At 52.9% G+C, this 69684-nt stretch overlaps 15 non-coding genes across 15 annotated transcripts; 7 read left to right on the top strand and 8 right to left on the bottom strand.

The window, feature by feature from the left end:
• Positions 1-12867: 12867 nt before the first annotated feature.
• TRNAS-AGA lies at positions 12868-12949 on the top strand. The gene has a single exon. It is a non-coding gene; the product is annotated as a tRNA-Ser (tRNA).
• A 4423-nt stretch (positions 12950-17372) lies between these two features.
• Positions 17373-17444, bottom strand: TRNAF-GAA. The gene has a single exon. It is a non-coding gene; the product is annotated as a tRNA-Phe (tRNA).
• A 1521-nt stretch (positions 17445-18965) lies between these two features.
• Positions 18966-19047, bottom strand: TRNAP-UGG. Its single transcript has one exon. It is a non-coding gene; the product is annotated as a tRNA-Pro (tRNA).
• A 4252-nt stretch (positions 19048-23299) lies between these two features.
• TRNAS-GCU lies at positions 23300-23381 on the top strand. The gene has a single exon. It is a non-coding gene; the product is annotated as a tRNA-Ser (tRNA).
• Positions 23382-25175: 1794 nt separating this feature from the next.
• TRNAT-UGU lies at positions 25176-25249 on the top strand. Its single transcript has one exon. It is a non-coding gene; the product is annotated as a tRNA-Thr (tRNA).
• Positions 25250-29672: 4423 nt separating this feature from the next.
• TRNAG-UCC lies at positions 29673-29744 on the top strand. The gene has a single exon. It is a non-coding gene; the product is annotated as a tRNA-Gly (tRNA).
• Positions 29745-31575: 1831 nt separating this feature from the next.
• On the bottom strand, positions 31576-31648 carry TRNAV-AAC. Its single transcript has one exon. It is a non-coding gene; the product is annotated as a tRNA-Val (tRNA).
• A 5486-nt stretch (positions 31649-37134) lies between these two features.
• TRNAK-CUU lies at positions 37135-37207 on the bottom strand. The gene has a single exon. It is a non-coding gene; the product is annotated as a tRNA-Lys (tRNA).
• Positions 37208-37961: 754 nt separating this feature from the next.
• On the bottom strand, positions 37962-38033 carry TRNAQ-CUG. Its single transcript has one exon. It is a non-coding gene; the product is annotated as a tRNA-Gln (tRNA).
• An 11773-nt stretch (positions 38034-49806) lies between these two features.
• On the bottom strand, positions 49807-49898 carry TRNAI-UAU. Its single transcript is given in 2 exon segments — positions 49807-49842; positions 49861-49898. It is a non-coding gene; the product is annotated as a tRNA-Ile (tRNA).
• Positions 49899-50700: 802 nt separating this feature from the next.
• TRNAQ-CUG lies at positions 50701-50772 on the bottom strand. Its single transcript has one exon. It is a non-coding gene; the product is annotated as a tRNA-Gln (tRNA).
• A 1644-nt stretch (positions 50773-52416) lies between these two features.
• TRNAF-GAA lies at positions 52417-52489 on the bottom strand. Its single transcript has one exon. It is a non-coding gene; the product is annotated as a tRNA-Phe (tRNA).
• Positions 52490-57059: 4570 nt separating this feature from the next.
• Positions 57060-57132, top strand: TRNAK-CUU. Its single transcript has one exon. It is a non-coding gene; the product is annotated as a tRNA-Lys (tRNA).
• Positions 57133-59792: 2660 nt separating this feature from the next.
• On the top strand, positions 59793-59865 carry TRNAK-UUU. Its single transcript has one exon. It is a non-coding gene; the product is annotated as a tRNA-Lys (tRNA).
• A 5052-nt stretch (positions 59866-64917) lies between these two features.
• Positions 64918-64998, top strand: TRNAS-AGA. The gene has a single exon. It is a non-coding gene; the product is annotated as a tRNA-Ser (tRNA).
• The last annotated feature ends 4686 nt before the right edge of the window (positions 64999-69684 follow it).

Here is a 69684-nt window from a genome sequence, read left to right on the forward strand (position 1 = left end):
TTATGTTTTCATCAATTAAACAAAGGTATCATAGGAATGTACATTTGAAGATCCCTCTTCTCCAGGAGCTATGTTGTGCAGAAGAACAAGAGCCACATCCAGCTACAGTTCAGGAGTCTGATGACCAAAGAGCCAATAAATGTTCTGAGGATGGAAAAATGCCTTCTAGTGAGCTCAACCTGTTTCGCTTATCAAAAGAAGATTGAAAGGTGACTTCATTGAAGTGTTGAAGGGCCTTCATGGAGAGAATAGATTGGGTATTAAAGGGCTCTTGAATCTAGGAGAGAAAGGCATAACAAGACCCAGTGGCTGGAAGGTGAAAAGAGACAAATTCATATTACAACTAAGGCACAAATATTCAACAGCGAGGATGATTCACCACAGGAACAATCTACCAAGGAAAGTGGTGGATTCACCATCTCCTGATGTCATTTCATGAAGACTAGATGCCTTTCTGGAATGTGTTTGCTCCAAAAGTAGCTCTTGTGTCATACAGGAGGCCTGTGATATGCAGGGGGGTCAGATTAGATGCTCTAATGGTCTCTTCAGGTCATAAAGTCGACTAATTTCTGAAAAACTGACTGTAGCACTGGGAGCAGCGTCTGATGTTTTCCTGTCTAGCCGGCTTGCTTCCTAGAACGAACGCTCCTTGAGTGGGGTGATCCCCAGGGAGTAGCTCAAACCTCCCAAGTGCCTGGCCAGGAGCAGGACGTTAGCACAGCAAGGGAGGGGTGTGGCAGTGACATCACAAAGGCCTTTGGCAGGACCTCAGACTATTGGCCAAAGGTGGTGGGGAGGTGGTGACCTCACAGAGAGATGCTGACATCAGCCAGGCAGGACAGGGGCGAGGGGCCAGGGAAACCTCAGAGACCCCTGTGGCTTTGCTTCAGCAAGTCTCCTTCTCCAGGTCTCTCTTTGAGGACTGAGAGAGTATTCGGGTTCAGGTACCTGAGCGCCAGGAGGAACCTCTTTCGAGTTTTCTCCTTCCCTTTTCCTGATTTTACTAGAAAACAGCCGTCCCTGTTTAGAAGGTAAGAGCCTCCTCGAGGTTTGAAACCTGTTCAGTCTGATCCATCTGGTGACAGTTGAATTCTAGGCATGGAAAACACGAGCTTAAGGAGGCAGAATTTTATTCCGTACCTGGGATTTTGTCCCTTAAAATCACTGGGGACATTAGGGTTTGTTCTTTTTGTTTCACCTTTTCCTCCATCCCTCCCTCCCTCCTTTCTCTTCGTCTCTTGCTTCTTTTGTCCTTTCTCCTGTTCCCCTCCCAAAACCAGGAACAGTGTCGGGGTGTGTTTGGGGCGGGGCAGAGAGGGATGGGCGGCAGTGGGGTGGGGGCGCTCGGGGTGTTGGGGGCGGGGAGGAGGGGATGGGCGGCAGTGGGGAGGGAGCACGGGGTTGGGGCGGGGCAGAAGAGGGGATGGGCGGCATCGGGGAGGAGCTCAGGGGTTGGGCACGGGGCAGAGAGGGGATGGGCGGCACTGGGGATTGGGAGCTCGGGGGTGTTTGGGGAGGGTAGAGAGGGGATGGGCGGCACTGGGGAGGGGAGCTCAGGGGTGTTGGGGCAGGGGCAGAAGAGGGGATGGGCAGCATCGGGGAGCTCGGGGGTGTTTGGGGGCGGGGCAGAGGGGATGGGCGGCACTGGGGAGGAGCTCAGGGGTTGGGGCGGGGCAGAGAGGGGATGGGCGGCACTGGGGAGGGGAGCTCAGGGGATGATGGGGCGGGGGCAGAAGAGGGGATGGGCGGCACTGGGGAGGGGAGCTCGGGGGTGTTTGGGGCGGGGGCAGAGAGGGGAAAGGGAGGTCGGGGGTGTTGGGGCGGGGCAGAGAGGGGATGGGCGGCACTGGGGAGGGGAGATCAGGGGGTGTTGGGGACGGGGCAGAAGAGGGGAGGCGGCATTGGGGAGGAGCTCAGGGGGTGTTTGGGGCGGTGGCAGAGGGGGCCGCACTGGGGAGGAGCTCAGGGGTGTTGGGGCGGGGTCAGAGGGGAGGGGCGGCACTGGGGAGGGGAGCTCGGGGGTGTTTGGGGCAGGGGCAGAGAGGGGATGGGCGGCGCTGGGGAGGGGACCACGGGGTGGGGTTGGGGTGGGGACAGAGAGGGGATGGGCGTCACTGGGGAGGAGCTCGGGGGTGTTTGGGGCGGGGCAGAGAGGGGATGGGTGGCACCGGGAGGGCGCTCGGCGGGGTGTTGGGGCGGGGCAGAGAGGGGAGGGGCGGCACTGGGGTGGGGAGCTCTGGGGTTGGGGCGGGGCAGAGAGGGGATGGGCTGCACTGGGGAGGGGAGCTCAGGGGTGTTGGGGCGGGGCAGAGAGGGGATGGGCGGCACTGGGGAGGGGAGCTGGGGGTTGGGGCGGGGCAGAGAGGGGATGGGCGGCACTGGGGAGGGGAGCTGGGGTTGGGGCGGGGCAGAGAGGGGATGGGCGGCACTGGGGAGGGGAGCTCAGGGGATGGGCGTCACTGGGGAGGGGAGCTCAGGGGTGTTTGGGGCAGGGGCAGAGAGGGGATGGGCGGCGCTGGGGAGGACCACGGGGTGGGGTTGGGGTGGGGACAGAGAGGGGATGGGTGGCACTGGGGAGGGGCGCTCAGGGGTGTTGGGGCAGGGCAGAGAGGGGAGGGGCGGCACTGGGGTGGGGTAGCTCAGGGGGTGTTGGGGCAGGGGCAGAGAGGGGATGGGCGGCATTGGGGATGGGGAGCTCGGGGATGTTGGGGCGGGGCAGAGAGGGGAGGCGGCACTGGGGTGGGGAGCTCAGGGGGTTGGGGGCGGGGCAGAGAGGGGATGGGCGGCAGTGGGGTGGGGGCGCTCAGGGGGTGTTGGGGGCAGGGAGGAGGGGATGGGCGGCAGTGGGGAGGAGCACGGGGTTGGGGGTGGGGCAGAGAGGGGATGGGCGGCAGTGGGGTGGGGGCGCTCAGGGGTGTTGGGGCGGGGCAGAGAGGGGATGGGCGGCACTGGGGAGGAGCTCGGGGTTGGGGGCGGGGAGGAGGGGATGGGCGGCACTGGGGAGGAGCTCAGGGGTTGGGGGCAGGGCAGGGAGGGGATGGGCGGCACTGGGGTGGGGAGCTCAGGGGTTGGGGGCGGGGCAGGGAGGAGGGGCGGCAGTGGGAGGGGAGCTCGGGGGTTGGGCTGCTCAGGAGCCGCCTCGAACGCTTCAAGGCCACGTGACGCCCTCTCGGAAACTCCGCCTCTCCCGAGACAGCCAATAGGAAGAGGAGGCAGAGCCTGACCAATGGGAGCGCGAGAAGAAACCTTCCCCCCCCGCCCAGTTCCAGTGTTATGTTGGGGGCTGCAGTGACCAGAGCCCCCAGCAGGGTGCACCGGGGGGGGGGGGCTGCAGTGACCAGAGCCCCCAGCAGGGTGCAGCAGGGGCTGCTGACCAGACCCCAGCAGGGGCTGCCGGCCGGGGTTCCCTGCAGTCTGGTGCCAGTCACAGGAGACCCGCAATAGCCTGACCCCCACCCCTGTCCGAGCTCCGCCCTGCCCCCAGCCCACTGCCTCTTGAGCAGCCCCCTGCAGTGTCACCACTACCCCCGGCTGTGTCCCCGCAGCTTCCCAGCCCCAGCTCCTCCGGTGGCCCCACACACTTCCTCCTGCAGCCTGCCCCATTCCCCTGAGTCCCAGCTTCACCCCGACATCTCTCCAACCCCACCTCCCCACATCGCAGCCTCTGCCCCCCAGTGCCCCGGCCCTGCTCCCGGGGCTTGAGAGGCCCCACCCCTGGCCGCTCCACTCCCACAATGGGCAGCTGCTGGCGCTGAGGAAGGGGTCTGGGCCAGGCCAGGTGCTGGGCCGATCCTGGTGAAGAGAGACGAGCCGGCAAGACTGAGAGGCCCCTCCCTTGTCTGGGGACAGGGCTCCCACAATTTGGCCAGTGTCACCCTCCCCATCCAGAGGAGACGTCCGCTCCCAGCAGGCCGTGCTCCATCTCCACCCGCAGGAGGTGCCCCAGTCCAGCAGTGCCCCCCCCCCCCCCCCCAACAGCAGCCAAGCCCGGCACCTGCCCCTTCTCCCCTGCGAGGGCTGCAGGACTCCCTGCCCCCGCAGCACCAGCCTCCCCCCATGTCCCCGGGGTGGGGTGGGGTGGGGGAAGGGGGGATTCCTTCTTCCCATTGCCCCGATCCCACCCCCACCCCGGGCTGCCCAGACGGGAGCCAGGGGCTGCAGCAGTTGGCTGCTTCCCCAGGGCTACCAAGGAGCCGCCAGGAGAAGGGACGAGATTCTCCACGGCGCTGCAGCCGTTCACACTGGGACCCGTCTCATACGGGGGAAACTGAGGCACCAGGGAGGGCGAGATGGGCTGCACCAGCTCAGATTGGGAGTCTGTGGGAGAGCCAGGAATAGAACCCAGGAGTCCTGGCTCCATGGGCAGCAGGACTCCTCCACTTGGGAGGCTTTGCGGGCCCGGACTGTGGCCCTGCCCAAGGCCTGCTGCCACTCAGCCTCCTCCTGCCAAAGCCCCGCCCACACGCCCTCCACCCCGCCCACACTCCCCTTCAGCCCCGCCCACACGCCCTTCAGCCCCGCCCACACGCCCCTCAGGACCCCTTTGTTCCACTCCCCTGACCCCCGCCCACCTCTCACGTCTCTTCCCCCGAGGCCCTGCCACTTGTGCCTCTTCGCCCCCACCCCAAGGCCCCCCCCACCAGCCTCTCAGCCGTTTGCACCCCCGGCCTCGCCCCCCACGGCCCCATGTGGCCGGGTGGGGCTGGGAAAGGGCGAAGTGAGGATGGGGCCTTGCGAGAGGAGGGCCGCGGGAGCAGGGCCTCTGGGTGGAGCACGGCCAGGTGCCTCCCGGGCCCCTTATACCCACCGCCCCTGCCTGGCTCCCGGCCTCCCCGGCTCTAACCACTAGACCCAGCGGCACTGGGACAATTTGTATAGTGGGAGGTGCTGAGAGCCAGTGAACAAACCTGTAAACCCTGCACAGGATGGAAACCACTTCAAGCCAGGGGGTGCACAAGACTGGCCCCACTCCTTCCCAGAGCCAGCGGTGGGACCCGGATACCCTGGCTCCCAACCCCCACTCTAACCACTAGCCTGCACTGCCCTCCCACAGCAGGGGAGAAGAACCAGGAGTCCTGGCTCCCAGCCCGGCTGTGGGTGGAGCAGGACGTACTGGCCATGGGCTCAGCTGGGCATCGCTTACCATCAGGCTGGATGGTATCCCAGTGCTGACCTCCAGCCCCACAGCTCTGCTGGTGCCCCTCACTCCCGACCCGCAGCCCCTGGGATCCCCAGCACTGGCGGTGCCCCTCACTCCCGACCCGCAGCCCCTGCTATCCTAGTCCTGACCTCCAGACTCACAGCTCTGCCGGTGCCCCTCACTCCCGACCCGCAGCCCCTGCTATCCTAGTCCTGACCTCCAGACTCACAGCTCTGCCGGTGCCCCTCACTCCTGACCTGCAGCCCCTGCTATCCCAGTCCTGACCTCCAGACCCACAGCTCTGCCGGTGCCCCTCACTCCCGACCCGCAGCCCCTGCTATCCCAGTCCTGACCTCCAGACTCACAGCTCTGCCGGTGCCCCTCACTCCTGACCTGCAGCCCCTGCTATCCCCGTCCTGACCTCCAGAGCCACAGCTCTGACGGTGCCCCACACTCCCAACATGCAGCCCCTGCTTTCCCAGTCCTGACCTCCAGACTCACAGTTCTGCTGCTGCCCCTCACTCCCGACCCGCAGCCCCTCCTATCCCAATCCTGATCTCCACACCAAGAGCTCTGCTGGTGCCCCTCACTCCCGACCCGCAGCCCCCTGGATTTCCCGCTGAGCTCTCCAGTTACTGCGCTGCCAGTGCCCCTCACTCCCGACCCGCAGCCCCTACTATCCCAGTCCTGACCTCCAGCCTCACAGCTCTGCTGGTGCCCCTCACTCCCGACCCGCAGCCCCTTAGGCGTCAACCAGCTCTGACGGTGACCCTCACTCCCGACCCGCAGCCCCTGCTATCCCAGTCCTGACCTCCAGACTCTCAGCTCTGCTGGTGCCCCTCACTCCCGACCCGCAGCCCCCTGGTCTCCCTCCTGCTCTGCTGCTGCCCCTCACTCCCGACCCGCAGCCCCTCCTGTCCCAATCCTGATCTCCAGATCCACAGCTCTGCTGGTGCCCCTCACTCCCGACTTGCAGTGACTGGGCTTCCCGCAGAGCTCCCCAGTCACTGTGCTGCCGGTGCCCCTCATTCCTGACCCACAGACCCCTGGGCTTCCTTCAGCTCTGCTGGTGCCCCTCACTCCCGACCTGCAGCCCCCTGGGTTCCCCCCAGCTCTAGTGGTGCCCCTCACTCCTGACCCGCAGCCCCTGCTATCCCAGTCCTGACCTCCAGACTCACAGTTCTGCTGCTGCCCCTCACTCCCGACCCGCAGCCCCTCCTATCCCAATCCTGATCGCCACACCAAGAGCTCTGCTGGTGCCCCTCACTCCCGACCCGCAGCCCCCTGGATTTCCCGCTGAGCTCCCCAGTTACTGCGCTGCCAGTCCCCCTCACTCCCGACGCGCAGCCCCTACTATCCCAGTCCTGACCTCCAGCCTCACAGCTCTGCTGGTGCCCCTCACTCCCGACCCGCAGCCCCCTCGATTCCTCGCTGAGCTCCCCAGTTACTGCGCTGCTGGTGCCCCTCACTCCCGACCCGCAGCCCCTTAGGCGTCAACCAGCTCTGGCGGTGCCCCTCACTCCCGACCCGCAGCACCTGCTATCCCAGTCCTGACCTCCAGACTCTCAGCTCTGCTGGTGCCCCTCACTCCTGACCCGCAGCCCCCTGCGCTCCCTCCAGCTCTGACGGTGCCCCTCACTCCCGACCCGCAGCCCCCTCGATTCCTCGCTGAGCTCCCCAGTTACTGCGCTGCTGGTGCCCCTCACTCCCAACCCGCAGCCCCTTAGGCGTCAACCAGCTCTGACGGTGCCCCTCACTCCCGACCCGCAGCCCCTGCTATCCCAGTCCTGACCTCCAGACTCTCAGCTCTGCTGGTGCCCCTCACTCCTGACCCGCAGCCCCCTGCGCTCCCTCCAGCTCTGACGGCGCCCCTCACTCCCGACCCGCAGCCCCTGCTATCCCAGTCCTGACCTCCAGACTCTCAGCTCTGCTGGTGCCCCTCACTCCCGACCCGCATGGGTCACCCCTGGAGCAGGTTAAAGCTGCAGGGTGACAGTGGGGTTGCTGCCCCTGTGAACAGCTGCTGTAGCACCGCCTGGGCAGGACAGGGAGAGCCAGTTATACCCCTCCCCCAGCCTGTATCGGGGGATGGGAGCGCTCACACCCTGGGGCCCCTGAGTTGGGACGGAGGGAGGCCCCCGTGCACCAGGGAAGCTGTAAGGGCGAACAGGGGCACCCACGCACCCGAGATCTTATAGGGGGGGAGAGTGGCACCCACACACTCAGGATCTTGTAGGGGGGGACAAGGGCATCCACACTCGAGGATCCTCTGCAGAGGGACGGACACCCACACATCCAAGATTCTGTATGGGGGGCAGAGGTACCCGGACACCTGGACAGGGGATGGGGGGCAGCGAAACATCCGGGATCTTACCTGGGAGGACAGCGGCGCCTGCAGCTCGACATGAGACGGGGGCGGGGGAAGCAGGAGCATTTCCCAGTTCCAGGCTGTCCCTGTCTGGCCCAGGCACAGAGCTCACAAGCAGAGTTTAAAGCTCAAACTGCCAGGTTGTGAAACAAGATGGGCTCTGTGGCTGGTGCCTGTGATCCCAGCACCTGGAGAGGCTGAGGCTGGCGAATCGCTTGAGCTCAGGAGTACTAGGCTGCAGGGGGCTGTGCCGATCAGGTGTCCACACTAAGTTCAGCATCAATATGGTGATCCTGGGGGAGTTTGGGGTCCCCAAGTTGCCTAAGGAGGGGTGAATCGGCCCAGGTCAGGAAACGGAGCAGGTCAAAACTCCTGTGCTGATCAGTAGTGGGATCACACCTGTGACTAGCCCCTGCAGCGTAGCCTGGGCAAGACAGTGAGATACAGTCTCTTTTTATACAGACACCCCCTGCAGAGCCTGGAGGGGGGATGGGAGCACCCACACGCTGGGGATTCTGACTTGGGGTGAGGGACGCACCCAAGCAACACGGATCTTGAAAAGGGGAACAGAGACACCCACAGATCCCGGATGGGGGCAGACAGGGGAAACCACACATGGGAGCTAGTTCATGGGGTGGGGGGACAGAGACACCCACCAGAGATCCTGGATGGGAGCACCCACATGATGGGGATCTTGAACTGGGAGGAGGAAAGCACCATGTACCAGAGGTTCTGAAGGGGGAACAGGGACACCCACACACCAGGTGTCTTGCAGCAAGAGCTGCGGTCTTGATTTACACAGGGCAGTGATGGGGATTTAACCAATTCCTGCGCAGAACTTGTTCCACTAGATAATTAGCCTCACAGTTAAAAAATGGTAATTTCCAGTTGGCGTTTTGTGACATTGACTGCAAACCAAGGGGGTCGTGTTCAACCTTTGTCTGGTGAATTAAAGAACCCTTTCAAATCAGATATTCCCCCCTCTGGGAATTTTTAAAACTGTGTATTTAAAATCAGTGACTAAATCGCCTCTTAACCTCCAGTCAATGAAATCAATTGAGTTTCTTCAATCTCTCGCTGTAGACAGAAGAGAACAATGCACATTTTCCTTGTTTTTAAAGGCAAAATTCCTGATCTTTCCAAGGGGATCTTCTGCTTCAGCTGTCAGTTTGGGGAAGGATTTGGCTTCCTGGGCTATAATCTGCCCGCTCGGTTATAATCTGCGGTCTGAAGGGTCAAATTTAGATGAGGCCGTTAGTGCTGCCCCCGTGTAGCCGGAGATGGGCGCTCACAAGCAGAGTTGAAAGCTGGAGCTGGAACAGACCTGGCTGGACACGTGGGGCACAAAGGCTCTCACGTGGGATCCTCGCTGTGCAGCAGGAGGCGGAGGGAAGCTGGTTGTCAGGGGTCAGGGGGCTGCACCCTGCCATGCTGAGCCGGTGTCTGTGCTAAGCTCGGCATCAATCAGGTGATTCTGGGCAGTTCGGGGTCCCCGGGCTCCCACAGGAGGGTGAAGCAGGTCACCCCTGGAGCAGGTTAAAGCTGCAGGGTGACAGTGGGGTTGCTGCCCCTGTGAACAGCTGCTGTAGCACCGCCTGGGCAGGACAGGGAGAGCCAGTTATACCCCTCCCCCGCCCCAGCCTGTATCGGGGAATGGGAGCGCTCACACCCTGGGGACCCACCCACCAGAGATCTATTGGGGGGAGAGTGGCACCCACACACCCAGGATCTTGTAGGGGGGGACAAGGGCATCCACACTCCGGGATCCTCTGCAGAGGGACGGACACCCACACATCCAGGATTCTGTATGGGGGGCAGAGGTACCCGGACACCTGGGCGGGGGATGGGGGCACCAAAACATCCGGGATCTTACCTGGGAGGACAGCGGCGCCTGCAGCTCGACATGATACGGGGGCGGGGGAAGCAGGAGCATTTCCCAGTTCCAGGCTGTCCCCATCTGGCCAAGGCACAGAGCTCACAAGCAGAGTTTAAAGCTTCAGCTGCCAGGCTATAACACAAGCCGGACCCTGTGGCTGGTGCCTGTGATCCCAGCGCCTGGGGAGGCTGAGGCCAGCAGATCGCTTGAGCTGAGGAGTTCTGTGCTGCAGGGGGCTGTGCCGATCAGGTGTCCGCACTAAGTTCGGCATCAATATGGTGATCCCAGGGAAGCTTGGGGTCCCCAGGTTGCCTAAGGAGGGGTGAACCAGCCCAGGTTGGAAACGGAGCAGGTCAAAACTCCCCTGCTGATCAGTAGTGGGGTCGCACCTGTGAATAGCCCCTGCAGTGTAGCCTCAGCGAGACACGGTCTCTTTTTATACAGACACCCCCCGCAGAGCCTGTAGGGGGTGACGGGAGCACCCACACACTGGGGATTCTGACTTGAGGGAAGGGACGCACCCAAGCAACACGGATCTTGAAAACGGGAACAGAGACACCCACAGATCCCAGATGGGGGCAGACAGGGGAAACCACACACGGGAGCTAGTTCATGGGGTGGGGGACAGAGACACCCACCAGAGATCCTGGATGGGAGCACCCACATGATGGGGATCTTGAACTGGAAGGAGGGAAGCACCATGTACCAGAGGTTCTGAAGGGGGAACAGGGACACCCACACAGCAGGTGTCTTGCAGCAAGAGCTGCAGTCTTGATTTACACACAGCAGTGATGGGGAATTAACCACATCCCTTGCGGAGCTTGTTCCACTAGATAATTAGGCAGACTGGGATAACAGGGGCTGCGGGTCAGGAGTGAGGTGCACCAGCAGAGCTGTGAGTCTGGAGGTCAGGACTGGGATAGCAGGGGCTGCGGGTCGGAAGTGAGGGGCACCAGCAGAGCTGTGAGTCTGGAGGTCAGGACTGGGATAGGACGATGAGCAGAGGGTGATTGGTGGATGGGCCCATCTCTCTGGTTCTCTGGGCCAGGGAAGAATGATGGGGTTGGAGTCTTGTTCTTGTTCAGTCTCTCCAGCATTGCTCCAATCCCGTAAAGCAGGGTCTCAACCACAATTTACCTTAGGGCCAGGGCCAGTCCTCCAGTCCTCCCAGTGGGCCAATAATGTCACTCATACTGCCCAGAACCCGCCCCCCAAAACTCTGCCCCTCACCTGCCTAAGGCTCTGGGAGGGAGTTTGGGTGGGGGGGAGGAGGTCTAGGGTGCAGGCCCTGGGCTGGGGATTGGGATGCAGGAGGGGTGCAGGCTCTGGGGGGAGTTTGGGTGCAGAAGGGGTGAGAGGCTGGTCTCTGGGAGGGAGTTTGGGTGGGGGGAGGAGGTCTAGGGTGCAGGCCCTGGGCTGGGGATTGGTGGGCAGGAGGGGTGCAGGCTCTGGGGGGAGTTTGGGTGCCGCCGGGGCGAGCGGCTGGTCGCTGGGCGGGCGTTGTGGTGGGGGGAGGAGGTCTAGGGTGCTGGCTCTGGGCTGGGGATTGGGGTGCAGGAGGGGTGCAGGCTCTGGGGGGAGTTTGGGTGCAGAAGGGGTGAGAGGCTGGTCTCTGGGAGGGAGTTTGGGTGGGGGAGGGGTTCTGGGGTGCAGGCTCTGGGATGGAGTTTGCAGCGCCGTAACAAGGGGGAGGCGAGTGAGGCACTTGCCTCGGGTGCGCAAAGTGGAGGGGCGCAGCTCTACCCCGATCAGCGGCGCTTCGGCGGCAGCTCTACTGCTGCCCCTTCTTCGGCAGCAATTCGGCAGTGGGTCCTTCTCTCCGAGAGGGACTCAGGGACCTGCTGCCGAATTGCCACCGAAGGATGAATGAAGCAGGGGAGGCAATTGGGCGGCAGGTCCTTCCCTCCAACAGGGACTCAGGCACCTGCCACCAAAAAGCCTGGAGCCGGCCCTTGCCTCGGGCACAAAAATTCCTTGTTATGGCTCTGGGAGTTTGGGGGCTGGGGCAGGGGGAACAGGAGGAAGGGTGGGGGTGCAGGCTATGGGAGGAGATTGGGGCGGGCGGGAGGGTGTGTGCAGGGAGGGGGTGCGGGTTGTGGGAGGGAGTTTGCGGGCTGGGGGGTGGGGAAGGAGGGCGTGCAGACTCTGGGAGGGGCCGGCAGCCACTGGAGCGAGCAGGCAGACGCTGCTCAGCACCGCTGCACTGATGGGGCCCCTGGGGGGGAGCGCCTGGGGGTGGCAGGTGGGGCCAATGGAGTGACCCGCTCCCAAAACTGCTGGAGCCCCACGGGCGAGACCTGGGGACCAGGACTGCCAGTCAGACAAACACCTTTAAGAGGAGGCGTCCCTCTCCCTGTCAAAAACTGATCTTCCTTGTTCAGTTCAGTGACAGCCTGAATTGTTCCTTATCCCGGCAGAGCCAGAGGATTGAAAGCAGCAACATCCAACCCCTGTGTAGCTCGCAGGAATGGACACAAACACTCCCTGGTATCTGAGGAGATGTTCAGCTTTGCCCTTGGTCAACTTCAAGGCTAAAGGGAAAGGAGGTGGCACCAGGTATAAAGAGTGAAACACGACACATCATAGTTATGCCCATGGTGGCTGCAAAATCTTTTGATGTACTTCTTCTTATCAGCAGTGTATTGTTTTCTCCGGAGCCTAGGCCTTGACCAAGAAATTTGTACTTTGCTAAAATAATCGACTGCCCCTGGTGAAGACAATGGACTTGACACCCACTGGGGTGTCCCTACACAGGTACAAGTACTAACAACAGTGGCTGCCTTTTAGCCATAGATTTTAATCAGGGCAATAAATTGAAACAAACCCCTGTTAAATCATTTCTCAGCCCGAGTCCTTCACCCACATTCCCTAGAGCATTGGGCCACCATGTGGATGTTTCATTTCTGACCTCAATTTCACACAGAGACAAAATTTCCTTTGCACAGATCCATGAACAGCAAAACCTCCCTGTGTCTCTGGTCTGAGCCACGGCATTCGATGCCAGTGAACCTTTTTCTCCTGCAATGGCGACGGTCAGACAGAGGGGTCATGGCACCTGCATCCCTGCCAGGGAGATATTGGCTCCGCTCTTTCTTTCTGCTGCTGTTGTTAGTCCATCAAACATCAAGGGTGGAATGCAAGGCTCAGTTCATGCACCAGCCCTCTGAAAAATTTCAGTGTCCCAGAGAAATCCTGCCCCCTGCTATTGGAACGATGTGCTGGAGATTTGACTAGGAAAGGGACTGTCTGAATTGTCAGAGTGGGGAATGAACAACAATCTACAGCAATGTCGTTCACACAAACACACTCTCATGCTGCTCCAGCCGGAAGGGAAATGGGCAGGAATTCTCGCTGTTCAGCCCAGGACACACTTACACTGATGCGCAGCCGTGAGTGTGCTGGGGAAGCTGGTCTGAGCAAACAATTTGAAGTGACAATTCAGTGAGAACAAAATCATCATGCAGTAAAATGCAAGCATGTCAAGTAGTTGTGGCCGAGTGGTTAAGGCGATGGACTAGAAATCCATTGGGGTCTCCCTGCGCAGGTTCGAATCCTGCCAACTACGCAAGCGTTGTTGTTATTATTGTAGTTTTAGTGCCTGAGCATCCGTAGTGCGAACTGGAGATAAATCTAGTTTCACTCTGTCTACACTTAAAACACTGCTGTGGCACTGCTATAGCACTTTGGAGTAGACAGTGACTGGAGGAATTTTCCCATCCCTGTAATAGCTGCATGCACAGAACAATTCTTCCTTTTCTTTAGCACTATCTAAGCCGGGCTTAGGTCACCTTAACTATATGGGTTTGTGGGGGGGTCACACCCTGAGAGACGTTGCTCTGCCAGTTCAGTGCTCAGCGTACAGCAGCCCTTAGATCCCTCTTGGTCAGCAAACAAGCTACTGGAAGACTCAGATTGTGGCCCTCCAGGAAAGGGAGGTGAAAAAACAAGTCAAGCCTGAAAATAAGGGGGACAGGTTAACCCTAAGGAGTGTGTGTGTGTATGTACAGTGCTAAAGCTAAATCTAAAGCTGTCTCTCAGCTATTACCTGAGGATAAACTTAAAGCCTGGTGCAGCAGAGAAACTATTGCAAACTGTGTCTGTTGTACAAGAGGGGACACTGAGGCACACCACCTCATGAATTTCATAAATGACCCGTGCGTGGGGTAATTCACTAAGTGACTATAGAACAAAATCAGGACAGCCTGGAGGTAATTCTTCTGTTTTTCCTGCAATTAGCAAGGAAATTTGTAAAAGGAAGAGGTATTATTATTATTAAGCACTAATCTGTCCCCACCGGGGGTGTGTGTGGAAATTGTTTCTTTTGTTTTTCAGACACTCTACAAGCAAGCTGGTGCCAGCAAAAGACTAACCCAGAATACCATGGATCTATGTTTTGTGTTGTTTGTCTGTGGTGTTTGTCTTGTTGTTAGCATTGTTGTGTTTCAATGAACAGAAAACCTCATGACATGGGTGGGGATGGCTTCAAAAGGCTGACCTGGGGGAAGATGTGTATGGAAGTTCAAAATGCTCGACTAGGAGGCCAGCACCTGTGTAATAGCTACCGTGGTATCTGGAAGTGAATCGGCAGCTGAGGTGGGACCCACAATCCCTATGGGAATAATGAGAAGGGGATTTGCTCGCTGGGAATCAATGGAGGGATGTGTAAAATGGTGTAAATCCAGAGAAGATGTTTGAATGTGCCCCTCCCTGATGGCCATGGAGGAGCACACCCAATGGCCCGTGGCAAGGGGTGGACAATTGGGTGTACTGTGTATGAGGTGTTTTGCTGAAATGTACATATTACTGGGGGCACAATTACACCAGCCCCTAACCAAATTCCACACTACACGCTGCTCTCTGGGCTTTGGTGCACAGATAGACCTGTGAATCTTACTGCTGTGAATAATCAAACCAGCGCATACAGCCTGATTCCACACCACGTGGTTAAGTTGGTTTGAACAATAACCCATTTCTCTGTGGACATTCAATGGACTTATGATATGGACAAAAGCACGAAAAACTGCAGCAGCAGCGTATTACAACTGCCAGCAACTGGACATGTTAAGAGCTTGACCCCGTCGAAGGAGGAGAGGAGGTGTTTCGGTGGTGGCCAGGATGTTGGACCATGCTGCAGTGCTCAGGTCTCTCGGTGTTGCTGTGGATTATTACAGTGGCTGGTGTATTGCTAAGTATACTTGTGTTACGTTGCCTATGAAAATAACCTAGAAGTAATGGAGTAAGCCCCTCCCCCCTGCACTAGCCAACCTGGACCCAACCTTCCCAGGCCCACTATAGTGGGAAGTCTGGATGCTAATTGGAACAGGTGTGGCACGTCCGTCTGAGAGAAGGTGCAGGGCACTGTACTATGCACGGGGCAGTGGGACAAATGGAATATCAACACCTTCCACCTTGAGGCCTGGCCTATCAGGAAATGTGTCACCACATGTCCTATGCTTTGCTAAGGGGGAGAATGGGAACAGGGACACAGGCAAGGCTCTGTGGTGTCAGGGCTGGGATGGGGACACTGAGGAAGGAAACTGGAATCATTGCTTGCTGGAAGTTCAATCCAATAAACATCTCATTGTTTGCACCTTCGGACTTTGGGTATTGCTGCTCTGTGTGTACGCAAGAAGGACCCAGTAATGGGAAGGTGAAGGGATAAACCCTCTAACACTAACTAACATCTAACACCCATTTGAACCTCTTCTTTTCACACCGTTGCTCATTCTCAGGGGCTGCTTTGTCTCCAGACAGATCCATTCACTTTCAGGACGGCCTTGCTCTTTCCGTCTGTTTCACTCACTGAGGTGTCAGAGTAAACACTCCTTCCTCTAGTCTCAGACAAACACTAGTATTAACTGTTTGCGACTGATGGGTTTAGAAAGCATTTATCAAGATGCCATTTCTGGGGGATTTTTCCCAAGATCCAATATTTTGTGTTCAAACATCTCCTAGCTCCCTTGGTGAAAATAAGGCCAAGGTTTCCTTGTAATATACAGTAAGAATGCAGTTTTTCACCCCACATGGGACTTGAACCCACAATCTCTGACTTAAAAAGCCATTGCCTTGTCCATTAGGCCACTGATGAAAGAATGGAAGTGCTATCTCCTAAATGCATATTTCTCATATTAACTTGGAAGCCAAATACCCTCTTTCTGCACCTTACAGAAATGTCTGCATCCCCTGGCAGCGAGGCTACTGGGGAGGTTGCTTACAGAGCTGAGCACCACCTTTCTGCCAGCCATCTTTAGAGAAGAAGGCTCTTTTCCCTGACAGCCACACAGCGCTGCCTGGCATCCCGAGAGCCTCCCTCGTGTTCTCCCACAGCAGCCGCCTGCTGGTGTGGGTGGGAAAAGGGGACCAGGAAGCACTGCAGCCTCATTCCGGGACAGGAGGCCCTCACCACGCCTAGGCCTGTCTCTTGCCTTCAGCCCAGGCAGCCAGAGGTGCCAGGGAGCTCTCTGGCAGGCCGCCGCCTCAGCCAGGAAATAAGGAAAAGACGATGAATGAAGAAGTCAGGAAATAACAAGGAAATGAAGAGGTTTGTCGAACGGGTTTCTGCCCAATTTACCATCTTCTCAGCTACCGCTCAAAGTTAAAGACCTAAAGTCGACCTATTGGCATAAGTACAGATGGTTGGATGGGAATTAAAAGGAGCTGCTGTCACAAGTGTTAGGTGCCTGCAAGCAGCATGCAGAGCGTTTAAAACCACCGCAATTAGAGGCTCAGATGAAACGTTTGCCCTAAATCAGAAACGACAATAGGACGACCAGCAGAACGCCACTCTAGGTAAACGGCTGAGTACTGGAGGCTGTTAGACGCAAAAAGTCATTCCTCAAAATTTGGAAATCAGATCCTAGTGAGGATAATAGGAAGGTGCACAAACTCTGGCCTGTTAAGTGTCAAAGTGTAACAAGTCAGGCCAAGAAAGAATCTGAGAAGCAACATGCTAAAGACACAAAAGCTAAGTATAAATCCGGTCAATGCGAGTCCTGGTCTGTCCCCGCAGAAAGGTGAACCCCCTCTGTGGCTGGAGTGAGCTCCTCTAAGCCGACCTCACTACAGACCTGCGCCAGGTAGTGCTCATTGTAAAAACATTTCTTCTGACAGTTGGGAAAACGGGACCAGCGGGCCTCAAGCCGGCTGACACAATTAAAATCCCCCCCCAACAACAAACACCATGCAGTCCAGAGGAAGGGAGCCTTTGATCTTCCCTCTCATGCCTTAACTGGGGACCATACACACTAATATAGCAGTAACCAGTGCCACAGAGCACAAAGCCCACCAGTAATGCCCTCCCTGGTCAGAGCTCCAGCCCCTTCTGTACTTGCACCGCGAATGTGAAGAACAAGACTCCAGCCCCATCATTCTTCCTTGGCCAGGAGGCCCTTCCTCCAATCACCCTCTGCCCATTGATCTACCCTAAAGTCATGAATGTGCATTTCCTGAACACCCACCATGTTGAAGTCCAGCTGCTCCAAGACACTGAACATCAAGCGCCTCCTCTGGGGCCCCCAAATCCCTGCCACCTTCCACACGGCCACTTTGACAGACGCCCCTTCCCTGGTACTGCCCTCGCTCAGCTGCACAGAGGAGTTTTCATCCCGTCTACCTGCCTGTCACTGCCCAGCAGCCCTCTGGCACCATTCCTGAGGGTCACCCTGCCTTGCTCTCTTCCTGCCATGTTGGGAAAGACAGCTCCCATCTCTCCTTGTTAAAGGTCAGGTGGGCTAACTAGGGGCAGAAGCCCATTCTATGTTTTCCTACTGCAGAGCCCAAGATGAGAGACTCACCTTCAGTGCCACCCAGAGGGAGGCAAGTGGGGCAATTGCCCTTGCAGGCCCCAAGAGAATACAGTATTGCCACTTTTTTTAATGGAAGGGGCACCCAAAATTGCTTTGTCTGAGGGTAGCCCTGCTCACTTTGGGTGCAGGCACAACTGTGCTGCCAGAGAACAAGCTTCCCTGCACAAAGAGGATGAAAGAACCTGCCAAAGCCTGGGATTGAACCAGGGCCTTTAGATCTTCAGTCTAACACTCTCCCAACTGAGCTACTTTGGCAGCTGTCTGGCAGTATTTTGGCCTGTTGCTTCTCTTCCTGGAAGGTTTTTGCAGCAGTTACAGACAAAAAGGACGTCATTGGGAGCGGCCCATGAAGACAAGACTCACTTTTGCCTGCCTTGCTCAGCTTGACTTGCTGCCTCACCCCGTTCCTGCCCTAGTGCCCGGGTTGACCTGGTGGGGGAAGGGGACTGGGGGCCAGTGGCGCAGGGAGGAAGTTGAGCTGGACCCTGAGCTAGGCTAGACCCTAGCGGTGAGAGTCTGGCCACCACTTGCCGCCCCACCCTGTTGTCCTGGCTTCCCCCACTGGGCATCATTTCGGGAGGGACGTGGGGCTTCTGCCTCCCCTCCCCGATTTTCACACCGCAGAGGAGTGCGAACAGGAAAACGAACGGCTGCTCCACACCCCCACCGGAGGAACCCGGCGCCCTTAGCTGTGGGGAGTAAGAAGTGGCTGTTGGCTGACAGGGCCTGTCCCCGAGGAGCTGGAACAGCAGCTGCCGCCTCCCCCTCAGCTCCAGGCTGTGGGAAATGCTCATTGCCTGGCTGCATGGGCGGCTGCTGCTCCGTGCTCTGGAGAGCGTCTGTATTGCTCTGTCAACCCCCCGTCTTACCTGAGCCAGTCTGGTAAGGTCCCAAGTGCCCCCTCCGGCCTGGCAGCTGAGAGTCTGTGCAGACATCAGCCCCCCTGCCAGCCCCACAGGCAGCAGCAGCGCCAGCCCCCCAGCACCACAGGGGCACTCGATGCACTTCCTGTGGGGAAATGGCTCCTTGGCGTCCAGCTGCTAGAGTGAGAGCCAGGAGAGAGCAGTGTCTGGCTCACCGTGGGGGAGAGAAGAGACCTGGTGAGTGCGGATCTCCCTCAGCCTCCCCCGCAATGCTGGTCACTTCTATTGTCACTGTGATAGTCAGTGCTTCCCTTCAGGGATGGCCCTAGAGGGATCTGTGACAAAGCCCCCTCTTTCCACCCCAGGCCCTGCCCCCACTCCACCCCTTCCCCCAAGGCCCCACCCCTGTCCCATCTCTTCCCAGCTTGCACCTTCCTGCCCCATTCCTCTCCCTCCCCCACCTCTTCCCGTCCCTGCTCCTCCCCATCCCCTGCCAGCCCCTCCCTCACCCCACTGAACAGCTGATCACTGGCAAGTGGGAGGTGCTGAAGGGGAAGAGCAGGAGCTTGTCAGCAAGGCCTGTAGTGGGGTGCAGGGGAGCTGGCTGCCAGTGGGCGCTGAGCACCTATTTTTTCTCTATTGGTTCTACAGCTCCGTAGCTCCCATGGAGTCACTGACTCAGCTTCTTTCACACTCTAGAGAGAGGAGCAGAACCAGGGCTATGGCTGATCTATGGGGCACCAGGTGAGTGGCAGAGGCTTCAGGTGCTGAGACACAGTGTGAGGTGGTGTCCCAGGGATCTCCATGAAAGGAGCAGAACAGGATTTCCTTGGGGTGGGGAGAGAATTGAGAGTGTCTCAGGAGGTTGTACAGAGGTGTTGCCCAGGTGAGAGACTGGCTAAAGCACAGGCCTCGCTGTGAGCAGGATTTGAACCTGCGCAGGGGAACCCTATTGGATTCCAACTCCAACGCCTTAACCACTCGGCCATCACAACTGTGAGCACAAAACTGCCTGAATGCCAGAGAAACTGATAAAGAATCCCAATGCCCAGGTGTGAAGTCATCTGAACTACAGAATTCCCACCGCAAACCTGGCTCCCAAAGCACAGGGGGGATTTGGGGTTTGTTCTCTTTGCTTAACTATGTCAGATGTATTCACCCACGAAACCTCATGCTCCAATATGTCTGTTAGTCTATAAGGTGCCACAGGACTCTTTGCTGCTTTTACAGATCCAGACTAACATGGCTACCCCTCTGATACTCCTAGTGACACTCTCCAATGGATACCCATCCTCCACCCACTGTGAGGTAGGTAGGAGCGGTTCATTATTATCCCTACTTGAAAGAGGGAGAAGCTAAGGCTGAGAAAGGAGAATTGATTTGTCTTAGGTCACACAGCCAGCCAGTGGCAGAGTTGGGAATAGGACCCAAGAGCCCTGATTTTGAAACTAACCATCAGATCGTGAATTTCAAACACTGAATGACCTGAATAAAGTGCTCGCAGATGAGCTCCAGACGAACAACAGTGCATAGTAATTATTCAGCAAGTATTTGAGGAGAACTGCAATGTTAGAGAGAATCATGAACTGCTCAGAGACCATTAATGCAGCAAAGCACTACAATTTGTCAACATATAACAGGTTATGACTTATTTCCTTGGTCTTCAAAGAGAACAACAAGGACCTGAGTCTCCTCCCTGTCAATAACCCCCTGCTCAGCCAATCGGAGTAGAGACAGGATGGGAGGCTGAGGGTTCTCACCAGAGAGCCCAAAGGATGGCCCAGGTCACCGGTGGGGATCACTGCCCGAGCACTATTTCAGTCCCACATTTTTGGGTGAACCTCCCACAGTGGGAGCTGCAGAGCACTCCCCCGCAACACACACACACTGCTCCTGGTGTTGGGAGGGGAACAGGTGAAAGGACAAAAAAAGCAAGAGATGAAGAGAAAGGAGGAAGGGATGGATGGAGGAAAAGGTGAAAGAAAAAGAACAAACCCTAAGGGACAAAATCCCAGGTGCGGAATAAAATTCTGCCTCCTTAAGTTCCTGTTTTCCATGCCTAGAATTCAACTGTCACCAGATGGATCAGACTGAACAGGTTTCAAATCTCAAGGAGGCTCTTACCTTCTAAACAGGGATGGCTGTTTTCTAGTAAAATCAGGAAAAGGGAAGGAGAAAACTTGAAAGAGGTTCCTCCTGGCGCTCACATACGTGAACCCGAATACTCTCTCAGTCCTCAAAGAGAACTTGAGAAGGAGACTTGCTGAAGCAAAGCCACAGGGGTCTCTGAGGTTTCCCTGGCCCCTCATCCCTGTCCTGCCTGGCTGATGTCAGCATCTCTCTGTGACGTCACCACCTCCCCACCAATAGTCTTTGACCAATAGTCTGAGGTCCTGCAAAAGGACTTTGTGATGTCACTGCCACACCCCTCCCTTGCTGTGCTAATGTCCTGCCCCTGGCAGGCACTTTGGAGGTTTGAGCTACTCCCTGTGGATCACCCCACTCAAGGAGCGTTCGTTCTAGGAAGCAAGCCGGCTAGACAGGAAAACATCAGACGCTGCTCCCAATGCTACACTCAGTTTTTCAGAAATTAGTCAATTTTATGGCCAGAAGAGACCATTAGAGCATCTAATCTGACCCCCTGCATATCACAGGCCTCCTGAATGACACAAGAGCTACTTTTGGGGCAAACACATTCCAGAAAACCATCTAATCTTCATTAAATGACATCAGGAGATGGCAAATCCACCACTTTCCTTGGTAGCTTGTTCCTGTGGTGAATCATCCTCGCTGTTGAATATTTGTGTCTTATTTGTAATATGAATTTGTCTCTTTTCACCTTCCAGCGATTGGGTCTTGTTATGCCTTTCTCTGCTCGATTAAAGAGCCCTTTTATACCCAATCTCTTCTGTCCATTAAGGCCCTTCAACACTTCAATGAAGTCACCTTTCAATCTTCTTTTGATAAGCTAAACAGGTTGAGCTCGTTCAATAGCTCACTAGAAGGCAATTTTCTCCAGCCCTCAGAACATTTATTGGCTCTTTGGTCATCAGATTCCTGAACTGCAGCTGGATGTGGCTCTTGTTCTTCTGCACAGCACAGCTCCTGGAGAAGAGGGATCTGCAAATGTACATTCGTATGATACCTTTGTTTAATTGATGAAAACATAAACTAGACACTTAGAGGATTGGAACTGATTTCAGCTGATGGACAGCTTCGCTAGGTTTTTATGCATTTGGACAGCGAAATGTTGAGTGTTTACATTCATATCAAGCACCCCCGTATAGTGGAGCTCCTGAACAGAATGGAGAATGGAAAAATAAATGTTTTCCTTTTTTTTAAAAAAAAGAAAGAAGGTTATAAGAGAACACAGGAGTTTGAACGAAGGACCACTTGAGCTGCAGTTAAGCACTCTACCACTAAGCTATACCCCCATGACAACAGGAGCATAGAATTGTGATCTCCAGGACTTTGAAGGACAGACCCTGCTTCATTGAGCTCTGTTGCCATTCCCAGACCACAGGTGGTTTTAAAAATGGGGTTTGATTAAACTTCTTAAATGTGGCAACCACCACAGCTTGCGCACCCACCGATATAGCTTCTCCCACTGACATAGCTGCCACCTCTTGGGGAAGTGGATTAACTGCACCCACATGAAAACTCTCTCCCCTCAGCATAGAGCAGTGGTTCTCAAGCTGTGGGTCAGGACCCCAAAGTGGGTCATAACCCTGTTTTAATGGGGTTGCCAGGGCTGGCATTAGACTTGTTGGTGCCTGAGGCTGAAGCCAAAAGTCTGAGCCCCACCACCCAGGGCTGAATCCCTCAAGCTTTGGTTTTGCCCTCCCTTAACTGGGGCAGGGCTCAGGCTTTGGCTCCCCCCTGCCCCTGCCTGGTGTGGAGGGGCTTGGTCCCTCTTTCCAGGGCCATATAGTAAGGTTTTTTTTTTTTTAGCTGAAGGGGGTTGCAGTGAAAGGAAGTTTGAGAAACCCTGGCATAGAGCCTCTGAATATGTCTAGACTTGGCTCCCTGTGACACCGTGGGTGATCAGACACTGAAAGTGCAGCCATGGAGACACCACACACCAGCCTTGCCCAGCAGGCAAGAATCAAACCTCCACAGAGAGATGCTTGTTGTTTTTTAACCCATCTCCCTAAGCCCTCAGCCACCACCACTTAACAAAGGGGCTTTTCTACACTATGGTTCTGTTCTCACTGAAGGGTCAGTTCCAATTGTTTGCTCAGACCAGCATTAGGGAAAATGGTGCCCTGAGCAAAGCTTGTACTTTGGCACTTCCCCACTGCCCCTGGACGATCCCCACTCCCCCTTTACCACTAGCTCCTGCACTCCCAACCCTTGCACCTCCTTCACCCCTAACTCCTGCCCCCTCCTGTGCCCCCTTTGCCCTTAACTCCCTGGGCCACCAGCCATTGCCCCTCTCCTGCAGCCCCTTCACATGGTTCCAGTGCTGGGGGCCCTGCACTTGTTCTCCCTTTCCCTGGGCTTTGGCATCACTAGCCCCTGCTTAGCGAGAAGGGTTCAGTGGTTCCCAAAATGTGGGGCATGACTCCTAGGGGGACACAGAGGCACATTCATGGGGGCACCTCAGGGTCTGAGCCAGCCCCCATGGAGGGAGCAGCACTCAGCCCCACTCTGCCCCAGCTCTTCCCCAACCCCACCCTCAGCCTGGGGCTCTGGCTCCTAGCTCAGCCTCGACCCCCTTACCCCTGTCTGCACCCCTCTCCCCAGCAAGCAACAGCCCCACTCCCAGCCCCGGTTTCCAATTGTGGTTTCCGAGGGTCCACAGCCATGGATAAGAGGGCACAGAGTGAAATGTTTGGGGACCCCTGGTTTAGGATGATGTTCTCAATGGCTTCTATGCAGTCCAATAAAAGCTATACCTCACCCACCCAGCCCTCCATCAGGACGGACTAGGTATGTTCTGCTGCCCCTCACTCATACAGGAAGGATAATAACATTTCATTCCACTCAATGCTAAAGTGATTTGTAACCCACCAGCAGCCAAAACTGGTCATTTTGGGAAAGTGGCTCCATCATGCTGCATAGCTAGGCAGAGTAGGTGTGTCTGTGCAAACACGGTCTGTTCCTGAAGTCTTTCCCCCAGCTCCTCACTAGATGTGAGGGGGGAGCTCATTCAGCCCCTGCTTCCGCTTAGTGTTTAAAAACTCCTTATTGTCCCTAGCTCTGCTGGCCTTAGATTTCTCCTCCTGTCTTCTTCTTGCCAGCTCAGATGAGGTGGCCGAGTGGTTAAGGTGATGGACTGCTAATCCATTGTGCTCTGCACGCATGGGTTTGAATCCCATCCTCATCGGATGCTTTTAGTCGTCGCCCCTCCTTTGTAGACAAACATGTACCCCTTTGGTACAATGACAGATCAAACAATGTTCCTTCTTGCAAACAAAAACCTTCTCAGAAACTTAGAACTCCCTTGCTTTAAATAAAATGTCTAAATCCCAGATTTCTTAAAAAAAAATTCTCTAGTCCTGTATTTCTTAGTTTTTATCTCAAAAGGGAACATCCTCATCATCTCCCCCAAACACCCTGGGACCTGCCCAAATTATTAAAATACCATCAACCCGAGCAAGGCCAGAGCAGTGAACCAGAGCTAGTGTCTAGGCCAAGCTGCTCTGAAGGAGGCAACTCAAACATTTTCTCCCTGCTTCCCTTGGCAAGGTCTGACTCAGAAAATAAAATTCCCCAAACTGAAAATTTTCTGCTGAAAAACCAGTACTAGTCTGGTTGGGGACTTTGGTTTGAAAGTATTATTGTTATTATTCTCTTCTTATTTCTGAATCAGTTCAGTTCAGTCCAGTCTTTGTCCTCCAGGTGTGTTTCCAGCTGCTGAGTTGTGGGGGAGAGAGGCCAAGTCATGATGTCTCTTCCCATCTTTCATAGCTTCTTCCAACTTGCTAGGAAGCTCCTTTGTTACCATGTGAGTCAAGCAGTGTCCATTGTCGCTGTGCTATCTCGGAGAAGCCTGCATTGTACACGGTTCCTGGGATAGTCCTTGGGAGTGTGGATCCCTTCAATGGGCCAGCAGCGAGTCTGGCTCCTCCACTGTCACACCTGAAAGGCTGGTGGGGGGCATTTCCCAACCTCATAACATATCTCAGTAACGCACACAGAGCAAAACTTCATAACTTCCCAACCAATGTGAGCACACACAATCCAACACGATATTAATGTTCAACAGATCAAGACTTTTGAAATGATACCTCACCAGGCAGACTTTGTACAAACCATGTCATCATTATATGAGAGTGGTGAATATGGGGCTTCCCGGTGCTGCTCTGAGCACAGCGTGCCACACTTGGGCTTACATTGCAATGGAGACGTACCCTTAGAGTCCATCTCTCCTGGGATAAAGATGGCCCACACCTGACTCTCTGCCAATCCCCACTGGGCCGTGACAAGTGTTGTTCGTGTTTGTATTCTGTAAAGCAGAGGAGCAGATGAAGTTTTGCTCCCAAGGTGTGTGTGTGATTCTTTGGACAGGTCTACACTATAAAATTAGGTTGGTGTAATTACATTACTTAGGCTGGCAATGCAGTTCTATCAAGCTAATCCCGGTATAGATAGTGGCTCAGCTGTCAGAACTTTCTGGAGCTATGAAAGGGGAGGGGCCCAGCCTCTGTAGCAGGAATGCAGGGCAGGCGAGTTCATGGCAGATGTGGTGGGATACTGGTGGAGGCCAGTTATGGTGATATAATGACCAGCAGCATTTACACTGACAATTTGTCACTTTAAGTTTGCTGCAAAAAGCTCTAGGCCTCTCGTCGAGGTGGTTTTATTTTGTCACCAAAACAGGGCAATTTTGTCACCAGACGTGGTATTGCAGTGTGTGCACCAGCCAAAAACTGCTGACCGAGGGAGCGTTGTGTGTTTTTCACACATCTGAGCAATATAATGATGCTGAAGTAACCTTGTAGTGCAGACCTGGCCAAAGATTCACACACACACACACACACACACACACAGAGCTTGCAAGGAAAACCTCACCTGCTCCTCTGCTTTGCAAAATCCAAACACAAGCAAAGCTTTTCAGGCCCCAGTGGGGATGGCAGGGAGTCAGGTGTGGGCAGACAGTGTGTTGCTGCCACAGGCAGGCACCATGGCTTAGCTGGCTAAAACACCTGTCTTGTAAATAGGAGATCCTGGGTTCAATTCCCAGTGGTGCCTTATTGACTAACTCTCAGGCAACCTGTTATTGGCTACTGTGGGAGAACAAAACACAGAGCTCTTTGGTCCAGCCCAGTGTAGTTGTTTAAATTACACTCACAGGCACTGATAACAGACTTACTGAAAGTTTGGGAGTTAAGAGCTGATAGGTCAGTGTTCCAGCCTGTCACAGATGATCCTGCTTCCTCTGGGACAGGGGCAGGTCTGGGCTCTCACACCAAATGGCTCATTGTGGCTGCCAGAACCTGTGGGCAGTTCATTTAGTTTACACCGAGGGTTGAGTCCTGCTTTGTGCACCGTGTGTGAGAATGAAAATCCTAAACCGCCCTTTGAAATAACAGATGCAGCAGGACGTGTTATTGTCCCTGCCCCAGAGCAGACAGACCAATGGAGAAATGCCATCGAGTCCAGGGTAATACTCCACTGCCATGTTACCTTTTTCACTTGCTAAACTCCCTCCCAACCTTGAGGGCTCCCAGAGCCCGGTATTGAGCCTGAGCCGAGATGTCTATGCTGCAAATTTACCACCCCACGGCCCTAGCCTGGGAGCCTGCACTGGCACGGGACAGCGCTGGGTGTTTCATTGCAGTGTGGACATAGCCTAGCTTTATGTCTACACTGCCATTAACACACCCAAGTCACTATTCTCAAACCCTGGGTCAGTTGATTCAGGCTTGTGGGGCTTGTGCTGCAGGGTTATAAAATTACAGTGTAGACACTTGGGCTTCAGCCCAGCCTCCAAGACCCCACGAGGGGTGAGGGTCTCCGAGCCTGGGCTCCAGTCTGAGCCCAGATGTCTACGCTGCAGTTTTTAGCTCCACAACCTGAACCCTAGGAGCCCAAATCAGACCATCCAGGCCAGCGGGATTTTGTCACAGTCTAGATGCCCTCTCAGGATATGTCTACACTGCAATGTAAGCCCAGGGTTAGTAGAAGTCATGTCAGCAGCCCCCAACACATAAACATAAACCATGAGGGAAAGACCCACCCCCAGATAAGCTGGACAGTGTCCTTCTCCCTATGGTTTGTAAGTCCAGCAACCAAAAGTCCTTTAACATGAGCCATCCCCTCTCTGCACCCCACTCACAGCTGTTGTCCTTAGTCAGTGCAAGCCCAGAGGTGCCTCTGTAGAGTTCACCTGCCATCCTGGGTGGAAAAGGGGGGAAAATAAGAAGGCCCCGTACGCACTATGTTGTCTAGGGACTCACTCATCCCTCCACAGCCGCCCTGTCCTAAAGTTGGTCTAACACCTAAATTTTAGCATTGGGACCCAGATCCCAGCCCACTTGGCTTTGGAACCCCTGTCCCCTGCCTAGCAAGTGCTATTGAATTGAGGGAGAGTCCCTCAATCGGGGTCTGCCAAGCCCAGTTGTGCTGCCCTCGATTCACACAAGAAGGATAACAACCCTTTATTTCTTCTGCCCCTGTTATGTGGAGACTGGGAATCCAACACCAGCCCCAAGTGATCATTTCGGCAAGCAACCCAACCTATTTCCAACACACTGTAAAATCCACATGCAGACTCATACACGAAACCTTGCAAGAAAATCTTCCTGAGGGGGTCTGAAGCACCTGCTGCTGCAGGGAAGGAGGGAGCCGTGGATTGGGATTGAGGAGCAGCATGAGGAGAAGGGGCCTGTGGGTTGGGACAGAGGAGAAGGGTGAAGAGGAGCAGGCTCTGGTTGGGAGTGAGGAGCAGTGAGCATAGGAGGGACTGAGGGTTGGGATTGAGGGGCACTGGGAACAGAGGGGACATGGGTTTAGGCTGAAGAGCATCTTCATTTGGGGATCCAGCAGGACTGGAGAAGGCAGCAGGTGATTCTAATTCCTTAGGGATATTCTCTGTGTGTGTGTGTGTGCAGGGGAGGAACATGCTCTATGCCCAGAGGCCTTTATTCCTCCAGGCTGCAAGGACAGAGGGGCTGTCAGGAAGTTGCCCCTTCAAACCCACACACAAAAAGGCCCTTCTGAGGAAAGGGAAAATCCTGAAGAGAAAAAGTAACATCAAAGAGGACTCCAGCAAGACAGTGTAAGATCTTGGGGAGTAGTTTATCACCTGACGAGGGACTTGAACCCTGGACCCTCAGATTAAAAGTCTGATGCGCTGCCAACTGAGCTAGCCAGGCTCACAAAGAAAAACAACAAGTTGGTGCAGAGGAGAAACTAGTCAAGAAAACAAGAGTGGGAAACAATAGGGGAAACCTGCTGCTCTCTCTGGCCTGGTCAACATTACGAGTTTATATCGAATTTAGCAGCATTAAATCGCATTAACCCTGCACCCGTCCACACAACGAAGCCCTTTATATCGATATAAAGGGCTCTTAATACCGGTATCTGTACTCCTCCTCGACAAGGGGAGTAGCGCTGAAATCGGCATTGCCATGTCGGATTAGGGTTAATGTGGCCACAATTCGACGGTATTGGCCTCCGGGTGCTATCCCACAGTGCACCATTGTGACCGCTCTGGACAGCAATCTGAACTCGGATGCACTGGCCAGGTAAACAGAAAAAGCCCCATGAACTTTTGAATTTCATTTCCTGTTTGCCCAGCGTGGAGCGCCGATCAACACAGGTGACCATGCAGTCCCAGAATCAAAAAAGAGCTCCAGCACTGACTGTAGGGGAGATACTGAAGCTGATCTCTGTATGGGGAGATGAATCTGTTCTATCAGAACTCCGTTCCAAAAGACGAAATGCCAAAACATTTGAAAAAAATCTCCCAGGCTATGATGGACAGAGGCCACAACAGGGACTCAACACAGTGCTGAAACTTAAGGAGCTGAGATAAGCGTACCAGAAAGCCAAAGAACGAAATGGACACTCACGGAGGGAGGGGCGGCTGATGACTGTAGCTATCCCACAGTTCCCGCACTCTCCGAAAACCTTTTGAATTCTTGGCTGAGTTCCCAAAGCCTGAAGGGTCAAAAACATTGTCACGGGTGGTTCAGGGTATATGTCATTGCCCCCCCTCCCCCCGTGAAAGCAAAGGGAAAAAAATCATTTCTCGCCTTTTTTCAATGTCACCGTATGTCTACTGGATGCTGCTGGCACATGTTGTGCTGCAGCGCTACACAGCAGCATCCCCTTCCCTTCCCTTCCCTTCCAGACGGCAGACGGTACAGTAGGACTGGTATGCGTCATCGTCGTCCCGTGAGTGCTCCTGGCTGGCCTTGGTGAGGTCGTCCAGGGGCGCCTCGGCAAAAATGTGAATGATTCCCAGGTCATTCTCTTCTTTAAGCTTTGTCTAATGGAGATTCAGTCCTGCCTGGAATATCATACAAGCTGGAGGCTGCCCTCCCCTCCTGCCTTTGAGCTCTACTTGCAGAGGCAATAAAGTCAGTGTTGTTTCAAATTCCTGCATTCCTTATTACTTCATCACACAAATGGGGGGATAACTGCCACGGTAGCCCAGGAGGAGTGGGGGAGGAGGGAAGCAATGGGTGTGGTTGTTGCAGGGGCACCCCCTAGAATGGCATACAGCCCATCATTTCTGCGGGATGTCTGGGGCTCTGACCCGGAGCGGCTGTTTGCCTCTCTGGTTCTTTTGTAGGCTTGCCTGATAGTCTAGACAGGACTGACTCTCCCTTTAGACAAAACGTAAAGAAGGGAATGACCGGGGAAGTCATTCCCATTTTTGTCCATGCGTCCCTGGCCGACCTCACCGAGGCCGGCCAGGAGCACCCATGACAGCAGCAGACAGTACATTATGACTGGTCACTGTCATTGTCAACTTGCAAAGCAGCAGACGGGACGGTATGGCTAGTAACTATCTTTGCTAACTTGCAAAAGGCAAGGGGATGCTGCTGTGTAGCGCTGCAGTACCGCGTCTGTCAGCACCATCCAGTAGACATACGGTGACAGTGAAAAAAGGCTGAACGGCTCCATGGTTGCCGTGCTATGGCATCTGCCCGGTCAATCCAGGGAAAAGGGCGCGAAATGATTGCTGTTTCTTTCACGGAGGGAGGATTGAGTGACGACATTTACCCAGAATCACCCATGACACTGTTTTTGCCCCATCAGGCATTGGGATCTCAACCCGGAATTCCAATGGGTGGGGGAGACTGCGGGAACTATGGGATAGCTATGGGATAGCTACCCACAATGCAACGCTCTGGAAATCGACGCTAGCCTCGTACATGGACACACACCACTTTATTAATGTGCTTAGTGTGGCCGTGTGCACTTGACTTTATACAATCTGTTTCCAAAAAACAGTTTCTGTAAAGTCGGAATAATCCCATAGTGTAGACATACCCTGTGATTAACAATTTTGGTGGCTAATTGAAAGGCTGATGGTTCAAACCCAAGTGAAGATGGAGGTGTTTTTTTAGTGATGAGAATCCAGTACATTTTAACAGGCAGAAAAGTGCCTCAATGCTGCTCTAGCCTCATTGGGCAAGCATAAGTGGCACTTTTGCCAGATGCATTGGTGGTATAGTGGTGAGCATAGCTGCCTTCCAAGCAGTTAACCTGGGTTCGATTCCCAGCCAATGCAAAGATGCAACATTTTCTCTACTGGGAATTGGTTTTATTCCAGTCACGTTGTATCAGTTTATCAATGAAATGAGAGAATCAATGTCCTGCAGGTCATTCAACACACAATGGAGGAAGAAAGGGGTTGGACTATACAATGAGCTGTTGGAGTTATCCTGGTATTACAATGTTTGGTTTATTTTTTTTTTAAAAAATCTTTACTTCCCTCTCCCTTTTAGACTCAAAGCCTTTAAGGTCAGAAGGGACCAATGTGATCATCTAGTCCGACCTGCTGCACCTTGCAAGCCAAAAGACCCCACCCACCCACTCCTGTAATAGACCCGGGAGGGGAGGCAGCTCTGCGCACTGCCCCTACCCCAGGCAGCACATGGAGGCCCTCTGAGGCTCCCCTCCCCCCATGGGTGTGCAGAGATGTGCCAGCAGCACTGAGGTGGCTCCCTGCCCACTCTGCCTCCGTCCCTCCATGCCGCTCCCAGAAGTGGTTGGCACGTCCCAGCATCCCCTGCGGTGGGGGGAGTGTCTCCATTCACTGCCTCTGCCCCAAGTACCAACTCCGCAGCGCCCATTGGCCAGGAACTGCTTTCCAATGGGAGCTCTGGGGGCGGCGCCTGCAGGCAGCGGCACACGGAGACCCCCTGGCATGGCCCACCTAGGACCTGCTGCCGGAGGGTTGTGTGTACCAGTCACTTTGGGAGCTGCAGTGCCCAGGGTAAGCGCCACCCTTCCTGCACTCCAACCCCCTCCCCCAGCGCAGAGCCCGCACCCCGCACCCAAATTTCCTCCCAGAGCTTTGCTTGTCATCCTTTCACCCAGAACTGTCCTTCTTCTCCTGGGCTGCAAGTAGCCATCCCTGGGAAGCCAAGAGACAGGCACAGGATTCTACCTCCCAGCAGCCAACTGCACCTCCCCAGGCTTTGCAGAACGACTGGTGGTGCTCTACTAACCCCACTTAGCCGCACTGAGGTGCTTAGCTTCTGCCCTGCCTTCCTCAGCTCGACTTTCCTCTTTTGCCCCATTCCCACCTCACTCCCTCCTTTGGCAAGTCACGCAGAGGAGGCCAGCAGCAAGAGCTGTCCGCCATAGGCCAACCTCCAAGGGCAGAGGAGACCAAGCCACAAGGCTTCAAAAGGTGACTGGCCAAGGTCCTCTAGCTTTCCCCTGCTGATGCCAAGGCTTTTTCCCAGCTCATTTCACCACCCGCTATCTTGCAGGGGTTGAGTTTATCGCAGGTGTTACCCAATATTGGGCCAGCTAGTAAGCTAATGACCCACCAGAGTTTGGCAGAAAGCAGCATGTTTATTATACTGACAGCTAAGCTCAAAAGAAGAAGTGGGGCGCAGCGGGGGTGTCACACTCACACTTGCATACTCACGCTCCCAGGACAGGCACAGCACTGGAGATGTCAGGATTCTGCAAGGTAAGGCAGTCCGGGCAAAGGGCATTTACTGGAGGTACACGCTTGTGAGTGCTCTCCTGAGCACAAGGCCCCTTCCCCTTTTAAGGACCTGCTCCTCATGGCCTGCGACTAGAGATGACTTGGCTGCATCTGGTTGGTCACACTCCACCTTGGGCAGTGTCCATGCTCTGGATGTGTGATCGCTGCCTAATTAGCGTCTACCTGGGAGCTCTTCTGCTCTTCAACCAGCCCATTCATCCCACCAGCATTCCAGGAGGGAGCAGGAGGGGAAAAGCCACTTCACAGGCATTCAGAGAGGGAGAGGAGACAAAAGTGGGAGCAGGGGAAGTATAACAGACCTTCTGAGCATAGAAATCACTGCTGCTCCTACAACAGCAGGGACAGGCCAGTAGGAGCTCGGAAAATTAAGCCATTGTGTTTCTGCCTGGCTTTGAACCAGGGACCTTTTGCGTGTTAGGCAAACATGATAACCACTACACTACAGAAACTCTGTCAAAGGTCTTTGCCCCTCCCTTCATAAGTACATAAGAACGGCCATACTGGGTCAGACCAAAGGTCCATCCAACCCCGCATCCTATCTACCAACAGTGGCCAATGCCAGGTGCCCCAGAGGGACTGAACAGGTAATGATCAAGTGATCTCTCTCCTGCCATCCATCTCCACTGTCTGACAAACAGAGGCTAGGGACACCATTCCTTACCCATCCTGGCTAATAGCCATTCATGGACTTAACCTCCATTCATTTATCTGCAAAAAGAAAGAGGAGTACTTGTGACACCTTAGGCCTTGTCTACACTACAGGACTATTTTGAATCTACTTAAGTCGAATTTGTGGATTCAACCTTAATAAGTCGAATTTGTGTATCCATACTAAATACACAAATTCGAACTTCTGAGTCCACATTCACGGGGCCAGCGTCGACTTTGGAAGCGGTGCACTGTGGGAAGCTATCCCACAGTTCCCGCACTCCCCGCTGCCCATTGGAATTCTGGGATTTCCCCCCAATGCATGCTGGGGGGAAAAATGTGTCGAGGGTGGTTTTGGGTTAGTGTCGTCATTGAACCGTCAATCACGCCCTCCCTCTCTTCCTTGAAAGCGCCGGCGGGAAATCTGTTCGTGCCCTTGTCTGGTCGGTTACAGCGTGGACGCCACAGCACTGCGAGCATGGAGCCCGCTGCGATCATCGCTGCACTTATGGCCGTTGTCAACTCCTCGCACCTTATCGTCCACCTCTTCCACAGTCAGCTGCTGAGAAACCGGGCGAGGAGGCTCCGGCAGCGCGGTGAGGAGAGTGGCACAGACCTCTCAGAAACCAGGGTACGCCACGCAGTGGAGATCATGGTGGCAATGGGTCACGTTCATGGTGTGGAACGGCGATTCTGGGCCCGGGAAACAAGCACAGACTGGTGGGACCGCATAGTGCTGCAGGTCTGGGATGACACAGAGTGGCTGCGAAACTTCAGGATGCGTAAGGGCACTTTCCTTGAACTGTGTGACTTCCTGTCCCCTGCCCTGAAGCGCCAGGACACAAGGATGCGAGCAGCCCTGAGTGTGCAGAAGCGAGTGGCCATAGCCCTCTGGAAACTTGCCACGCCAGACAGCTACCGGTCAGTAGCGAACCACTTTGGCGTGGGCAAATCTACCGTGGGGATTGCTGTCATTCAAGTAGCCCACACAATCGTTGAGCAACTGCTCTCAAAGGTAGTGACTCTCGGAAATGTCCAGGTCATCATAGATGGCTTCGCCGCGATGGGATTCCCAAACTGCGGTGGGGCTATAGATGGGACTCACATCCCTATCCTGGCACCAGCCCACCAGGCCAGCGAGTACATTAACCGAAAGGGCTACTTTTCAATGGTGCTGCAAGCTGTGGTGGACCATAGGGGACGTTTTACCAACATCAACGTCGGGTGGGCGGGCAAGGTTCATGACGCGCGTGTGTTCAGGAACTCTGGTCTGTTTAGACGCCTCCAGGCAGGTACTTTCTTCCCGGACCACAAAATAACGGTTGGGGATGTGCAGATGCCTACAGTGATCCTCGGGGACCCGGCCTACCCGCTAATGCCCTGGCTCATGAAGCCCTATACAGGCGCCTTGGACAGTGAGAAGGAACTCTTCAACTACCGGCTGAGCAAGTGCAGAATGGTGGTGGAGTGTGCTTTCGGACGTCTCAAGGGGAGATGGCGGACCTTACTGACTCGCTCAGACATCAGCGAAAAGAATATCCCCGTAGTTATTGCTGCTTGCTGTGTGCTCCACAATCTCTGTGAGAGCAAGGGCGAGACCTTTTTGGCCGCTTGGGAGGTTGAGGCAAATCGCCTGGCTGCTGTTTACGATCAGCCAGACACCCGTGCCGAGAGAATATCCCAGCGGGAAGCGATGTGCATCAGGGAGGCTTTGAAAGCGAGTTTCCTCGCAGAGCAGGGTAACCTGTGACTGTCCACTTGATTTTAAGAGAGCCTGATCACAAACCAAGTTTCCCCCACTTCCAAAGGACGTTTTAAAACTAAGGACATGTTTCAGTAATTAATAATAAATCTTTCGTTGACTTTGCATTTCTGTTTCTTGGTTGAAACATGGAAGCATTCTGTGCTGGGTAAGGTGTGCACTGATGGGTGGGTTTGCAGGAAGGGGCGAGGGGTGCCGTCTTTGGATAGGGGTTAACATGACGGCTGTGGGTTTGGGCGTTGGAAGGGGTGAGGGGTGTGGGGGAAGGGTGAGTATCTGCCCCTGGATGAGGGCTCTTTTTGGGGCTCAGGGCACCGGGGAGGATCGTGGCTACGGTCCAAGTGCATGTGAAGGGAAGCCTGCCTTTACATTCGGGGATGGCAGGCACCAGGACCCTGGACAAGCATACACATCAAGGAAAGACCCGGGGCAGCATACACCACACAGACTGTCCCTGGTGCCTAGTGACTGCAGTCTGTGTGTGCCCTGCAGTTGACCCTGCACCCAAGTCTGTACCATGGCACTGTGGGCTATGCACTGAAATTACAATTCCCCCCCCCCACAGAAAGTCTTCTCACACGAGAAACGTGACGGAAACAGTGAGTAACACCAAACCGCTTTTAATAATGTAGTACACAGTGGGGGGGTTAAACTTGGAGTTGGGACTGGTTGATGCTGTAAGGAAAGAGCTTGTACAAATTTACAGCGCGAGAGTTGTCTCGAACATTATCGGTCTGCTGCGGTGCAGGGACAGTTCTCACGGCCCCTACCGCCCCTCCTTCTTGTAACTTTGGGTGAGGGGGGGACAGGACTTCTTGGCGTTGGAGGGCGGTTGCAGATGCACTGCAGGGGGGCTCTCTCCTCCTGCCTATGGTCTTGCAGAACATCTACAAGGCGCCGGAGCGTGTCCGTTTGCTCCCTCATTAGACCAAGCAGCGTTTGAGTCGCCTGCTGGTCTTCCTGCCGCCACCTATCCTCCCGTTCCATGTGTGTGCGATGCTGCTGACACAGGGTCTCCCTCCACTGTCTCTGCTCTGCCGCCTCCGCTCTGGAGCAGGCCATCAGTTCCTGGAACATGTCGTCCCTAGTCTTTTTCTTTCGGCGTCTAATCTGAGCCAGCCTCTGCGAGGGGGATGCCGGGGCAGTCTGGGAAGGAGCCGAAGCTGTGTGATGCGAAAAAGTAGGTGATTTCCTTGAACACATACATGTTTGCCAACAGTAAACACAATCTAGTCAGTTTCAGTTAACAAGACCAAAGAGGGAACCAAGTCTCAGGAGATCTCAGAACTAGTCCGAGATTTCGGAATACGCTCTCATTGGCGGCGCCATTGCACTGGATAGCGCACAAGCGAGGAGAGACAGCTGCATCCCTCTTGCACAAAGTCCTGGTAAGCCTTACAGTACATACTGCTTATCAGTTACTGGTTAGCTGTGCTCTCCTGCTAAAGGCAATGTGCAAAGCAGAAAAGATGACCCTTTTGCAGCCCCTACCGCCAGTGCACGGGAAAGATCACTGTATGCTTTTCCTCTGTGGCCTCCAACACGTGGCTGTTAAGCGAGGGTCATTCTTATGCAAAGTAAAAGTCTGTTAAGCGAGGGTCATTCTTATGCAAAGTAAAAGTCTGTTAAGCGAGGGTCATTCTTATGCAAAGTAAAAGTCTACCATTCACAATAGTAACAGTACACTAATTCCCCTAATTAGATGCAGCACTTCCAGAACGACATTACCCTGAGGCGTGTCAGGCGGACTCAGAGAGAGCAGATGCTAACAGAAGCCCTGCACAGACCAGGACCATACGCTGCCATGCTCGTAGAGGCGATGCTTCCCCTTTACCTTCGGATGGCCTGGCACGGAAGAGTGTGCTTCCACGGAGCACCCAATAAAGCACCTCTCCCAAGAAACCTCCTGCTGAGGCTTTTCCAGCTGCTCTCTGAGAGCTTTTTTGAACTGTCCCCAGAGGATTATTGCTCGATCCCTATATGTGTAGACCTACTGTTTGTATAGTTTGATATTTAAAAATTTTTATATAGTATTTCTATTTTTTATATATATACCTGTTTCTTAAAAAATAAATGTTTCCCTGTTTGTAGCACTTACCGCCTGATCCTTCCCCTGATTCCGAGTCCGGGTTCACGGGCGGGGACGGTTGGTAGGGGATCTCTGTGAGGGTGATGAAGAGATCCTGGCTGTCAGGGAAAGCGGGAGTGGGTTCGATGTCGCCTGCGCCATCCTCAAAAGACCCTTCCTCATCTTCCCCATCAGCGAACATGGAGGAGGAACTGTCCCGGTACACTATTCCGTCCTCGGAGTCCACCGTCACTGGTGGGGCAGTGGTGGCAGACCCACCTAGAATGGCATGCAGTGCCTCGTAGAAGCGGCATGTCTGTGGCTGGGCTCCGGAGCGTCCGTTTGCCGCTCTGACTTTTTGATACCCTTGTCTTAGGTCCTTCACTTTCACGCGGCACTGCATCGCATCCCGGCTGTATCCTTTCTCTTTCATGGCTTTAGAGACCTTCTCGAAGGTCTTCGCGTTCCGCTTGCTAGAGCGCAGCTCCGAGAGCACAGACTCCTCGCCCCACACAGCGATCAGATCCATGACTTCCCGGTCACTCCATGCTGGGGACCTCTTTCTATTCTGGGATTGCCCGGACTCCTCTGCTGGAGAGCTCTGCATCGTTGCAGGTGCTGCGGAGCTCGCCCCGATGTGCAACCAGAACGTCAGATTCAAACCGCCCAGACAGGAAAATGAATTCAAATTTTCGCGGGTCATTTCCTGTGTGGCTGGCCAGAGAATCCAAGCTCGGACTGCTGTCCAGAGCGTCAACAGAGTGGTGCACTGTGGGATAGCTCCCGGAGCTACTAAGTTCGATTAGCATCCACACCAAGCCTAATTCGAGCTAGCAAGTGCGAATTTAGCGTTACTCCACCTGCCGGGGTGGAGTACCAAATTCGAACTAAAGAGCCCTCTAGTTCGAATTAAATGGCTTCCTGGTGTGGACGGTTGAGCGGTTAGTTCGAATTAACGCTGATAAATTCGAATTAAAGTCCTAGTGTAGACCAGGCCTAAGTGATAAAAATACACCTAAATTCTTAAAGTACAGGCCTTTGCAGACAGGCCTGAATATCTGTATCCTAACAGTCCTCGAGGTCAGGCAGCCTCTGGGTAAGGGGGTGGGGACTCAGATCCTTTCTACAGCCAATTCCACCAGGGTCGTGTATAAACCAGGGAAGTTCCCCACAATAGCCAGACCAGATGCCCCCTGTACACTTGTGCTCTGTCCTCATTGCTTCTCTCTCTCCCTTCCCCCGACCTCTGCTGCTCCCCCTCTGGGCTTTCTCAGCACCTGGCCCCACAGCACTTCCTGGCAGCCAGAGACTGCGCTTTCTGCATCTGCAGATGTGGCCTCTCTCCTGATTGCTAAGGAAAGGAACCTTTCCAGGAAATGGCCACAGCTTCTGGGAATCCCTGTGTGACTGTGAACAGAGTTTGGCTCCTGGCACACAAGGCAACTTAAAAAGCTGAGCACCCAGACAGGGCCTTGAACCCTGGACCCTCAGATTAAGAGCCTGATGCTCTACCAACTGAGCTACCTGGGCTTGTTAGGAAACATCTTCACCATTCACCACAAGAGAGATTATCCCAGTGTGCAGGCAAGAGTGAGCAGGCAGGCAAAAGAGAGGCAAAAAAAGTCCCAGGAACCCCTCCTCTTTTTCTGCACAGCCACTGCCTGTCAGCAGGATTCCCCCTCCTCCTCCTCAGGGAGACTAAATCTCTGTGCCTAGACAGCCGGTCCATCCGCTGCACCTCAATCCCCCATGCCCGAGCCTCCCTGCCAAAGCCCTGCACCTGGCCCCATACAATTAAGTCTCACTTGTCGCTGGGAACTTAATTTCTTGTGCCCAGAGTGTCTCAGCCCCCTCAGTAGATGACCTGAGAAACATCAGCAGCCGCCCTGCATGCCGGTCTGTGGGTGGCCTTCAGTGGGGTTCAGCACAGCAGGGAGCAGGCTGGCCCTGTGGCTGTCTGCTGGCCACACATAATCATGGTCCTCTCCTCCTCTTGCCCTGGCCTCTGAGGCTTTTAAGCCTTCCCTTGGAGCTGTCAGCACCAGCCGCCTCTGCTCTAGGTGCCCAGAGGAGGAGAAGTGCTGGGCTCCCACCTGCCCAGCCCTGCTTTCTTCAAGCACAGTGGCAAGTGCCAGACTTGTGGGCACCAGGTGAAGCCGTGAGAATCCCAACCCTCAGGTGTCAGTTCTAGAGCCCTGACCCATCCAGCAGGAGGGGAAAAAATTGCTCTTGCAGAGCTGGAGACAGGGAAGTGGAGCAGTATGAGCTCTAGGGCTTTACCACAAGGTCCCACTGAGATTTGAACTCAGATTGCAGGATTCAGAGTCCCGAGTGCTGCCCATTACACCATGGGACCAGCTCATGCTGCCTTCTCTGGCCATCAGTGACCCTCATGGGGCCGGCTCATGTAAGGGACTGTTGGCCCCTTACTAAAGCTTAGTGGGGGTTTTGGTTGGCTAGTTCCCAGTCCCAGTAGAAGGGGAAAGGGCCAATGGGAAATCAGGACCCTGAGACTGACAGTCCCCTGGGCAATGGGGAGAGGCCAAAGCTCCAAGTTAGCCGCACTGACAGGCCAGGCAGTGTAATGAGGGAGTCACCAGGCCAAGGGGTCCCATCCTCCGTGGGAGCTGGAACTGCCTGGGCCAGAGTGGGGCAGAGCTAAGGAGAGAGCAGGAGCCCGAGAAGAGCCGGGGAGCAGAGCTGGGCAGGTGTAGTGCCAGAAACTGCTCCCTGTAGGACTTTGCTACCTGCAGCAGTTACTGAGACCTGAGGTTGTTCTTATTTGCTGACTTGTCCTAATTGGCTAAAACTTGACAGTGGTGGGTGATGGAAGCATAAAGGCTTCGTCCTCCAACCGACCCTGCCTGGTGTCCATCTGTATCTAGTACCTCTTAATACCGGATTGTAAAAAATAGAGTGAGGTCATTTAAACATCATTTATTTTGCAGCTTCATTTACTGTGCTAACAATGTAGCATCCTGACACCGATACTTCTGCCCATGTGACCTGTGGGTTGGATTCATTTTAGTGGGACACGGGACATGTGGAGGATAATTTAAACTCTTAATTTCCTTAGGGTTTCCCTTCAATATACTTCTCTGCTGGTGCAATTTCTGACCATTGCACGTCTATTGTATTTATTACAATAGCACAAGTAAGTCACACAAGTGACATAGTCTAAGGGCTTGGCTACACTTGCAAGTTAGAGCCCATTAAAGCAGCCCCGGGTGCCCTAACTCCTGAGGTGTCCACACTCGCAAGGCACATGGAGCACCTGGGCTCTGTAGGTGGAGCGCTCCTGGTAATCCACCTCCATGAGAAGCATAAAGCTTGCTGAGCCCTGCTGAAATACCCGGGCATCAGTGTGGATGACGTGTTGCGTCACTGCACTGTGTTTGGCCTCAGGAAATGTCCCATAATCCCCTGAAGTCAAGTGCCCACTCTGGTCATTGTTTTGAAATCGGCTGCAGGCATGCAGATATCCCCTTTCAAAGCTCCGTTTCTGACAGCCGGCTGCTTATCTGCTCTGGGACAAAGCAACCATTAGTGTGGAATGCTGCTGTTGTGAGTGTGTATGAGGGGAGGTGGGGGTCTGCTGCTGTCCAAACACACAAGACAGCATGCTGACACACTCTCAGCCCCCCAAACACACTGTCGCTCCCCCCACGTACACACAACACACTCCCTGTCACACTCCACCCCCGTCCCCCATTTGAAAAGCACGTTGCAGCCACTTGCACACTGGGATAGCTAACACACTGCACTGCTCTCTGTGGCATTGCCAGAGCTGCTAATGTGGCCACTCCAGTGCGCTTGCAGCTGTCAGTGTGAACACACGGCAGCGGTTTCCCTTCTGTGGTTTAACTCCCAGCGCTCTACCTCTGCAAGTGTAGCCAAGCCCTAAATTTCCTAAACCAACCGAACTCAGTAACTGCCCTCCACCACCACATGCAGGGAGTAGGGGCACCATGGAGCACACACCACACTTGCTGGCTCAGCCTCGTGCATGCTGGGGTGGCCACCTCCCCGTTGATGAAACCTGGTCCCACTGTCTCCATGGAGCTCCAGTCTGCCCTGCTGCCATCCCTGTCTGTGTTGTCTTCTCTAGCAGTTGACTGGAAGGTGAGCATTGGCCACATGCCATGTAGCCGCGTTGTCTCAAAGGGCGAAAGCAGGAGAAATGGTGCCTTCATAGCCCACCCAATATTCCATAACCTAGTTAAAGAAAATATTTCTCAATGAACTCTCAGTAAAAGATCAGAAGCAGCCAGTGTCTGCATCAGTCTACGAGCATTGGTATTTTCTTGAAATTTGTCAGACCAACCTATCTAACACCTAACACACATTTGAAGTTCTTCTTTTCAGACTGTTGCTCATTCTCAGGTTCTGCTTTGTCTCCAGACAGATCCATTCTCTTTCAGGACAGCCTTGCTCTTTCTGTCTGTGTCACTCACTGAGGTGTCGGAGTAAACACTCCCCTTCCTTCTATTCTCAGACAAACACTAGTATTAAGTGTTTGCTACTGATGGGTCTAGAAAGCATTTGTCAAGTGGAAGATGCTGTTTCTGGGGGATTGCTCCGAAGATCCAGTACTTTGGGTTCAAACGTCTCCCAGCTTCCTTGGGGATAATAACACCAAGGCTTTGTTGCAATATACAAGAAGGAAGGAGTTTTTCCACCCCAGATGGGACTTGAACCCACAATCTCTAGCTTAAAAAGCCAACGCCTTATCCATTAGGCCACTGAAGAGCAGTAAAAGGAGGGATGGAAATTCCCTCTCAGGATTGCACATTCCTCACATTCACTCAGAAGCCAAATACCCATTTAATGGCCTTACAGAAACATCTGCATCCCCTGGCAGCGAGGCAGCTGGGCAGGTGGCTGACAGAGCTGAGCACCACCTTTCTGCCAGCCATCGTTAGAGAAGAACCCCACCCTAGAGTCACCCCTCCCTCCTTCAGCACCTCCACGGCTGTGGCTCTGAGTGGCAGTAGGATGATTAGGGGGTGAATCCAGGGCAGGAAGGAGGTAAGGTCGGCCTGTAAGGAGGAACCAGGTGGGGCAGACCCAGGGGGAGGCTGTGGGCTGCTGGTCAGTTGTTGGGATCCGAGCTCTAGATCAAAGCTGCACAGTGACCTGACACCCAGGGTTATAAGGCCGACATAGTGACCCCCTTACTGGCCTCAGTGACCCCCAAACCCTTGTTACTAAGGGCATTGAGGAGTCTCTGTCCCTTAATAACTTCTGGGAGCTCCCAGCAGGCTGCAGGCGTCAGCCGCCTCCTGCCTCACAGGTTAGACTCTTGGTGCTGTGCCAGCCGGCCCCTCGCTTGCAGGCCCAGTGTAAGAAGCAGGAGGCCCGGTGCTGGCAGAAGAGGGTTTTGATTAATCGACCTCTGTGTGATGGGCACAGGACGCTTCCACTCAGTATCACAGCTGGGGGGGGAGCAGGGGGAGCAGCTAAGGGCGTCGGGTTCCTCCGGTGGGGGTGTGGAGCAGCCGTTCGTTTTCCTGTTCGCACTCCTCTGCGGTGTGAAAATCAGGGAGGGGAGGCAGAAGCCCCACTTCCCTCCCGAAATGGCGCCCAGTGGGGGAAGCCAGGACAACAGGGCGGGGGGTGGGGGGCAAGTGGTGGCCAGACTCTCACCGCCAGGGTCTAGTCTAGCTCAGGGTCCAGCTCAACCTCCTCCCCGCGCCACTGGCCCCCAGTCCCCTTCCACCACCAGGTCAACCCGGGCACTAGGGCAGGAACGGGGTGAGGCAGCAAGTCAAGCTGAGCAAGGCAGGCAAAAGCGAGTCCTGTCTTCATGGGCCGCTCCCAATGACATCCTTTTTGTGTGCAACTGCTGCAAAAACCTCCCGGGCAGAGAAGCCTCATACACAGAAATCTTGTTCAGTTGCATGACAATCTAAAGGTCCCTGGTTCAATCCCAGGGTTTGACAGGTACTTTTATCCCTCTTCGTGCAGGGGCAGCTTGTCCTCTGGAAGCACCTTTACCTGAGGCAAGTACCTGGCTTTGAGCTCCCCAGCAGGACAACAGCGTGGGGGCTTCTGGCCCACCTGCAGGGCTGGCTTCAGGCTTTCTGCCGCCCCAAGCAAAAAAAATTTTTGGCTGCCCCCCACCCCAGCCCTGGGCTCTCACCCCCCTCCCACCTGTGCCCCCCCATACCCTCTGCTGCCCCAGTGCTGGGCTCTCCCCCCGACCCCACCCACACCCCTACTGCCCTGGCCCTGGGCACCCCCCCCACCAGTGCTGAATGCCCGCTCCCCCCTCGCCTCCAGCTGGTTGGGCGCTGGCAGGGTTGGGGTAAGCAGTGGGGCTCCCGGGCCGGGCCTCAGCCCAGAGTTCCTCCAGCCAGGGATCCCGCCTCCAGGACCAGCTGGGACCTGGGAGGGCAGAGCCGGGGGACTGTCCCGGCAGGAGGCTGAGGAGCTGGGGCAGGGTAGCTCCAGAGGGAGCGGAGCCCCAGAGAGTGGGACACGGGCCCCGCATGGCAGCGCCCCGCCCCCTATGACCCCGTTGCTGCTGCTGCTTTTGGCCGCCCTGCTGTGGTGTTGGGGGGCAGCCGCCCTGCAGCACCTGGTGTCCCCTGCTTGGAGCCTGCCCGGACAAGCCACAAGTGTTGGACAGACAAAACGACACAGGATCTTTTCAGGGGGCAAGACAAAGACGCCACAATTATTATGAGAACAATTTGATTTATGACCAGTAACTAATATTTTAATCCTTACACACACACATTATACCTAATACCTATACACACACACACAAACACCCATCAGATGTTCTGCAGCTGCTGCATAGTTACCAGTCCTGAAGATAGCTTGAGTTTGTGACTTGAGTTTGCAGCTTGGGTTCATAGCTTGTGGCAGTAACTGGCCAGGAAAGCCAGGCACAAGGACGAGCTGGGCCTCTGTTGGGCCTGCACCGATGTCCTTCCATGTTGGCAACAGAATGTTACCCTCCAAAGTCTCCCATCTCACCTGTCCTTTTTGTAGGCTTTAGTTTGAATCCAGAGTCTATAGGTCTTGCTGTGTCACTGCCTCTGGGTTTGGTGATTGATCACTGGTCAATTGCAGGCGTGACTTTCAGCCCGGGACCTGGCATTGATCTTCCTTCTATTGGACCTTTTCTTTTTAGGGTGGCCTCTGCTTACTTTGTTAGGGCTCTTGTCTGCATCTTCAGCCGGTGGGGTTTGAACTTTATTTCATCAGGACAGGCTGGGGCTGGAGGTTGATTCCATCATCCATACATACCTCAGTCACACATCTAAACTAAACTAATAAGATTACAGCAGGGTTTGCAAAAATGAAGGTTGGAGGAAGCTATTACAAAATGGAGTGAGCATTTTAAAACGGGGTTTGAATTACAATATGGCAAACAGTGAACAGAAGTTACAATATAGACAAGTGTAGTGACTGGTGAACAGAAGTTACATTGATAAAGTGAACAATTAAAAACAATTTCATTCATCAGTTTTACAGGGGTTGCAGGTCAGGAGTGAGGGTCATCAGTAGAGCTCTCAATCTGGAGGTCAGGACTGGGATAACAGGGGCTGCGGGTCGGGAGTGAGGGTCACCACCAGCGCAGTGACTGGGAAGCTCAGCGAGGAGCCCAGGGGGCTGCGGGTCAGGAGTGAGGGGCACCAGCAAAGCTGCGAGTCTGGAGGTCAGGACTGGGATAGCAGGGGCTGCAGGTCGGGAGTGAGGGGCACCATCAGAGCTGGGGGAAGCCCAGGGGGCTGTGGGTTGGGAGTGAGGGGCACCAGCAGAGCTGTGAATCTGGAGGTCAGGACTGGGATAGCAGGGGCTGCGGGTCGGGAGTGAGGGGCACCATCAGAGCTGGGGGAAGCCCAGGGGGCTGCGGGTTGGTAGTGAGGGGCACCGCTAGAGCTGGGGGGAACCCAGGGGGCTGCGGGTCGGGAGTGAGGGGCACCAGCAGAGCTGTGAGTCTGGAGGTCAGAACTGGGATAGGACGATGGGCAGAGGGTGATTGGTGGATGGGCCCATCTCTCTGGTCCTCCGGGCCAGGGAAGAATGATGGGGTTGGAGTCTTGTTCTTCACATTCATGGTGCGAGTACAGAAGATGCTGGAGCTCTGACCAGGGAGGGCATTAGGAACCCATTATCATGCAGGGAAACATTCAACCGCTGATCTATACTGTCAACAAGGAGTGTCATGTATAGCCTAGAGCAGGAACAGTTTTTAATCTGGGGGTTAGTAAACTTTATCTCTGTACAAACACCACAGCTTACAAACTCCCCACCCCCGCTCCATGTCACCAGAGCACAACAACTCTCCTTGGGGCACACACAGCTCCCCAGCTCCCTGCCCGTCAGTCTCTCCAGCGTTGCTCCAATCCCTTAAAGCAGGGTCTCAACCTCAATTTACCTTAGGGCCAGGGCCAGTCCTCCAGTCCTCCCAGTGGGCCAATAATGTCACTCATACCGCCCAGAACCCGCCCCCCAAAACTCTGCCCCTCGCCTGCCTAAGGCTCTGGGAGAGAGTTTGGGTGGGGGGAGGAGGTCTAGGGTGCAGGCCCTGGGCTGGGGATTGGGGTGCAGGCTCTGGGGGGAGTTTGGGTGCAGAAGGGGTGAGAGGTTGGGCTCTGGGAGGGAGTTTCAGTGGGGGAGGGGTTCTGGGGTGCAGGCTCTGGGATGGAGTTTGGGTGCTGGGTGCAGGCTCTGGGCTGGGGCAGGGGGTAGCGGGAACAGGAGGAGGGGTGGGGTTGCAGGCTCTGGGTGGGAGACTGGGGGCAGGCAGGATGGGGCATGTGGGAAGGGGGAGGGTGCAGGCTCTGGGAGGGAGTTTGGGGGCTGGGGGTATGGAGGGAGAGGGGGTGCAGGCTCTGGGAGGGAGTTGGGGGCAGGGGTGTGTGTAGGGGGGATCCGGCTCTGGAAAGGAGTTTGGGAGTGGGAAGGGGTATGTGGGGAGGGGGGGAAGGTGCAGGCTCTGGGAGGGAGTCAGGAGTGTGGCGCTTACCTGGGGCTCTAAGGCGGGGCGGGCTGAGGGGCCTCCATGTGCTGCTGCCCCCAGACACTGCCCCTGCATCATCTCATTGGCTGCAGGGGCTCGGGGCGGGGGCAACACATGGAGGCACAGACCCACCCTGCCCTGCCATGGGGAGGGGCCGGCAGCCACTGGAGCGAGCAGGCAGACGCTGCTCAGCTCCACTGCACTGCTGGGGCCCCTGGGGGGTGGGCGGCGCCTGGGGGCAGCCAGTGTGGCCAAGGGAGTGACCTGGTCCCAAAACTGCTGGAGCCCCATGGGCGAGACCTGGGGACCAGGACTGCCAGCCAGACAAACACCTTTAAGAGGAGGCGTCCCCCTGCCTGTCAAAATCTGATCTTCCTCCTTCAGTTCAGTGACAGCCTGAATTGTTCCTTATCCCAGCAGAGCCAGAGGACTGAAACAGCAACATCAAACCCCTGTGTAGCTCGCAGGAATGGACACAAACACTCCCTGGTATCTGAGGAGATGTTCAGCTTTGCCCTTGGTCAACTTCAAGGCTAAAGGGAAAGGAGGTGGCGCCAGGTATAAAGAGTGAAACACGACACATCATAGTTATGCCCATGGTGGCTGCAAAATCTTTTGATGTACTTCTTCTTATCAGCAGTGTATTGTTTTCTCTGGAGCCTAGGCCTTGACCAAGAAATTTGTACTTTGCTAAAATAATCGACTGCCCCTGGTGAAGACAATGGACTTGACACCCACTGGGGTGTCCCTACACAGGTACAAGTACTAACAACAGTGGCTGCCTTTTAGCCATAGATTTTAAACAGGGCAATAAATTGAAACAAAGCCCTGTTAAATCATTTCTCAGCCCGAGTCCTTCACCCACATTCCCTAGAGCATTGGGCCACCGTGTGGACGTTTCATTTCTGACCTCAGTTTCACACAGAGACAAAATTTCCTTTGCACAGATCCATGAACAGCAAAACCTCCCTATGTCTCTGGTCTGAGCCAGGGCATTCAATGCCAGTGAACCTTTTTCTCCTGCAATGGCGACGGTCAGACAGAGGGGTCATGGCACCTGCATCCCTGCCAGGGAGATATTGGCTCCGCTCTTTCTTTCTGCTGCTGTTGTTAGTCCATCAAACATCAAGGGTGGAATGCAAGGCTGAGTTCACGCACCGGCCCTCTGAAAAATTTCAGTGCCCCAGAGAAATCCTGCCCCCTGCTATTGGAACGATGTGCTGGAGATTTGACTAGGAAAGGGACTGTCTGAATTGTCAGAGTGGGGAATGAACAACAATCTATAGCAATGTCGTTCACACAAACACACTCTCATCCTGCTCCAACCGGAAGGGAAATGGGCAGGAATTCTCGCTGTTCAGCCAAGGACATACTTACACTGATGGGCAGCCGTGAGTGTGCTGGGGAAGCTGGTCTGGGCAAACAATTTGAAGTGACAATTTAGTGAGAACAAAATCATCATGCAGTGAAATAGCTGCATATCAAGTAGTTGTGGCTGAGTGGTTAAAGCAATGGACTAGAAATATGTTGGGGTCTCCCTGCGTAGGTTCAAATCCTGCCAACTACACAAGCACTGTGCTGCTGCTGTTGTTATTATTGTAGTCTTAGTCCCTGAGCATCCACAGTGCGAACTGGAGATAAATCTAGTTTTACTCTGTCTACACTTAAAATGCTGCTGTGGCACTGCTATAGCACTTTGGAGTAGACAGTGACTGGAGGGATTTTCCCATCCCTGTAATAGCTGCATGGACAGAACAATTCTTCCTTTTCTTTAGCACTATCTAACCCGGGCTTAGGTCACCTTAACTATATGGGTTTGTCGGGGGGTCACACCCTGAGAGACGTCGCTTTGCCAGTTCAGTGCCCAGCGTACACCAGTCCTTAGATCCCTCTGGGTATTTCAATGCAGGCACTGACCTGTGAGAGGAAAACATCAGCTCACAAACACAGAGACTGAATTTCCCACATTTAATCTCGCTGCACTTTCCAGAAAGTCACAAAATTCAATTCATTCTTGCTAGGACAGAGAAAAAATAAGTGATACTAAGTTTTTGGCTTGATTAAATAGAATTAAGTGTTTAATTAATATAGTAAAAATCTGTACTTATTCCTCTAACTAACACCATAGCGTGAAATAGGAACAGAGACAAATCTTGTCAGTGACGACTAATTTCACAAATGATCTTCCCATTATTAATTTCCACATTGCCCCTATTGGAGGTCTGGGCATCTCCAGTGTCATTGCTCTGCGTTCACCTTCCCCTAGAATTATTCTCGGACATTCGACTTCCTCTGCGGCATGGGGCTCAGGTCACTTGCTGGCTTTTGTAGGTGACAAATCTGAGGAACTGTCACAGATTGAAGTGTCACTAGAGGAGGTTTTGGAATTAATTGATAAACTCAACATTAACAAGTCACCGGGACCAGATGGCATTCACCCAAGAGTTCTGAAAGAACTCAAATGTGAAGTTGCGGAACTATTAACCAAGGTGTGTAACCTGTCCTTTAAATCGGCTTCAGTACCCAATGACTGGAAGTTAGCTAATGTAACGCCAATATTTAAAAAGGGCTCTAGGGGTGATCCTGGCAATTACAGACCGGTAAGTCTAACGTCGGTACCGGGCAAATTAGTTGAAACAATAGTAAAGAATAAAATTGTCAGACACATAGAAAAACATAAACTCTTGAGCAATAGTCAACATGGTTTCTGTAAAGGGAAATCGTGTCTTACTAATCTATTAGAGTTCTTTGAAGGGGTCTACAAACATGTGGACAAGGGGATCCGTGGACATAGTGTACTTAGATTTCAGAAAGCCTTTGACAAGGTCCTCACCAAAGGCTCTTACGTAAATTAAGCTGTCATGGGATAAAAGGGAAGGTCCTTTCATGGATTGAGAACTGGTTAAAGGACAGGGAACAAAGGATAGGAATTAATGGTAAATTCTCAGAATGGAGAGGGGTAACTAGTAGTGTTCCCCAAGGGTCAGTCCTAGGACCAATCCTATTCAATTTATTCATAAATGATCTGGAGAAAGGGGTAAACAGTGAGGTGGCAAAGTTTGCAGATGACACTAAACTTCTCAAGATAGTTAAGACCAAAGCAGATTGTGAAGAACTTCAAAAAGATCTCACAAAACTAAGTGATTGGGCAACAAAATGGCAAATGAAATTTAATGTGGATAAATGTAAAGTAATGCACATTGGAAAAAATAACCCCAACTATACATACAACATGATGGGGCTAATTTAGCTACAACGAGTCAGGAAAAGATCTTGGAGTTATCGTGGATAGTTCTCTGAAGATGTCACGCAGTGTGCAGAGGCGGTCAAAAAGCAAACAGGATGTTAGGAATCATTAAAAGGGGATAGAGAATAAGACTGAGAATATATTATTGCCCTTATATAAATCCATGGTACGCCCACATCTCGAATACTGTGTACAGATGTGGTCTCTCACCTCAAAAAAGATATTCTAGCACTAGAAAAGGTTCAGAAAAGAGCAACTAAAATGATTAGGGGTTTAGAGAGGGTCCCATATGAGGAAAGATTAAAGAGGCTAGGACTCTTCAGTTTGGAAAAGAGAAGACTAAGGGGGGACATGATAGAGGTATATAAAATCATGAGTGATGTTGAGAAAGTGGATAAGGAAAAGTTATTTACTTATTCCCATAATACAAGAACTAGGGGTCACCAAATGAAATTAATAGGCAGCAGGTTTAAAACAAATAAAAGGAAGTTCTTCTTCACGCAGCGCACAGTCAACTTGTGGAACTCCTTACCTGAGGAGGTTGTGAAGGCTAGGACTATAACAATGTTTAAAAGGGGACTGGATAAATTCATGGTGGCTAAGTCCATAAATGGCTATTAGCCAGGATGGGTAAGAATGGTGTCCCTAGCCTCTGTTTGTCAGAGGATGGAGATGGATGGCAGGAGAGAGATCACTTGATCATTGCCTGTTAGGTTCACTCCCTCAGGGGCACCTGGCATTGGCCACTGTCGGTAGACAGATACTGGGCTAGATGGACCTTTGGTCTGACCCGGTACGGCCTTTCTTATGTTCTTATGTTCTTATGTTAAGATTCCCTGCACCTTGAGGTCTTTAAGCCACAATTTGAGGACTTCAATAACTCAGACATAGGTCAGGGGTTTGTTACAGGAGTGGGTGAGTGAGATTCTGTGGCCTGCATTGTGCAGAAGGTCAGACTAGATGATCATAATGGTCCCTTCTGACCTTAAGTCTATGAATCTATGAATCTAGTCCCAAATTTGGAAAACTGTGCAGTTCAGCATGAGAATAGTGACCCCGTCTCCTTCCTGCACCTGCTCTACATTGCTCCACAGCAGCTTCTCCACCTGCAGTCACCCCAGCACGGCAGTGCAACCCCCAGTGTTCAGCAGGGGCCCCTGGCAAGGACAGTGGGTGCAGCTAACAGCCCAATGTGCCTGGCAGTGAGGCAGCTGTAAAAAAGCAACCCACCCCCCCCAGAAGTACAGAGACTGAATTCCTTAACTTTAACATCATGACCCCCTGTAGAAAGCCACACGTCAGTTGTATTTTCACAGGGAGATGCAAAAATCAAGTGACCAATTTTTAAGTTGAGTAAATAAAGTTGAGGAGATAGTTATTAACCTAACACAAATATACTAAAGATCCCTCAACATAACACCTGAAGGTGAAATATTAACAGAGACAAACCTTGTCAGCAAAGGCTCATTTCCCAAACGATCCTCAAAATGTTACTAATTCCCACCCCTCCTCCACAGGAGCTCTGTGCAGTGTCACTGTTCTGCAGGCAGCTTCCCATTAAATGCTGTTGTGGGACATTCCCAGGCCTGGAAATGTACCAACGACAGAATTTGAAGAGCAAACCTGGCTCCCCGCACCAGGTGGGATTTGAGTGTTTTGTCCCCGTTACTTAGTGTTTGTCAATAGTACAGATGCCATGGGCAGGACTCCAGGCTCTGCTTGAGGGATCCTGGCACAGGGGCTGGTGGGGGAGAAAGGATTGTAGCTTCTGACCTGTGCTCTGGAGAGGAGGTAATAAGTGAAGGGGCATTTCTGACTCCTCCCCTCCTCAGGGTCCCTGGGCTGGAATTCTACATTCCACAGGGCCAAATGAGGGGGTGATGCCACTTGGCTAATGAAAACCAGTGCTCTAGGTGAGGTTTGAACTCACAACCTCAGCATAGCTCCTCAGCACTGCCCTATAAGTACTGTGCGCTAACCAATTGCGCCACTGGAGCACCTGTTAATTAAGATTCTCTGAGACCCCCCCTAGGCTGATAAAGCCAAGGAGTGACCCCAAAACATTCTCAGTGGGGCTGACAGCAGGTAGCGACAAGTGTTGTACTCGGTGGGGTGGATTCTTCTTAAGGGTTCCAGGCCCCATTTCACCCTTTTGTTCTTCCCTGTGTAATAACAGAGCTGGTTAAGACTCAATGGAGAGTCTTGCTGCAGACCAACAGATCTGAAATCACTGAGAACCAGCTCTAAGCATTAGTCCTGCTTTGGGACAGTGTCTCTCATGCAAGAAACTGCCCAGTCTGCGCTAGCAGTGAGGCTCCCTCACTAACAGCTGAAATCAGGAAGAGCTGTGTGAAGTGCAGGGCCCCAGGGGTGCCTGAACAGGGGGAAACAACACCCCAGGTGCCCAGAGGAGGAGAGGTGTGTTGGGCTCCAGCCTGGGACTCTTCCTCCCTCCTGCCTAGCCCTGACTGTGAAGCCTGGCCCTGGCCCTCCTTCCTTTAAATGCCATGTGGGCAAGAGGAAGATGGTTGCAGCTGCAGGGACCAAAGTTATGGACATCAGGTGAAGCAGCAAGAAGCAACCATATGATCAATCCACAGGAATCTCTAGCCAGACTGTTAAGTTCTAGGACCCCAACCTATAGCCGCCAGCCCATTGAACCAGCCAGACCAAAGACTTATCTCTAGTGGGCATCAGTCACCCAGCAGGAGGGAAAAACCTCACTCTAGTTGACCCTGAGAGAAGGTAGCCAAACACATTGAGCTCCAGTGCTTTGTAGCAAAGCAACATATTGTCATGAGGTCCCACTGAGATTTGAACTCAGATTCCAGGATTCAGAGCCCTGAGTGCTGCCCATTACACCATGGGACCTGCTGCTATTTCATTTTCTAGACCCCTGTGACTCTCCGCTGGTTTGCCCTCTGCACTTATTGCTTCCCACCAGCGGCTTCCTCTCGCGGGACTCTCTCCTCCTCCAGTGACTGTGGTCCTGCACTACCGGATCCGTGGGTCCTGCCCTGAGTCCCGGCATCCCCCTGCTTTGTCTCCATTCCCTGCAGGCTGCAAAAATGTCAGGGGAGTCTGCTCCTCCCTTCACTCAGTGCTCCCACTCATATCAGCCAACTGCAGCCTCATCTCCTGGAACTCGGGCAGCTGTCGCTTGATCCGATCGCACAGTCACACGCTGACTGGCTCCCCTGCCTGGATGCTCTTGTGGAAATCCCACAGGTGACACTGCAGGACTTTGCACTGTTGGTTTCTTTAATGTTGTGGTGTTTCCCCGGCCGCCGGAACAAAGCCGCCAACTCCTCCTTCACCGACTCCCACCAATCCCCCTGGTTGCCATAGGACCCTCTGATGCTTTCCCGTTCTGCCAACACCTCCAGGCCTCGCCCCCCTGCTCCTTTATCTTGCAAGCTCTGGATGTTCAGCTTCCAATATCCTCTGCCCTGGGTCAGGGAATTGCCCACATTGAGCACACGGTGAGAGCTGCGTGATCCGAACAGTCCATTGGCACCACCCTGCACTGGGCTGTCGACGTGCTCTCCTTCACGGAAATCCGGTCAGTGCGACTCCTGGCCTGTCCCCGCAGAAAGGTGTATCCACTCTGTAGCTGGTGTGAGCTCGGGTCAGAGGAATAGGAGGTTACTGCTCACCCTCCACTGGTTCACTGTGCAGAAACACGTTCTCTAAGCCGACCTCGCTATAGACCTGCACCAGGTAGTGCTCATCGTAGAAGAGTTTCCTCTGACGGTTGGGAAAACAGGACCAGCAGTCCTCAGGCCAGTGCAACAATTGAAATCCCCCCCGACACCAAACACCGTGCGGTCTAGAAGAAGGGAGCCAGTTCCTTCATAGAACTTTCCTTTCATGCCTTAATTGGGGACCATACACACTAATATAGCCGTAACCAGTGCCATGGAGCACAAAGCCCACCAGTAATGCCCTCCCTGGTCGGAGCTCCAGCACCTTCTGTACTCACACTGCGAATGTGAAGAACAAGACTCCAACCCCATCATTCTTCCCTGGCCTGGAGGACCAGAGAGATGGGCCCTTCCCCCAATCACCCTCTGCCCATCAAGCTACCCTAGAGTTGTTAATGTGCATTTCCTGAACACCCACCATGGCCAAGCCCAGCTGCTCCAAGTCACTGAACATCAAGCACCTCCTCCTGGGCCCCCAACTCCCTTCCACAGGGCCACTTTCACACATGCCCCTTCCCTGGCACTGCCCTCCCTCAGCTGCACAGAAGAGTTTTCATCCTCTATACCTGCCTGTCACTGCCCAGCACCCCCTCTAGCACTCTCTTCCTGCCATATTGGGTCCACCAGTAACTCACTTAGGAGAGACAGCTCCTGTCCCTCATTGTTAAATGTCAGGCCAGCCCATTAGGGGCAGAAGCCCACAATATCTTTTCCTACTGCAGAGCCCAAGCTCAGGGACTCACCTTGGGCGCAGGGACCACTGTGCTCCCAGAAAACAAGCCACCACTGTGGAAAGACAGATGACAGGGCCTGCCAAAGCCTGGGATTGAACCAAGGACCTTTAGATCTTCAGTTTAACGCTCTCCCAACTGAGCTACTTTGGCAGCTGTGTAGTAATATTTTGGCCTGTTGCTTCTCTGCTCGAGATATTTTTGCAGCCATTGCACACAAAAAGGACGTCATTGTGAGCGGCCCATGAAGATAAGACCCACTTTTGCCTGCCTTGCTCAGCTTGACTTGCTGCCTCACCCTGTTCCTGCCCTAGTGCCCGGGTTGACCTGGTGGTGGAAGGGGACTGGGGGCCAGTGGCGCGGGGAGGAAGTTGAGCTGGACCCTGAGCTAGACTAGACCCTGGTGGTGAGAGTCTGGCCACCGCTTGCCGCCCCACCCTGTTATCCTGGCTTCCCCCACTGGGTGTCATTTCGGGAGGGAAGTGGGGCTTCTGCCTCCCCTCCCCGATTTTCACACCGCAGAGGAGTGCGAACAGGAAAACGAACGGCTGCTCCACACCCCCACCGGAGGAACCCGGCGCCCTTAGCTGCTTCCCCTGCTCCCCCCCAGCTGTGCTACTGAGTGGAAGCGTCCTGTGCCCATCACACAGAGGTGGATCAATCAAAACTCTCTTCTGCCAGCACCAGGCCTCCTGCTTCTTACACTGGGCCTGCAAGCGAGGGGGCGGCTGGCACAGCGCCAAGAGTCTAACCTGTGAGGCAGGAGGCGGCTGACGCCCGCAGCCTGCTGGGGAGCTCCCAGAAGTTATTAAGGGACGGAGACTCCTCAATGCCCTTAGTAACAAGGGTTTGGGGGTCACCGAGGCCAGTAACGGGTCACTATGTCGGCCCTGTAACCCTGGGTGTCAGGTCACTGTGCAGCTTTGGTCTAGAGGCTCAGATCCCAACAACCGACCAGCAGCCCACAGCCTCCCCCTGGGTCTGCCCCACCTGGTTACTCCTTACAGGCCGACCTTACCACCCTTCCAGCCCCGGATTCGCCCCCTAATCATCCTACTGCCACTCAGAGCCACAGCTATGGAGGTGCTGAAGGAGGGAGGGCCCCAGTGGCCTAATGAATAAGGCATTGGCTTCCTAAGCCAGAGATTGTGGGTTCAAGTCCCATCTGAGGTGGACAAAACTCTTTCCTTCTTGTATATTGCAACAAAGCCTTGGTGTTATTTTCCCCAAGGAAGCTGGGAGACATTTGAACCCAAAGTACTGGATCTTGGGAGCAATCCCCCAGAAACAGCGTCTTCCACTTGACAAATGCTTTCTAGACCCATCAGTAGCAAACACTTAATACTAGTGTTTGTCTGAGAATAGAAGGAAGGGGAGTGTTTACTCCGACACCTCAGTGAGTGACACAGACAGAAAGAGCAAGGCTGTCCTGAAAGAGAATGGATCTGTCTGGAGACAAAGCAGAACCTGAGAATCAGCAACAGTGTGAAAAGAAGAACTTCAAATGTGTGTTAGATGTTAGTTAGGTTGGTCTGACAAATTTCAAGAACATACCAATGCTCGTAGACTGATGCGGACACTGGCTGCTTCTGATCTTTTACTGAGAATTCATTGAGAAATATTTTCCTTAACTATGTTATGGAATATTAGGTGGACTATGAAGGCACCATTCCTCCTGCTTTCGCCCTTCGAGACAACACGGCTACATGGCATGTGGCCAGTGCTCACCTTCCAGTCAACTGCTAGAGAAGACAACACAGATAGGGATGGCAGCAGGGCAGACTGGAGCTCCGCAGAGATGGTGGGACCAGGTCTCATCAATGGGGAGGTGGCCACCCCAGCATGCACAAGGCTGAGCCAGTAAGTGAGGCGTGTGCTCCACGGTGCCCCTACTCCCTGCATGTGGTGGTGGAGGGCAGTTACTGAGTTCGGTCGGTTTGGGAAATTTAGGGCTTGGCTACACTTGCAGAGGTAGAGCACTGGGAGTTAAACCACAGCAGGGAAACCGCTGCCGTGTGTTCACACTGACAGCTGCAAGCGCACTGGAGTGGCCACATTAGCAGCTCTGGCAATGCCACAGAGAGCAGTGCAGTGTGTTAGCTATCCCAGTGTGCAAGTGGCTGCAACGTGCTTTTCAAACGGGGGACGGGGGTGGAGTGTGACAGGGAGCGTGTTGTGTGTACGTGGGGGGAGCGACAGTGTGTTTGGGGGCTGAGAGTGTGTCAGCATGCTGTCTTGTGTGTTCGAACAGCAGCAGACCCCCACCTCCCCTCATACACACTCACAACAGCAGCAGCATTCCACACTAATGGTTGCTTTGTCCCAGAGCAGATAAGCAGCCGGCTGTCAGAAACAGAGCTTTGAAAGGGGATATCCGCATGCCTGCAGCCGATTTCAAAACAATGACCAGAGTGGGCACTTGACTTCAGGGGATTATGGGACATTTCCTGAGGCCAAACACAGTGCAGTGATGCAACACATCGTCCACACTGATGCCCGGGTATTTCAGCAGGGCTCAGCAAGCTTTATGCTTCTCATGGAGGTGGATTACCAGGAGCGCTCCACCTACAGAGCCCAGGTGCTCCATGTGCCTTGCGAGTGTGGACACCTTAGGAGTTAGGGCACCCGGGGCTGCTTTAATGGGCTCTAACTTGCAAGTGTAGCCAAGCCCTTAGACTTTGTCACTTGTGTGACTTACTTGTGCTATTGTAATAAATACAATAGACGTGCAATGGTCAGAAATCGCACCAGCAGAGAAGTATATTAAAGGGAAACCCTAAGGAAATTAAGAGTTTAAATTATCCTCCACATGTCCTGTGTCCCACTGAAATGAATCCAACCCACAGGGCACGTGGGTAGAAGTATCGGTGTCAGGATGCTACATTGTTAGCACAGTAAATGAAGCTGCAAAATAAATGATGTTTAAATGACCTCACTCTATTTTTTACAATCCGGTGTTAAGAGGTAATAGATACAGATGGACACCAGGCAGGGTTGTTTGGAGGATGAAGCCTTTATGCTTCCATCCCCCACCACTGTCAAGTTTTAGCCAATTAGGACAAGTCAGCAAATAAGAACAACCTCAATTTTCAGTAACTGCTGCAGGTAGCAAAGTCCTACAGGGAGCAGTTTCTGGCACTACACCTGCGCAGCTCTGCTCCCTGGCTCTTCTCAGGCTCCTGCTCTCTCCTTAGCTCCGCCCCACTCTGACCCAGGCAGTTCCAGCTCCCACAGAGGATGGGACCCCCTGGCCTGGTGACTTCCTCATTACACTGCCTGGCCTGTCAGTGCGGCTAACTTGGAGCTTTGGCCTCTCCCCATTGCCCAGGGGACTGTCAGTCTCAGGGTCCTGATTTCCCATTAGCCCTTTCCCCTTCTACTGGGACTGGGAACTAGCCAACCAAAACCCCCACTAAGCTTTAGTAAGGGGCCAACAGTCCCTTACATGAGCCGGCCCCATGAGGGTCACTGATGGCCAGAGAAGGCACCATGAGCTGGTGCCATGGTGTAATGGGCAGCCCTCAGGACTCTGAATCCTGCAATCTGAATTCAAATCTCAGTGGGACCTTGTGGTAAAGCCCTGGAGCTCCCACTGCTCCACTTCCCTGTCTCCAGCTCTGCAAGAGCAATTTTTTCCCCTCCTGCTGGATGGGTCAGGGCTCTAGAACTGACACCTGAGGGTTGGGATTCTCACGGCTTCACCTGGTGCCCACAAGTCTGGCACTTGCCACTGTGCTTGAAGGAAGCAGGGCTGGGCAGGTGGGAGTCCGGCACCTCTCCTCCTCTGGGCACCTAGAGCAGAGGCGGCTGGTGCTGACAGCTCCAAGGGAAGGCTTAAAAGCAGCAGAGGTCAGGGAAGAGGAGGAGAGGACCATGCCTATGTGTGGCCAGCAGACAGCCACAGGGCCAGGCTGCTCCCCGCTGTGCTGAACCCCACTGAAGGCCACCCACAGGCCAGCATGCAGGGCGGCTGCTGATGCTCTGTGGCCAACATCAGAAGAGGGTAGGAAAGCAGGGCCAGCCCCCCTGGTGGGGCCTCTGACCGTTCCCACTCATGGTGCTCACTTTGGAAGTGGAGCCGCCCATTTTCTTTGGCAAGTCAGGAAGGGCAAAGGCGAGACTGGAAGCACCTGGGACTCAGGTCCCAGCCTTTGTGACACCCAACCCCCAACTCCTTCCCGGGGCTCTAGCTGAAGCCAGAGCATTGGCCTGAGTGGCCAAGAAGAGGTTCCAGCCCTGAAGGGAGCAGGACTTGCAGCACAAAGTGAGCACAACCACGAGGGGACTCAAATCCTGAATCATCCGATCCACAGGGAGATGCCTTATCCTTTAGGCCACATGATGAGGGGGTCTAAGCTCTTCTTTGGAAAAGCCGGACACTGTGTTTCTCAGGTCATCTGCTGAGGGGGCCGAGATGCTCTGGGCACAAGAAGTTAAGTTCCCAGCGACAAGTGAGACTTAATTGTATGGGGCCAGGTGCAGGACTTTGGCAGGGAGGCTCGGGCATGGGGGATTGAGGTGCAGCGGATGGACCGGCTGTCTAGGCACAGAGATTTAGTCTCCCTGAGGAGGAGGAGGAATCCTGCTGACAGGCAGTGGCTGTGCAGAAAAAGAGGAGGGGTTCCTGGGACTTTTTTTGCCTCTCTTTTGCCTGCCTGCTCACTCTTGCCTGCACACTGGGATAATCACTCTTGTGGTGAACAGTGAAGCTATTTTTCAACAAACCCAGGTAGCTCAGTTGGTAGAGCATCAGGCTCTTTCTCTGAGGGTCCAGGGTTCAAGCCCCTGTCTGGGTGCTCAGCTTTTAAGTTGCCTCGTGTGCCAGGAGCCAAACTCTGTTCCCAGCCACACAGGGATTCCCAGAAGCTGCGGCCATTTCCTGGAAAGGTTCCTTTCCTTAGCAATCAGGAGAGAGGCCGCAGGAGCAGGTGTAGAAAGCGCAGTCTCTGGCCCCCAGGAAGTGCTATGGGGCCAGGTGCTGAGAAAGCCCAGAGGGGGAGCAGCAGAGATGAGGGGAAGAGAAACAGAGAAGCAATGAGGACAGAGCACAAGTGTACAGGGGGCATCTGGTCTGGCTATTGTGGCAAACTTCCCTGGTTTATACATGACCCTGGTGGAATTGGCCAGTGGAAGGATCTGAGTCCCCACCCCCTTACCCAGAGGCTGCCTGACCTCGAGGACTGTTAGGATACAGATATTCAGGCCAGTCTGCAAAGGCCTGTACTTTAAGAATTTAGGTGTATTTTTATCACTTAGCTAGTTATAAAGGTATAAAAGAAAGAATAAAAAATCACTGTCTGTCTGTGTAATGGCCTTCTCTCACTGTGACAGTCTGAGGCCTGGTTCCTCGGCTAAGCAGCAAAGGGAAGTGTATGGTCACATCCTCACATTCCCAACTAGTCACACTGAAATAAGGTGCTACTGGGCTATTAGGAATACAGTCCTGCCCTGATATTCCATCACCTCCAGAGAAAGGGAAACTTAGTTTGGTAGCATCCTGCCTGGCAAGAACTCACTTATCAATAGACACAGCTGGAAAACCCTTATGTCTGTATAGATGTAGTTGTGAAATCCTCCCTTCTGTATTGTTTTGTATGTTTATTTACATGGTCTCTGTCTGGGTCTGTGATTGTTTCTGTCTGCTGTATAATTAATTTTGTTGGGTGTAAACCAATGAAGGTGGTGGAATATAATTGGTTAAATAACCATGTTACAGTATATTAAGATTGGTTAGTTAAATTTCAGTAAAATGATTGGTTAAGGAATAGCTAAGCAGAACTCAGGTTTTACTATATAGTCTGCAGTCAATCAGGAAGGTGGGGGGAGGGGGGAAATGGGACCAGGGACTGGGGATGGGGGAATTGGGATCCTGTTTTGCTACAGGGGGAAATGGGAACAGGGGATGGGAACAGAAACAGGGACACAGACAAGGCTCTGTGTTGTCAGAGCTGGGAAGGGGGACACTAAGGAAGGAAACTGGAATCATTGCTTGCTGGACGTTCACCCCAATAAACATCAAATTGTTTGCGCCTTTGGACTTTGGATATTGTTGCTCTCTGTTCATGCGAGAAGGACCAGGGAAGTAAGAGGGTGAAGGAATAAGCCCCCTAACACTGTCATTTGTTGCTCTAGGCTCCATATGTACGTGCACATTCACATCCCACTCCTGACACAATCACTGTCTTCTATCTGACGAAATAGCCTAATTTCAACCTCTCCTGTAACATTACACCACCAACTATTTAGCATTTGTATGAGAGAAGTTGGAAGGAATTCAAACATCTTCAAACGGCAAAACTTTTCCCGACCTGGTCAGTGAATTCTATGGTGAGAAACTTTCTGTGCATTTCAGTTTCTTGTATTGTTGGATGGGGCCTGAGGTGCTGGAAGGAAATGTCCATGGAAAACTTGGACATCACTGTTGTCCGGAAAAGGCAGGTGTTAGACACATCGCTTCTCGTATTCCCATGGAATCCGAGTCTAGCTGAAGAATTACTGTCTATCCTAGAGAGAATCATTCCATTGTAAATACAAATGAAATGAGATCTTCAGGTCGAGTCAGCACCTTTTAAAAATATTTACTGAGCAAAAAGCCATTCTTTGCCTTGTTGATAAGGACAAGAAGCCCTCTTTGCCTTTCCATTTCAAATGCGAAATGAATGGAGATTTTCATTGAAAAACTTCTGGTTTTTAGGGGGAATTGAACCCAGGCCATGGCTGTTAAAACACCAGAGCCTACTGCTTAAAGGACCAGGGAGGACTGTTTTTTTCCAACAGCCAGTGTTGTTTTTCTCAGCCTCCTACGTCACCAATGTCAGACTCTGAGTGCAGTTAAGCTCTGGAATAGGCTCCCAAAGGCGTCTGTGGTGTCTCTGTCCTCAGAGGTTTTTAAGAACAGGTTGAACAAACCTCTGTCGAGGATATTCTGCATATACTTGGTCCCATAGACAACTCTATCTGCTACCTTCATCGTGTTTGGATGTAAAGGTGGGAAATGATGGAGAAATTGGCTCCTCTTTCAAGTTTAAATGTTGTAACTTCTACATCTAGACCGGGGTGGCCAACCTGAGCCAACGTAACTGCCAAACATGCACCTTTGTATGCAACTGCTAAGTCAGTTGTGAACCTTGCTACCATTATCATTATCCCTTTGAAATGATGATGGTGATGGACACTTGGCTGAGTATCCCAGAGCGCCCTGGACGTCTACAGGCTGCATTAGCCAATCCAACCATTCGGCACTTGCAGATGGGCACCTCTGTATTGTGCCTGAGTCTTGTACAGCTATGAAAGGCTGGTAGATGCCGATATTTTCCCGTCTTTTTAACCAGCACTAATACCCAGCCAGGCCAGGGCTGGGAAGAGAGAGAGCACAGCAAGTTTCCCCTATTGTGGCTGTCTCGCTTTTTCTTGACTAGCTTTCACCTCTGCACCAAGTTGTGTTTTTCATATGTGAGCCTGGCTAGCTCAGTTGGCAGAGCATCAAACTTTTAATCTGAGGGTCCAGGGTTCAAGTCCCTGGCCAGGTGAAAAACTTCTCACTGCGATTATAAAAATCTGTCTTTCTGGAGTCTTGTTCAGTGTTACTCTTTCTCTCCAGGATTTTGCCTTTCCTAAGAAGGGCCTTTCTGTGGGGGGGATTGAAGGAACAACTCCTTGACATCACCTCTGTCCTTGCAGGCTGGAGGAATAAAGTCCTCTGGGCATATAGCATGTTCCTCCCTGCACACACAAACACACAGAATATTCATAAGGAATTAGAATTAGAATCCACCACTTTCCTTGGGAGCTTGTTCCTGTCCTGTTGTGAATCGTCCTGGCTGTTGAATATTTGTGCCTTAGTTGTAATATGAATTTGTCTCTTTTCACCTTCCAGCCATTGGGTCTTGTTATGCCTTTCTCTGCTTGATTAAAGAGCCCTTTCATACCCAATCTTTTCTCTCCATTAAGGCCCTTCAACACTTCAGTGAAATCATCTTTCAATCTTCTTTTGATAAGCTAAACAGGTTGAGCTCGTTCAATAGCAAAGAGCCACCAAATGTTCTGAGGGCTGGAGAAAAATGTCTTCTAGGGAAAGTGGTGGATTCTCCATCTCTTGATGTCATTTAATGAAGACTACATGCCTTTCTGGAATGTGTTTGCCCAAAAGTAGCTATTGGGTCATACAGGAGGCCTGTGATATGCAGGGGGTCAGATTAGATGCTCTAATGGTCTTTTCTGGCCATAAAGTCGACTAATTTCTGAAAAACTGAGTGTTGCATTGGGAGCAGCATCTGATGTTTTACTGTCTAGCTGGCTTGCTTCCTAGAACGAACGCTCCTTGAGTGGGGTTATCCACAGGGAGTAGCTCAAACCTCCAAAGTGCCTGGCCAGGAGCAGGACATTAGCACAGCAAGGGAGGGGTGTGGCAGTGACATCACAAAGGCCTTTTGCAGGACCTCAGACTATTGGTCAAAGGTGGTGGGGAGGTGGTGACCTCACAGAGAGATGCTGACATCAGCCAGGCAGGACAGGGGCGAGGGGCCAGGGAAACCTCAGAGACCCCTGTGGCTTTGCTTCAGCAAGTCTCCTTCTCCAGGTCTCTCTTTGAGGACTGAGGGAGTATTTGGGTTCATGTACGTGAGCGCCAGGAGGAACCTCTTCGAGTTTTCTCCTTCCCTTTTAGTGATTTTACTAGAAAACAGCCGTCCCTGTTTAGAAGGTAAGAGCCTCCTCGAGGGAAGGGGTGTCATGGGCATGTCACAGTTCAGATAACCCCCCGCAATGTAAGGAAGTTCCCACCACCCTGCTCTGTGTTCGCAGGGTGGAAGAGAGCAGCATCCACAGCAGTGATTTGCTCCTGGCTGCCGGAGCAGAGCAGCAGGCTCAGCTGTCAGTACTTCCCAGAGCGATGAAAGGGGAGGGGCCCAGCCTCTGTAGCAGGAATGCAGGGCAGGCAAGTTCACAGCGGGCATTGTGGGATACTGGGGAAGGCCAGTTATGGTGATATAATGAACAGGAGCGTTTACTCTGTTACTTAAAGTTTGCTGCAAAAAGCTCTAGCTCTCTCATTGAAGTCGTTTTATTTTGTCAGCAAAACAGGGCACTTTTGTCGCCAGACGTGGCATTGCAGTGTGTACACTAGCCACAAGCTACCGCCCGAGAGAGCGTTGTGTGTTTTTCACACACCTGAGCAATATAATTCTGCTGAAACAACTTTGTAGTGCAGACCTGGCCAAAGATTCACTCACACACAGCTTGCAAGGAAAACGTCACCTGCTCCTCTGCTTTGCAGAATCCAAACACAAGCAAAGCTTATCAGGCCCTGGTGGTGATGGCAGGGAGTCAGGTGTGGGCAGACAGTGTGTTTTAGTCTCTCACAGGCATGATGGCTTAGCTGGCTAAAGCATCTGTTTTGTAAACAGGAGAGCCTGGGTTCAACTCCCAGTGGTGCCTTGTTGACTGGTTGTTGGGGCACCTGTTTTTGGCTACTGTCAGAAGACAAGGTTCAGAGGTAGGTGGGCCTTTGGTCTAGCCCAGTGTGGTTTTTCTCATGGTTTAAATTACATTCACAGGCACTGATAATAGAGTTACTGAACGTTTGGGAGTTAAGAGCTGATAGCTCAGTGGTCCAGTCCCCACACAGATGATCCCTCCTCTGAGACAGGGGCTGGTCTGAGCTCACCCAAATGCTCATTGTGGCTGCCAGAATCTCTGAGCAGCTTGTTTAGTTGATGCCAAAGGTTGGATCCTGCTTTGTGCACCGTGTGTGAGAATGAAAATCCTAAACTGCCCTTTGAAATAACGAATGCAGCAGGACGTGTTATTGTCCCTGCCCCAAAGCAGACAGACCAATGGAGAAATGCCGTCGAGTCCAAGGTGATATTCCACTGCCATTTTACCTTTTTTGCTTGCTAAACTCCTTCTTATCTGCCTGGCCCAGGCTGTCCTCTGCCTCAGCTGCTGCTCCCGGCCTGCTCTATAGTCAAACAAAAAATAACCCCAACTATACATACAACATGATGGGGGCTAATTTAGCTACAACGAGTCAAAGATCTTGGAGTTATCGTGGATAGTTCTCTGAAGATGTCCACGCAGTGTGCAGAGGCGGTCAAAAAAGCAAACAGGATGTTAGGAATCATTAAAAAGGGGATAGAGAATAAGACTTATATAATAAGACTTATATAAATCCATGGTACGCCCACATCTTGAATACTGTGTACAGATGTGGTCTCCTCACCTCAAAAAAGATATTCTAGCACTAGAAAAGGTTCAGAAAAGAGCAACTAAAATGATTAGGGGTTTAGAGAGGGTCCCATATGAGGAAAGATTAAAGAGGCTAGGACTCTTCAGTTTGGAAAAGAGAAGACTAAGGGGGGACATGATAGAGGTATATAAAATCATGAGTGATGTTGAGAAAGTGGATAAGGAAAAGTTATTTACTTATTCCCATAATACAAGAACTAGGGGTCACCAAATGAAATTAATAGGCAGCAGGTTTAAAACAAATAAAAGGAAGTTCTTCTTCACGCAGCGCACAGTCAACTTGTGGAACTCCTTACCTGAGGAGGTTGTGAAGGCTAGGACTATAACAATGTTTAAAAGGGGACTGGATAAATTCATGGTGGCTAAGTCCATAAATGGCTATTAGCCAGGATGGGTAAGGAATGGTGTCCCTAGCCTCTGTTCGTCAGAGGATGGAGATGGATGGCAGGAGAGAGATCACTTGATCATTGCCTGTTAGGTTCACTCCTCAGGGCACCTGGCATTGGCCACTGTCGGTAGACAGATACTGGGCTAGATGGACCTTTGGTCTGACCCGGTACGGCCTTTCTTATGTTCTTAACATGCCGGGCCCCAAGGGGAACAGAGGCTGGGACAGGGCAGCAGCCTGGGCTGGGCTGGGAAGATGCTGGGAGTTCTCGTTCCCTGAGAACTGGCCCGGCTCCCTTCTCAACAGCAAACAAATCAATTCCACATCCCCTCCCCAGAAAAACCAGCCTGGAGCCAAGGGCAGCAGGGGACGATTCCCTCCAGTTCCCACCGAGGCAGGAGAGAACCCAGGGTGTTTCTAGCAGAGCTTACGGAACTGAGGTGGGGAAACCAGCCTCTAACAACAGGCAGTTCCAGTTTAAGCTCAGTGTTTTTAACAATTTCTACAACATTAAATAACCCTTCAATCATAGTGTCACCATCCATAACATTGCTTCAGCCTTATAGGTTCCTAACTGCACAACTAAACATCTCTTCAAACACAAGGGAGTGGAGATCAGTCAATGTTCAGAGTCATCCCACATAAAAGAACCATGTTGTGGTACATACTGGCCCCATCATGTGGCCATCGCCTTTCCCTCCTCTCTGTTAAAAGTTTTAGTATTTTGCACAGAAACTTTCTTCCCTCAGGAGAGACCTGGGACCAGGGCTGCCAGCCAGCCAAACACTGTTAAGAGAAGGCGTCATCTGTCAAAAAATGATCTCTCTCCTTCAGTTCAGTGACAGCCTGAAATGTTACTTATCCCGGCAGAGCCGGAGGATTGAAAGCAGCTACATCAAACCCCTGTGTAGCTAGCAGGAATGAACAAAACACTCCCTGGTATCTGAAGAGATGTTTAGTTTTATCCTTTGTTAACTAGAAGACTAAAGGGAAAGGCAGTGGTGGTGCCAGATATTAAGAGTGAAACATGAAACAATGATCATAGTTATGCCCATAGTGACTGCAAAATCTTTCTATATTCTTCTTATTATCATCAGTGTATTATTTTCTCTGGCATCTAGACATTGACTAGACCTTGACCAAGAAATTTGGATCTTGATAAAATAATAGACTATCCCTGGTTAAGGCAATGGACTTGAGACCCACTCGGGTGTCTCCACGCTGGTTCAAGTACTAACAACAGTGGCTGCCTTTAGCCATAGCTTTAATCAGGGCAATACATTGATACAAATTCCTGTTAAATAATTTCTCAGCCAGAGTCCTTCACCCACATTCCTTAAGGCACTGGGCCACCATGTGGACGTTTCTTTTCCCTCCTCAATTTCACACAGAGACACAATTTCCTTTGCACAGATCCATGAACAGCAAAAACCTCCCTGTGTCTCTTGTCTGAGCCAGGGCATTCAATTGTATTGAAACCTTCTCTCCTGCAATGGCAATGGTCAGACAGAGGGGACGTGGCCACCTTCACCTCTGACAGTGAGATATTGGCTCCGCTCTTTCTTTCTGCTGCTGTTGTTAGTCCATGAAACATCAGGGATGGAATGCAAGGCTGAGTTCATGCACCAAACCCCTGAAACATTTCAGTGCCCTGAGAAATCCTGACCCTGGCTATTGGAAGGATCTGGTGGAGATTCGAATAGGAAAGGGACTGTGTGAATTGTCAGTGTGGGGAATGAACAACAATTTATAGCAATGTCGTTCACACAAACACACTCTAATCATGCTCCAGCTGGAAGGGAAATGGGCAGGAACTCTTGCTGTTCAGCCATGGACACACTTACACTAATGCACAGCTGTGAGTGTGCTGGGGGAGCTGGTCTGAGCAATTTGAAGTGACAATTCAGTGAGAAGAGAATCATGGTGTAGTGCAGCAGTTGGACATCAAGTAGTTGTGGCCGAGTGGTTAAGGCGATGGACTAGAAATCCATTGGGGTCTCCCACGCAGGTTAAAATCCTGCCAACTACGGAAACATTAGTGCATTGTAATTAGTGTTGTCTTAGTGCCTGAGCATCTATGGAGCCAGATCTGATGTCACTCTGAGGCTGTCTACACTTAAAATACTGCTGTAGCACTGGGGACTAGACAGCTGCTACAGTGACTGGAGGGTTTTCCATCCCTGTAATAGCTACATTGACAGAACAATCTTTCCTTTCATTTAGCACTATCTAACCATGGCTTAGGTCAGCTTAATTATACTGGATCCGGGGTTTTTCACACCCTGAAAGACGTACTTGTTAGAGGGTTTATTCCATCACCCTCTGTCAAGGTTCCTTCCCACTCTGAACTTTAGGGTACAGATGTGGGGCCCTGCATGAACACTTCTAAGCTTAACTACTAGCTTAGATCTGGTCTTGCTGCCACCACTCTCAAACTCGCTCCCTTTTCTGGATAGTCTTGAGAGACTTCCTCACCACGTCCCTGGTGAACAGCGATCCAACCCTTGGATCTTAACTAGGGCCGGCTCTGGCTTTGCCGCCCCAAGCAAAAAAAAAAAAAAAAAGGAGGTGGGGCCACTGGAGCAGCAAAGCAGGAGGGAAAAACGGCACGGCTGGAGCGGCAAAGCGGGGAGGAGGAGAACACGGCGCGGCTGGAGCAGCAAAGGTGGGGGGAGGACACGGCGCGGCTGAAGCGGCAAAGGGGGGGGGGAGGACACGGCGCGGCTGAAGCGGCAAAGTGGGGGGGGAGGACACGGCGCGGCTGAAGCGGCAAAGCTGGGGGAACAACACAAAACGGCAGGGCTGGAGCGGGAGGTGCGGGGAAACAACAGCGCGGCCGGCAAAGCAGGGGAAAAACAAAACAAAAAACCCCACAGGGCGGCCGGAGCCAGGGGACTCCCTGTGCTGCAGAGTGTGCACCTGGTCCAGCGGCGGGGAAGGGAGGAGCGGGGGAGAGAGAAGGGGGTGGCCAGCGCTCAGCGGAGCACTCACCACGCGCCCCGACCGCCACGCTGCCTGGTGGGAGGGCTCCGCCTGCTCCGGTCCGCGAGGAGGGAAGGACGCGGGCTGCCCTGCCGAGTTTGCTGCAGGGGCCTGCCTCCACACTGCCCCCCCCTACAGGGCGGCCGGAGCAGCAAAAAAAAAAAATGAAAAGAAAAGAAAGCGTCCGTGCTGCCCTAGGTTTGGGCGGAAGCCGCCTCAGAATCTGCCGCCCCAAGCACCAGCTTGCTCAGCTGGTGCCTGGAGCCGGCCCTGATCTTAACACAAGGAGAATTTAACCATCCCCTCCTTTCCCCACTAATTCCTGGTGAGTCCAGATCCAATCCCCTTGGATCTTAAAACAAGGAAAATCAATCAGGTTCTTAAATAGAAGGCTTTTAATTAAAGAAAGAAAAGGTAAAACCATCTCTGTAAAATCAGGATGGAAAATAACTTTAAAGGGTAATCAGATTCATAGAGCCCAGGTGAACCCCTCTGGCCTTAGGTTCAAAGTTACAGCAAACAGAGATAAAATCCTCTCAGCAAAAAGGAACATTTACAAGTTGAGAAAACAAAGATAAACCTAACCCGCCTTGCCTGGCTGTTACTTACAAGTTTGAAACATGAGAGACTGGTTCAGAAAGATTTGGAGAGCCTGGATTGATGTCTGGTCCCTCTTAGTCCCAAGAGTGAACAACCCCAAAACAAAGAGCAGAAACACAATCCTTCCCCCCACCAAGATTTGAAAGTATCTTGTCCCCTTATTGGTCCTTTGGGTCAGGTGCCAGCCAGGTTTCCTGAGCTTCTTAACCCTTTACAGGTAAAAGGATTTTGGTGTCTCTGGCCATGAGGGATTTTATAGTATTGTACACAGGAGGCGGTTCCCTTCCCTTTATAGTTATGACACCTCCCATTCCCTGGTCCTTCTCTTGTGACCAGAGAGCAGCAATACCCAAAGTTCAAAGGTGCAAACAATTCAATGTTTATTGGGGTAAACTTCCAGCAAGCAATGATTCCAATTTCCTGCCTCAGGATCCCCCTTCCCAGCTCTGACACCACAGAGGCTTGCCTGTGTCCCTGTTCCCATTCCCTGTTCCTATTACTATTTGCCCCCCTTAGCAAAACATCATTCCAATTCCCCTACCCCCATTCCCCTTCCCCTTCCCCCCATTACTTCCTGACTGACTGCAGACTATATAGTAAAACTGGAGTTCTGCTTAGCTATACCTTAACCAAGCATTTTACTGAAATGTAACTAACCAATCCTAACACATTGTAACATGATTATCTAACCAATTATACCCCAACACCTTAATTTACCTTAGTGTACACCCAACAATTTAATTATACAGCAGACAGAAACAGTCATAGAACCAGACAGAGATTATGCAGACAAGCAATAGGAAAGTGGGGACTACAGTGATAGAACAACACAGAAATGAGGATTTCACACCCCAGCTATTGATCAGTGAGTTGTTGCCAGACAGGTAATAAAAATAAAAATAGGTAATAATTGGAGCTATACCAATCTCTTAGAACTGGAAGGGACCTTGAAAGGTCATCAAGTCCAGCCCCCTGCCTTCACTAGTGGGACCAATTTTTGCCCCAGATCCTTGAGTGACCCCCTCAAGGATTGAACTCACAACCCTGGGTTTAGCAGGCCAATGCTCAAACCACTGAGCTATCTGCCCCCCCCCAATGCTATCATGGTAGAGGTTGTGGGTGCTGGTTGCTTAACTGTCTGGGAAGGATTTTGAGGTTCACCATTACTGTCTCAGAATACCAGCACCCATCTTTTGTTCACTTAAAACACAAGCAGGGAGATTACAACACCACAGAACTCATGGAGCTCCAGGAAACGTGTAACTTTAGGTCCAGGTGAGTGTGTCTAAAAATCAGCTGTGCTGTAGAAGGTTTCTAGGAGTTGAAAGAGATGTGCCATCTCGACCGCCCTAAAGAGTTCATCAACTATTAACAAAAACGAGGGCTCATAAGTCAGAGTCTTTGTAGCAGGAGGATGGCGCACTGGTCTAAAGTGCTAGTTTTAAGACTCTTTTCTCCTATCTCTTGGGTGTTCTGGTCTCTGCATAGAGACGTGGTTTCAAACCCCACTCCTGACATGACCATCTGGAGAAAATAACCTCACTTCAATCTCCTGTGCAACAATAGAACCCCATTTGCTTAGCTTTTCTATTCCAGTAGTTGTGGGAGAAGCTCCAAACCAGGGGGAAACAGGGCCTGTTCTCTCGACCGATCAATTTTTGTCTTTCTTCATTCCAAGCCCTTTCCTCAGATACATCCGTATTTCCCACACTATTTTGTTTAATGTTCTTTGCTTTTATGAAACTTTAGGGTCATCATTTAATTGCCACACAACTGTACTTATGAAGTAAAGTGAAACACAATATTTTTTGGATATTCTTGCAGAAGAGTTTTGTTTTCTGACCTGGAATTGAACAGGGGCTGCCCGAGGGGGACAATGCTGCTCCCTTTTCTTGGCTCATCCAAAAAACATAAGTTTGTGGTGCCCTTTGTTTCCCTGTTCTTCAAACACCTGTCGGGTGGCCTAGGATACTTGGCCCTGACTCTTGGCTAGCCAACTACAAAAGCAATTTCTCCTCCCTTGGTATTCACATCTCAACTGCTAGAAGAGGGCCTCATGCTCCCTGATTGAACTAACCTCCTTAGCTCTAGACTGATTCTTGCCTGCATATTTATACCTGCCTCTGCAAATTTCTGCCACATGCCTGACGAAGTGGGTATTCACCCATGAAAGCTTATGCTCCAATATGTCTGTTACTCTGTAAGGTGCCACAGGACTCTCTGTCTTTTTGAGGCGAGTGCAGCTTGCTTGGGATGGTGCTGACGATGGATAGAAAAAAGGCTGGAGTCAATGACTGATGAGACCACAGAAGGGGAAGGGGAATGGCAGCCCCATAGAAGGTCCTGGGTGCTCAGATGCCCCGTTATTGCACCCTGGCCTGTTGTAGAGAGAGAAAAGACACCGAGGACCCAGCCCCTACAGTGATGCCATGGACAAGAACCTGGTTGGGAGTGGGGTGAAGGTTCCTCTGGGCAAAGGGGAGCTGAAATCCTCAATGTCATGGAATTTAAGTAATGCAAGCTTAAAACCATGCACAGGTCTGGGCTGAGGTGCATCAGCAGAAGGTTGGGCTGGACAGGGGTGGCAGATTTGTATAATTTTGGTGGTGCCCAGAATGGAACCAAGTCCTGCCCCACACCCCACACACATTTGCCTAAGGCTCTGGGAGGGAGTTTGGGTGAGGGAGGACAGGGGTTGGGCTCTGGGAGAGAGTTTGGGTGCAGGGTCTGGGTTCAGTCAGGGGTTGAGGTGCAGGAGGGTGTGTGGGAGCAGGGTCTTGGAAGGAATTTGGGTGTGGGGTGCAGGTTGCTTTTGGGAGATGCCTGAGGTAAATGTTGCACCCTTCACCATCTCCTGCACCCCAACCCCTGCCCCAACCCAGACCCCATACCCTCTGGCAGCAGCCCCTGCCGGGAGGGCCGGGGTGTCTCTACGCACCGCTGCCCGCAGACTCCACCCTTGCAGCTCCCATTGCCACAGTTGACAGAGTTGGCACTCAGGGAGGGAGCAGCGCGTAGAGACCCCTCCCACCCCAGGGGCCGAAGGGCGTGCCAGCCGTTCCAGGAGTGGTGTGCCACACGCAGCGAGGGCGGGCAGGAAAGTGCCTTAGTCCCCTTGTGCTGCTGGCGGTGG

The sequence above is a fragment of the Mauremys reevesii genome, linkage group 12, assembly GCF_016161935.1.
Source record: "Mauremys reevesii isolate NIE-2019 linkage group 12, ASM1616193v1, whole genome shotgun sequence".
NCBI lineage: Eukaryota > Metazoa > Chordata > Testudines > Geoemydidae > Mauremys > Mauremys reevesii.